Source organism: Panicum virgatum, chromosome 9N (genome assembly GCF_016808335.1).
Source record: "Panicum virgatum strain AP13 chromosome 9N, P.virgatum_v5, whole genome shotgun sequence".
In the NCBI taxonomy this organism is placed as follows: Eukaryota; Viridiplantae; Streptophyta; class Magnoliopsida; order Poales; family Poaceae; genus Panicum; species Panicum virgatum.
This window is the reverse complement of record NC_053153.1, coordinates 15,719,774-15,789,246: the sequence shown is the minus strand read 5'-3', so window position 1 is coordinate 15,789,246 and position 69,473 is coordinate 15,719,774. Positions and strand designations below refer to the sequence as shown.

The 69,473-nt window shown below is 45.7% G+C and overlaps 6 protein-coding genes across 16 annotated transcripts; 4 read left to right on the top strand and 2 right to left on the bottom strand.

Annotated features, from left to right (window-relative positions):
• The first annotated feature begins 7,239 nt into the window (after nt 1–7,239).
• On the top strand, nt 7,240–12,319 carry LOC120690308 (organic cation/carnitine transporter 7-like). Of its 8 annotated transcripts, none has more exons than XM_039972910.1 (7): nt 7,240–7,439; nt 8,179–8,236; nt 8,515–8,791; nt 9,766–10,003; nt 10,414–10,945; nt 11,038–11,240; nt 11,859–12,319. In XM_039972910.1, exons 3-7 carry the CDS (start codon nt 8,535–8,537, stop codon nt 12,066–12,068), a joined length of 1,440 nt encoding a protein of 479 aa, XP_039828844.1. In that variant the 5' UTR covers nt 7,240–7,439; nt 8,179–8,236; nt 8,515–8,534; the 3' UTR covers nt 12,069–12,319. The 8 variants fall into 8 exon arrangements, with proteins under 8 accessions (XP_039828844.1, XP_039828845.1, XP_039828842.1 ...); XM_039972911.1 differs by having other exon boundaries at nt 8,508–8,791; XM_039972908.1 differs by having other exon boundaries at nt 8,103–8,236.
• A 5,298-nt stretch (nt 12,320–17,617) lies between these two features.
• Nucleotides 17,618–24,209, top strand: LOC120690641 (organic cation/carnitine transporter 7-like). Of its 2 annotated transcripts, none has more exons than XM_039973366.1 (6): nt 17,618–17,847; nt 19,217–19,488; nt 21,909–22,146; nt 22,587–23,118; nt 23,207–23,409; nt 23,723–24,209. In XM_039973366.1, the coding sequence occupies exons 2-6, from the start codon at nt 19,232–19,234 to the stop codon at nt 23,930–23,932; spliced, it is 1,440 nt and encodes a 479-aa protein (XP_039829300.1). In that variant the 5' UTR covers nt 17,618–17,847; nt 19,217–19,231; the 3' UTR covers nt 23,933–24,209. The 2 variants fall into 2 exon arrangements, with proteins under 2 accessions (XP_039829300.1, XP_039829301.1); XM_039973367.1 differs by lacking the exon at nt 17,618–17,847 and adding an exon at nt 20,102–20,207 and having other exon boundaries at nt 19,347–19,488.
• Nucleotides 24,210–25,020: 811 nt separating this feature from the next.
• Nucleotides 25,021–38,399, bottom strand: LOC120693458. The gene is made up of 10 exons (XM_039976902.1): nt 38,253–38,399; nt 36,713–36,882; nt 35,938–36,640; nt 35,035–35,570; nt 28,085–28,265; nt 27,915–28,010; nt 27,757–27,817; nt 25,988–26,153; nt 25,505–25,882; nt 25,021–25,422 (listed from the first exon to the last, which is right to left on the bottom strand). Exons 1-4 carry the CDS (start codon nt 38,319–38,321, stop codon nt 35,133–35,135), a joined length of 1,380 nt encoding a protein of 459 aa, XP_039832836.1. The 5' UTR covers nt 38,322–38,399; the 3' UTR covers nt 25,021–25,422; nt 25,505–25,882; nt 25,988–26,153; nt 27,757–27,817; nt 27,915–28,010; nt 28,085–28,265; nt 35,035–35,132.
• A 2,275-nt stretch (nt 38,400–40,674) lies between these two features.
• LOC120689593 (serine/threonine-protein kinase STY13-like) lies at nt 40,675–45,426 on the top strand. The gene is made up of 7 exons (XM_039971903.1): nt 40,675–41,174; nt 41,278–41,799; nt 43,715–43,836; nt 44,025–44,233; nt 44,318–44,492; nt 44,598–44,732; nt 44,829–45,426. Exons 2-7 carry the CDS (start codon nt 41,511–41,513, stop codon nt 45,033–45,035), a joined length of 1,137 nt encoding a protein of 378 aa, XP_039827837.1. The 5' UTR covers nt 40,675–41,174; nt 41,278–41,510; the 3' UTR covers nt 45,036–45,426.
• A 3,483-nt stretch (nt 45,427–48,909) lies between these two features.
• LOC120692805 (F-box/LRR-repeat protein At3g48880-like) lies at nt 48,910–50,323 on the bottom strand. Its single transcript, XM_039976201.1, has 2 exons — nt 49,768–50,323; nt 48,910–49,640 (listed from the first exon to the last, which is right to left on the bottom strand). Exons 1-2 carry the CDS (start codon nt 50,151–50,153, stop codon nt 49,148–49,150), a joined length of 879 nt encoding a protein of 292 aa, XP_039832135.1. The 5' UTR covers nt 50,154–50,323; the 3' UTR covers nt 48,910–49,147.
• A 169-nt stretch (nt 50,324–50,492) lies between these two features.
• LOC120692804 (zinc finger MYM-type protein 1-like) lies at nt 50,493–53,952 on the top strand. Of its 3 annotated transcripts, none has more exons than XM_039976198.1 (2): nt 50,493–53,799; nt 53,928–53,952. In XM_039976198.1, exon 1 carries the CDS (start codon nt 51,137–51,139, stop codon nt 53,792–53,794), a length of 2,658 nt encoding a protein of 885 aa, XP_039832132.1. In that variant the 5' UTR covers nt 50,493–51,136; the 3' UTR covers nt 53,795–53,799; nt 53,928–53,952. The 3 variants fall into 3 exon arrangements, with proteins under 3 accessions (XP_039832132.1, XP_039832131.1, XP_039832133.1); XM_039976197.1 differs by having other exon boundaries at nt 50,493–51,037; nt 51,126–53,947; XM_039976199.1 differs by lacking the exon at nt 53,928–53,952 and having other exon boundaries at nt 50,493–53,299; nt 53,472–53,625.
• Nucleotides 53,953–69,473: the final 15,521 nt, after the last annotated feature.

The window sequence follows — 69,473 nt, the reverse complement described above, 5'->3', positions numbered from 1 at the left end:
GTGTCACAAAAAGCACCAGATCCAGATCGTTTTGTTGATAGTGATAGAATCAGCAATGGGATGCAATACCTATGCAAAGGATAAGAGCGAAATATGAATCCATTTGAAATCTTGGAAGAAGTTCATGGAAATACACATAATTTAGTTTGCTTGAAAGAAATAACGGTAAGATAGTTGTAATAAAGAATTACCTATCCCTAATAGCTTAGATCAATTTCTAACAATATAGTTATCTTGAACCCACCCATTAGCAAAGACAACTTCTAACATTATTATGGCAGCTAGTTTCACATTCAAAATTATGCACCTCATAAAATCAAATAGAGAAAAGGTCAAACAGCAAGATCTACTCACTTCTTGGCAACTTTTGAAAAAGGTCAAGCAGCTTAGCAAAGAGAATAAATAGCAAGGACAGAAGGGAGAACAAATACCTAACATCATTCAATCAGTTTCTGAACCAAACTACTTCTCTGGACATGACACAAAAAATATATATGCATTACCTGGACTCAACTGCATTAATCAGATCCAATCATCTAGCCGCACAGCTCCGCCATGAGTCCAAACTATAAAGAAAGCATTTATATTTATATATAAGAAGCAATGTAAACTGTCAAAGAAACACATGAATTCAAAATTGGAAGGTAGATTATAACCAAAGACAACTCTGAACTTATCATGCATGTGCAAAGGTTTGAGTGTAAATTTTTCCAATTTTGGAATATTAATATTACCTTGCAATTACCATTGCTGCCATTTAATGTATTTAGCAAATGAATCATTAAAGAAAAATGCCTAACTCACATACGAGTACATAAGCTTTAGCTACTTCAAATGACTAAGTAAATTTGTAACCGGCTCTATGCTCTAAGTAGGCATCACATGTTATCATCTAAACTGAATACAAATAAAATTGATTCTTTTGCCAACTGGCCTATCAGAGAATAAATGCACGATGAATGTAAAACAAGTTATCATCAATTAGCAGGGAACAAGCATGAAACGATAAACTCAATGCAACCTCATTAGTGATCAACTTAAATAGCTTATCTTTTGAATCAATCAGGGTACCAGACTCGCAAGGCCTCTTCAGTTGCATATGACGGTAATTTTGGTTGGGATAAAAAATATAAGTGCCATGTGCCCCTAACGACGAGCGAGCCTCTCTGCCGCCGTCTCTTCGGGTGCCGCTTTCACATCGAGAATGCCGTGGCACCCAAACCAAATCAGATCAGGAAACACCCGCACCTTCTACTGGAGCATGGAGAAATGGTGTCGTGGTGAACCCATCATGGTGTGCTTCTTCCAAGGCGCTCCTTGCACTTGGCGCAGTGCCCCAGTCCACCACCACGCCGGCGCTCAGTTCATCCACGACATCAGAAACGGACGCACCCGTCCCCCGCGCTCAGGCGGGCATGTACCCGCCTCGTTCCGCGATGGGCCTCCCCGTCGTTGGACCTCCAGACCAACCCATGAGGCAAGGAGCGTGTAACACCTCCGGTGTTTAGCACTATATTAAACAAGCAATTAACATGCAATGACACGGTTAACCCTAGTCGGTTAATTACTTAAAAGCCGGGTTCCTTTTAAATACACCAAAAAGCCAACTCTCGCATCCTTGATCAAACGAACTTTTGCCCAACACAAAAGTTGTAGAGCTTGACAAGATAAACAACTTTTGTGTTCAAAGTTTTTCAAGTTCTAACATGAAAATTTGAGAAAAACCCCGAAAAACAAGCGGGATCATTAAACTTGAATTCAAAATTCAAACTTCCAAACCAACGCTCAAATGAATTTTTGCCTAAAAGGAAAGTTGTACGAAATTTAATTTTGAACAACTTTCGTGTTCAAAATTTTTCGAGTTTCAATTGAAAATCTTAAGTTTGAACCAAGTCAAACTGCTGACTTTTTCTTTCATCTCTCCACTCTCTTTCTCTCTCCTCTCTCTCTCCCCCCCGCTGACTCCCCTCTCTGCTCTGCGCGCGCGCGTAGGCAATCGAGCGCGCCGCGTGTGCCTCGCCGCTGCCGCTGACCCCCGCCCCACTCGAGTGCGCACGCTCCCGGACGCCGCTCGCTGCCGCGCCCTGCCCGTTGACGCGCGCGCCGCGCCAAGCGCTCGGCGACGCGCCGCCCTCGCCGCCAGGGCGCCCAAACGGGCCGGCCATGCGCTACCTGAGCCGCTGACCGCGGCCGGCCATCAATGCCGCGCGCGCACACGCCACCGCTCGCCTCAGCGACCGCCCCGCGCTGCTGCCACGGTCCTGCTCGCGCACGCCACGCGGCCGTCCGCCTCTGCCGTTGCCGCACGACCACGCGCACGGTCGTCGGCGTCTCTTCTCCCTGCGCCCGCCCCTGCTGCTCTCCCCATCCCATTTCACAGGCGCACTCATCCCTGCCCCCTCCCCTTCCTCCCACGCTGCCCCAAGCCGTGCCCAGAGCCGAGCGCTCCCCTGCGCCCTGCCCAGGAACCGGCCACGGCCGCCCTTGCCGCCGCAAACACCTCACCGTGGAGCCCCTGCTCCCGGCCCTCCTCCACCCGCGCACACGCTCTAGCTAGCTTCCACACCTTCCCCGGCAGCTCAACGAACCCCCCATTGCTGCCCGGCGCCCCTCCTCAGCACAGAACGCGGCCGTCGCCGCTCGACGCGCCATGGCCGCCGCCCCTCCGCGGAGGCCTATGCTCCGGCCGCTCCCTCCCCAATAGAAAGGCTCCAACCGCGTCCACATGTCCCAGTGAACCTCCCCGGCCGGACCTCGCCGCCCCTCCCTCGCCGGAGCGCCGCCGCCGCCTGCCCCTGCTCACCGTGGCCGGTGCGCCACGGCCCGCCCCAGCGCACACCGAGACCACCTACGTGTTCATCTTGAACCCCTGATTCTATTCCCCCACTTCCCCTTCGCCGCCGGCGAGTGACCTCGCCGGATTTCAGCCCCCAAGGTCCGCCCCTCCCCTGTTAACTCCAGCAGGGACCTATTTGCAATTCCCCAAAACCTCCCAGGGGCATATATGCGAGAGTCGGTTTTGGTTTTCTTTTGTTTTCAAAACAGCGAACTTGCAAAATCTATATAAATTCGTAGAAAAATCGGAAAAATGTAAACTCAACTGTTCTGAGTTCCTTGTGGATAGATCTACAACTTTTGTTACATGCACTTTTTCATTTGCTCAATAGTTTTTATTTCATTTAAAATACAAAGAAAATGTACTTTATATTAGATCTCAAGTTTCAAGCATGAGTTGTTAGCCATTTTTGGTCAGTGGGTTACATGTTAGATGTATAAGCTTGTGTAAAAATTTCGTGGACAGTTTACATGCCTAGCTATCATTTTTTTTAACTCTTGTTATATGCCTAGGAGGGATAGTTTTATTTATCCAAGTTGTTATGTTATGTATCATGGGTTCAAACTTTTAAAGTACTTGTAATTTTAGTTCCAAGAGTCTACAGAAAAAGTTTGAGAATTTTTTAGTTAAGTCAATCTGGACCAAATGATTTTTGGTGAGGATAGCTACATTAAATCATTAAAAATAGTTTCTGTGCATGAAAAATTCTAATAATTCTTCTAGGAGTTAACCTTGAGTATATAGCCGTGCTGGTAAAAGATTAGGCTCTGTAACTTGCTAGAATAGTCTGTAGAAATTAGTTTTGATCCATGCAGCTATAATTTGCTCTATTTTTCATGCCCTGTACAATGCTGGTTTAATCGTGAAAAATTTATGGCAGGCTCATCTTTAGGTAGAAAAACCTCAGTTAAAATTTCATTACCAGTACTTGCATAGTTTGAACTGTAAAATTCATTTTTGTTTCTAGCAGTAGCTGTTTGATTTATTTTTCATGGTTAATAGGCTGCATGAAATGGGCTGAAAATTTCACAGTAGGCCAGTTATTTAGATATGTATCATACATAAAAATTTCAAACCCAGAATCTCTGTGTAACTTTATTTATGATAAGGACATGCTTGACCTAGCAAGAAATAAGAAAAATCTTTCTTTTGCTGCATAGGGATAAAAGAGAAAACCCATCCTAGTTACTTTGTGAAGTCAGTATAATACTTATTACTCTATAAATGGTTGCCCAAATAATGTAACAGAATATTTTTATAAATCATCTTGAGTTGCGTTGAATTACGACTCTTTAGTGAAGAATTGATTAAATCGTATCACTAAAATAACTCACGCTTATGCATTTCATATAGATTCGACTACTCTCCCTGACGGTACGTACGAGTTGGTGCCGGAGTCCGAGAGTGAGCAGCGTGAAGCTCAAGTGAATCTAACTGAAGCTACTGAAGACCCGAACCCAGTTTCGGAAGAGCCCACAGCTAGTTACGCTCAGGAAGGCAAGCCCCGGAGCATGTCCTACCTATTTTTTTAATTTTTGCAACTAGTGTATTCCTGTTTATTTGTGCATTTAAGTTGCAGGAACTGTTTGGAACCTTAGTTGCATGATCCTAGGTACCTATACTTGAACACTAGTATGTGTAGGTCGCTAGTTGGCTATGCTAATGGTTCGGTAGAAGTCGAGTGATTGCCTGTCACTCGCGAGCTCATAGGAGTTGAATGCTTACTACACACTGCAATATAAGGATTACGGGCGGGGTTGTTGTACTTATGATACCCCGTCTGTTTAGTAAAAATGGTTAAGGCCGCGGTGTGTGGTAGTGGTGGTTAAGCGTTTGAACGTACTAACCACATGCCGAGAATATGGTAATCGGTAAGCTTAAGTACCTGATGGAACCGGCCGTGGAACATACTCCCCACTGTCTGGTCTATGGTCATGCACGGGTGCAGGGCACCCTAGGACGGTGGGCCTGTTTCATGCCCGGGGAAAAAGGGGAAAAGTCGCGTGGGTGATTGCATTCCCTATGCGTGTGTTTAGGTCTGCCTGGCCAGGTTAACAAATTCGATTCGAATCGTCCGTCTCTCACGGATATTGAGACTGCTTAACCCTTTTGCCACATAGAGTAAGAAGTGGAACAATGATGATGAGAAATATGGTTGAATGATGAAAAATAATTGCTTTCCACCATGTATGCTTTAGGATAGATGCTAATGTAGAATGGTTAAGCCTAATAGAACTTGAAAGCTAAAATCGGAAAATAAGGACTTACTGCTTTTCGGCAAAGACAAACCCCTCAAGCCAAAAGCCTTACAGTCTAGTTAGAGGGTTAGTTATATCCTAGTCGGGTAAGCCTTACGGAGTATTAGTATACTCAGCCTTGCTTGTGGCTAAATTTTTATTTCAGGTAATACCTTTGAGGACATGATTGCTAGCTTGACTTGGCCGTGTACCTTACCCCCTGGTTGGTCGGTGGAGTGGGATACGACTCTGGCCAACGATGGCAATGCCGAGTGATGTCATGTACGGGCTTCATCATGACATCATGTATCGTCGTTTAGAACTCGTTTTATTTCCGCTGCAGTGAACTCTGAACTACTTTCATTTCGAATTTCAAGTACCTTTCAAAGATTTCGAACTTGGTTTGTAATAATTAAGTTAAGATTCTGTAATGTAATATATTTGTGAAATGTTGTACTCTCTGGACTCACCTTCGTGTGGGTTACATGTAAGCTTTGGGTTCGATCGACGCTTAGGTGGATTCTTCGGGACTTTACCCGACAGCACTGCCGAATTACTCCGTTTGAAGTGCGTGTTAGCCGGGATTGTCTTTAAGATGATGGTTAGCGCACTTGAGCCGGATTAATTAGGGCGGTACTGCCACAGAGCGACCCACACGGCGGCGGTTGGCGGGCATTCTCCGGGCCGCGGGTGCTTCTGGAGACAGAGGCGGCGGCGGGCGTTGGGCAGACCGCGGCGGCGGCGGGCGTTGGTGGCGTGGGTGCTGGAGAAACGTAGGGGTGGTGCGCCCGCGAAGGGCCTTGCCTCGGCCGGCTGCGCGGCGGCGGGATTCGGCCAGTTGGTGAGGCCGCTACCGGATCGACCTCAACTGCATCCAAATCGACCTCCGCCGCCTCCAAATCGAGCTCCGCCGCTGCCGAATCGAGCTCCGCAGCCTCCAAATCGAGCTCCGCCTCCACCTCCCATCCGACCGCACGCTGGACGCCGAGGCCGCTAGCCGCCCGCCGCCCGCCAGGCCGGCTGCTGAGGGTGCACGCCGGACGGAGCACGCTAGAGGCCGCGCGGCACGGCGCCCGCCCACGCCTGCCGCGGAGGGCGCCCAGCCCACGGCGCGCGCCGGAGGGCAAGCGGCACGCCGGCTGCCCACCCCGGCCGCGGAGGGCGCACGGGGCACGTCAGAGGGCAAGCAGCACGACACCCCCCACGGCTGCCGCGGAGGGCGCACGGCGGGGTGGCCGCCCACGCCTGCCACGGAGGGCGCGCGGACGCTGGCCGCCGGACGCGCCCTTCCCCCACCCCTTTCGGCGGTGGCGGCAGGGAGCAGGAGAGGAGGCGGCGGCGGGGAGCCGGGGCTCGAGGAGGACAGGAGGGGGCTAGGGTTAGAGTCGGCTGGCGCGGCTGCGTCTGACTCGGCAGCGGAGGCGGAGGCCGGCGCGCGGGATTACGGCGTTTGCGGCCGCGGCGAATTTTTTTGGTATGTTTCGAACCCGGCGCGCGGCAGAGGGCGGGTGCGCGCGGTCGGCGGCTCGTCGCTTCAACGCGTTGCAGCAGAGGATTCACGTCCGTTGGATTGAGTTCTAGCGTGTTTTGTGCCTTTGATTTTTACAGTGGAGAGATTTGGGGTACACATTGTTTGGTGCAGTACCGTTAAACCATCTCAGCGGGGGGCGCAAATGTCGGTGGACGTAGCATAATTCAATCCGTGCATGGATTCCTTGAAAAGAATGACATCTCAGGCGTGACGCAACTGACCGTGCGGGTCCCACACTCCGGGCCCTCCGCCTCTGCCCACATCAACTGACCGAGTGACCGAAGCCTTCTTTGGGTATGTTAGAAAACTAGCACGCACGTATTCCGAAAAAAGAATTTCACATGTACGAAGTATTAAATGAAGTTTATTTGCAAAATCTTTTTAGGTATGGGTGTAATTTTTCGCGACGAATCTAATGGTGGTAATTAATCGATGATTTGCTACAGTGAGACTACAGTAACTATCCTCTAACCGCGCGGTCAAAGGCCTCATTAGATTCTTCATGACTACTAGCGCATGGGTTCTGAAGTTGGTTTTGTAAACTGACTTTATTTGACACCGTAATTAGTGGTCAAAGTTGTTACTATCGCTATAATTAGAGCACAAACCAAACAAGGCCCGACTGACCCATCCGTGCGCTGCTCCGGCTCTGCTCACCTCACCGCCCCGTCTCCCAACAAACAGCGGCGGACCAGAACACTGCCCGTCTGCCCGCCCGGCGCCGGCGGCAGGCAGGAACGGAAGAGAAGAGTCGCGGTCGCCCGCTCCGATCGACGCGCGGGGGTCCTCCAGTCCGCCGGCGTCAACTGCACCCGCCGTGCAGCTCGCCTGCCGGGTTCGCTTCCTCTCCCTCCCTCCCTCCCTCCCTCCCTCCCGCTTCTCCCGTGCCCTGCTTGCCTGCCCTCAGGAGTGCCTGCCCTTGCCGATTTTTCAAGTGTTCAACCACCATCCTGCTTGGGGGACCCCATGGTGGAGTTCTCGTCATAGCTACCTTTGACCCTCGTACCACCCAAGTAACTTAGCCAGGCTCTAAATTCGTCCCTGATGTAGTACGAGAAACCGTTGCCTCCACATCCAGTGGCGTTTCTTTAGTCATAATAAAAAACATAATAATAATCAGTGTTTAAGAAAACGTTTGCGAGTCAAAGTTGTGTCTGTACTATGCTTCGCAAAAAGTCAATCCACCTGCGCATCTTCAGCCAATACTACCTCTCAGTCCATAAAGTTTCTGTTTTTTGGTCGCATATGGGAAAACGTTGCCATGAGAAATATAGCAGTGTGTTACCACTAAGGATGCAAGTGGGTACCCAACAACGTTTTTTTTTGTTAGCTAATTAATTATAATGGTATGCCACTCTAGTTAATTTTTTTCTCCCAAATGATTTATGCAGAATGTCATTCTAGTTTATTTTATCAACATTTTTGATCGACTGAATGACCCAAAATATATATAACTTGCTACCCATCTTCTATGGTTGTGTTTCCTTTGTAATTTCAGCTTCGGTTCCTATAAGGGATACCTCGTTGGATTGCACTGGCCTTCCGCTTCTGATCATTCACATCCTCTACTGCAGTGGCAATCAGCAAGTCCTTTTATTCCAGGAAACAAATATAGGAAATATCAATGCACAGGTTCACACTGAAACTCAGATCAGATAGACATTGATATTCATTCTACTCATAAGTACTGTGGTCCATACGTTCATTGGTGGCTCTAGTTATATCCTTGCACTGTTCAGTTCGATTACAATGGAGGCGACGTCTGATTCACGTTGTTTTGTATGTTCCCTGAAAATGGAATCATTGTGTATATGGAATATGAAGCAAACTGAGTTGACTTACAGTGTCTAATAGTTACTTTACCGGAAGTTTATGCTTGGAATTTCTTACAGATGCACTTTAGTTTGCAGAATCTGCAGGTGCAGCCAACATGGAAACATACACCACGGATGATGCGCTTACAGTCATGGGGTTTGGGAAATTCCAAGCACTTGTCCTTGCATATGCAGGCATGGGTTGGGTTGCAGAAGCCATGGAAGTCATGCTATTGTCATTTCTTGGACCAGTGGTGCGGGAAGAGTGGAATGTCTCTCCCCAAGATGAGAGTATTCTATCGAGTGTTGTGTTTGCTGGTATGCTAATCGGAGCCTTTACTTGGGGCTTTATTTCCGACAGATATGGAAGAAGGTAAGGATTTGCTCCACCAAGCTCTTAATGTTTCCATTTCACAAGCCTTGACTTCTTAGGACAGACAGGAATAAGATTATGATATAGCAGATATATTGGCAATGGAGAGATAGATAACTCGCCCTCCCTTGGAGGCTCTGAGTTGTTAAGATCTCTTCTATTGCTTAATCCTAATAATTCTGCCGAGCTCGTTAAGTAGCCGGCTCTAACAAACAACCTCCTAACAATACTGAATGTTTATCCTCCTAAACAAACTCTAACCAAATATCTAACTGAACTCCTAGCCCCTGGATGACGCTGGCTGGGACTTCTTCTTGAGCCGAGTACGCCCATGGGTGATACCCAAGAAAGCGTCTGCAACAGATTAACTCCTTTCCGATCGGCAGGAAATTGGTTCATTTTCCCATTAATTCAAATGTATTGGCTCTACTCACCTAGTATGTCCAAATAAACCAAAGCAATTTTGACAGTGGTGGTGGAACAGGCATTGGTTTTACTTATGTGAGCTCTGATTGGGATCAGTTCACTGAGTCAACAAACCAATGAGCCATTTCAGTTAGCGATCTGATGGATTGAGTCAGAACAGAATAAAAAATGTTAAAGACCAATAAAATTTTCTTATCTTCCTTCTCACTTATAACTCTCTCTTTCTCTTGTCTCTTCTCTACCTGTAAATAATGAAAACCGAGTGGGATGCTAACATAAATGGCCACTGACTAGTTTTCCATATGCACTTTGATAACCACCAGCCCACCAAAACTAAATAGTGATCTGTATGACTGTACCTCCTTGGAGTTGTGGGGATATTAAGTAACTGGTTTGATGCTTTTGAGTAGAGAGTCTAATTTGTATGATTGTATCATGTTGAACTTAGAAAGGTGTAAATTTGACTATCCTCTTTTTAGTGCGATTCTTTTCTATGCTTGATCCTACATGTCAAGAGTAAATGAAATAAACCTTATACTTTTTTTCAGGACTGTTTTATTGCTATCAACTCTGCTTACTTGTGGACTGGGTTTCCTAAGCGCTTTATCTCCTAACTACTTCTGCTTGCTAGCTCTTCGGTTTTTTGTCGGCATAGGAGTGGGCAGTGGGCATGTATTTTCATCTTGGTTTTTGGAGTTTGTTCCTGCAGGAAATCGTGGCACTTGGATGGTTATTTTTTCCTTTTTCTGGACTATTGGCACAGTCTTGGAGGCTTCGCTTGCATGGGTATGACATTTTGTTCCCTTACTGCAAGATTGCCCTTTTTCATCCAAGAATAGTTTTACTAGAGTGCTAACTGTATATAGGAATCTGTTCATGCTGGTCTCTGAAACCATAATGTTTTGTAATGCTTTGTGTCATGTGTAACAATGATGTTTTGTCAGGTTTTGTGCGTCGTGACTGTTGGAACAACCATATTTATCCATTGCATTATCATTAGTAGTTTAATTGTCATTAGTTATGTGGCAATGCTTAAGATATCTGAATGTAAGGTGCCAGGAATTCAGTCAAACTTTGGGTTTGATACAAATGTGCTTCTGATTTTATATTTTATGCTCGCAAAATTTTCATATGAAAGTTGTTGATTTCTCTTTTCTTTCATTTTTTCCTTTTGTCTTTTTTTTTTTGCATTGCAGGTTGTACTATCAGCATTAAGTTGGAGGTGGTTGCTGGCATTAAGTTCACTTCCATGCTTCCTCTTGCTTCCTTTCTTCAGAATTACACCTGAGTCACCACGATATCTTTGTGCACAAAATAGAATGATTGATGCAAGGCTCATCCTGGAGAGAATGGCCAATGCAAACCAAGCAGCTCTTCCTCTGGGAGTTCTCACATACCATGGAGAAACAAAAAATGACTACATTACTAATACTTCTGAGGATGAACATCTTATTCCAGTCAGGGAGAAGGAATATACACCTGTGAATGCTGTTAGCTCCAAATCTGGTGCTATTGCTGCATTGCACAAGCTAGTATCACATAACTTGCTCAGATCAACTCTTCTTCTTTGGTTTGTTTATTATGCAAGTTCCTTCGCTTATTATGGGATAGCATTGCTGACATCGCAACTAAGTGATGTGAATAAAAGCTGTAGTTCTGATCTGATTTCTGAAATGCACCAAAAAGATGGCAATCTTTACAAAGATACTTTTATCACTAGTTTAGCAGGTAGAATTCATTATGTCCTTTAAATCCCCCATACTCTTTTATTACTGGCTATGGTATATCCCACTTAACTTGTCCGTTCACTTGTCTACCAGAGATTCCAGGTTTAATTTTGTCTGCTCTGCTTGTTGATTGGTTTGGCCGAAAAGCTACAATGTGCTGCCTGATGTTTGCATGCTGTGCTTTCCTTGGACCGCTCGTACTACATCAAAATGAAATGCTTACCACTATGGTTCTATTTGGAGCTCGTGCCTGTGGCACAGGTGGCACTACAGTTTTATGTTTGTACGCTCCAGAGGTTCGTATCAACTTCTTATGGCATAGAGTAATTTTCAGATTATTTCGTTTCTATGCATCCTTCATTGATCTGTTGCGATTGCCATATATCAGGCACTGAAGTAAATTTGAATATCCATCATTCAGGTTTCCTTGTATTAGTTGTTACACTGCCATATGATCAAGAATGAGCAAGTGCTAGCAGTAGTTAGATCTCCCTATGTTACTGGATGAAGTACATATAGAACATATTTTGGGACCCGTTTGCAAAAATTGGTGGCTATGATGTCTTTGTTGCTCTATGCGTGTAATTATCACTCTCTTGGTGTAGAGCTACAACTACTAAGTTGAATTCCAAGTTGTAACTTGCACAAAGGTCATGAAAGACTTGCAGTCTTGCACATAAGCATAACCATGTGCACAAGGCTATTCTTCTAGCTGAAGTGTCCACTTTACAAAATAATCGAAATGCAAGTAGCTTGAGTTGAATACAAGTTCTAGCTCGGAGTTTTCAGCTTCAAAGTTTCTAAATAACACTAGCCTAGCAGCAGAGTATAGCACAGGAAAGTATTTCTGAACACGCATTAGCAGTTCTACAGACAGTACTTCTCGCGAGATAACTCTGTTCTTCTCTGTGCAGGTGTACCCAACATCTGTTCGCTCGACGGGGGTCGGAATCGCAACCGCCATAGGCAAAATCGGCGGGGTTGTTTGCCCTCTCGTCGCCGTTGGCATGCTGCGGAGCTGCCATCAGATGGCAGCCGTCCTGGTGTTCGAGCTGGTGCTGTTCCTCGCCGGAGTTGCCTGCATACTCTTCCCTGTAGAGACCAAGGGCCGCGAGATGGACTGACGCGTGGTGTTGAGTTAAGAAACTTGGGCATCCAGATGGGTCTCTACATCATCATGATTCATCAGTGATATGATATCATCACGATTGTTTATAGGCAGAAATACAACACTTTATACATAACTAGTTAACTAGTTTTTACAAAAGCTGTGAATTGGAGACCTGTGTATAGGGAAATGAATTACGAAAAGGAACAAGCAATGAACAATATTTTTAGAGTTCTAGGGAGGATCCCCAGTCTTACAAGTGTGGCACGGCGAGTCGTTGCTGGGAACCGACAGAGAGCCTGCATTGGTCCGCATCATTTTCTTCAGATCCAACCGTTTCCCAGGATTGATTGCAGCATCCTTGGTTGCAGTTTCTTGTCCTGTCCACTTCTCCATGCCTCTCAGCACCTTCTCCATGTCCCAATTAATCTGAAGCCATGCTACCCAAGTTAGCCTCCCAGGAGTGCTTGTGTTGTGTTGATGTGCTACTCTACTCTCAAACAACGGATGATATTTGCACTAGTACAGGATTATTATCCAGTACAGTCAGCTTAGGTCATCGCTATGCACTCTCCAGACTTGCAAAACCATCTCATTAGGTGAAGGAAATCTATATTTATATCTATTTCTAAATCAACTATGGTTTCCACCTAAATTTTTAGTTTGATCCGTTTGATTTGGTTCGTCTCGTATTATTTGGCAGGTGGGCCTTAGTTCATCTCGTATGCGATTCTGTCCACGATTCGATTGTGTAAATCCCTACAAATTAACGAATAGGCATCAATATGTATCCGCTACTTATACCAATTTTGTCCGTAACAACGTACGAGCATATAATTATCGAGTCAAATAAAGAAAACCTTGTTTTTTTCGCGACCGTGCCTGAGCACGTTTTTCATTAAGAAGAAATCAGTTACAGACACAACCTTATTGCGGCCAAACAGGACTTGGACCACACAAGAACACAAAGGACTAACAAAAAAAAAACACCGAAGAAAAAATACAGACAAACTCACAAACGGCCACAGACAACAGAAGAAACACGGAGGGGGAGGACACTCCAAACAAGCCACCCAAACAAAGGCCACCCGAAGAGCTGGACCTGCACAAAAAATTGTCGCCAACACGAAGCAGGAGATGGTGGCGAAGCATCCACCGAAAAGCACGACCATAGCGGCAAAGCCTAGAGGAATGGCGGCAAAGCATCCGCCAAGCTCGAAGTAACCATAGGTGGCAAAGCATCAACCAAGCAACACGATCACGGTGGCAAAGCATCCACCAAAGTACGGCGGCAACGCATCCGCCAACGATCCACCATCTGCAAGCAAAAGCAGACATCGCAACAGGGCGGCAAAGCATCCGCCACGACCTAGGCTTCCAAGACGACAGTGCATAAATTGGAGCAAGGCAGGTACAAAGGAAGGCGACCAGCCATGGTGGGCACGGTGGGGGAAAGAGCGAATGAATGATACCTCCAAGAAGGAAAACGGCGCCCGAAGGCGTCGCCATCATCGGCCTGCGGACAGGCAGAGGCTTTCGCCTCAGCTCCACCCCAGAGCACCCACCCCAGTGACGACGACTCACCACAAGCCGTGCCGAAATGATGGAGACCGCAGCGAAGAGGCGGAAGGACGATGTCTCCTAGGACAACACAACAACGCCTCCAGCGAGGGGAACGACACCCGCAAGCGCCGTCGTTGTTGGCCCAGCACAGCACTAGGCAGAGCTTTCGCCTGAGATCCTGGGAACTAGACGAACGCCGCTCGCCACGAGCGTCCACCAACGGTAGCGCCAACGGATGGCGCCCCCACCGGCAGAGGAACCCCCACGACCTACGGCGACCACGAGCAGCAGCAAAGGGAAGGGAAACCCCCAACCCGCGGCCACGGGAAGGGGATCCCCAGGCCCGGAGGCCACCACGACGAGAAGGGGCGGCTCGGCGGACGAAGACGCGCGGGATGCAACAACCCGAGACGAGCAGCGATGGCCACGGCCCCGGAGCGGCACCGGCGGTGGCGAGGCCACCCGAAGCCACAGGCGGCCGCGACACCGAGACGGCCGCGACGCCGCGGCACCCAGGCCGGCAGGAGGCGGGGGAGGGCGCAATCCAGCCGAAAGCGGCAAGATCCGGCCCGGCGGACCCCGGATCCAGTGAGGCCGCGGCCGAATCCGACTCCGGCGGCCGGCGGTGAGTCGACATCGAGGGCAAGCTTGGGAGCCAGGAGGAGGGAGGCGGGGGAGGAGGAAGGGGAGAGGGAGGGGGGAGGTCCGGACGGACGCCGGCGGCGGCCCGGGGAGGGGAGTTTGCCGGCGGCCCAGATCGCCCCCCCCCCCCCCCCCCCCCGAGTCGCCAGGAGGAGGGGGGAGGGGGATAAAGAAAACCTTGTGGTCGACATAGGCTTGGATACGTCCAAGTTCGACAGGGGGCGACTCGACCTGACGCGTGTCTCCAGCCTCCATCATAGTGGATGGAGTGATAAGGCGTTTGTAACAAATGCAATAATAATGAGGTACGAAAGGGATGGAACTCTAGTAGTGATAATTTATAGTAACTTAGTAATTAAACTGTACGTGGCATGGCATGATAGGGTTCAAACTTCTTTCGGATGCCTGATCGTATGATAGGAGTGTGCTGAAAGCTAACGTCGGGGAAAAGAAAATTTGAATAAGATAGGGCAAACGCAAGCGGAATCATTGACCCTCGGCAACAGACTACTGATTACACGGCCAGCAGCTCTGTTCGCTGGAGCTGGTGGCTGGAGTGGTGTGAGAGAAAAATACTGTTGGCTTGCTGGTGGCTGGAAGCTGGTGCTGGAGTTGGGTGAGAGAAAAACACTGTTGGGCTGGAGGCTGCTGGAGCTGCCGAACAGAGTGGATGTTTGCAGTTGGCATCGGCAGGAATCAACAGACTACTGAATTGTTTGCAGTTCTCGTTTCGTCCTGTGCGGAAGTCGTACAGTACTTACTGATCATATTTGTTTGATCGCCTAGAAAGAATCGTTGCATACGCAACACGACACGATAATAGATAACACGCGCATGATGAAAGGATAGGTCATGGACAGAGGCTGCTCACCAAACTTCCTATACAGGAGTAGCCCGGCAAATCACGAAACAAGTTTCACACGGCATCACAGTTCACAAACAATTGAACCAATCTTTGGTTTTCAATTTACCAGATAAATATGCTCGTGCGTTACTACGAAACTGTACAAGTATCAAATATGTATAGCTATTTGTGTATTAATTTGTATGTATACCTGCTTCTATATTAATTTGTAGGGATCTGTGTGATCGAGTGGTGGACAAAGAACTAATCTAACTCGCATGCAGTATGGACCAAGGTTTACATGTCGATGATACAAGGCGGACCAAACCAAAATTAAGGTGGAAACGTATGTGATTTAGAAATATAAAAAGAAAATATCAGTGTTTTTACTGCCAGCCTACCTAAGAATACCCTAAGGTAGAAGATTGTTTGGTGAATGTTTACTGGTTCTGAAATTGAAAGGTAAAAGCGAGGACACAAGACATGTATTTAGAAAGTTTGGGCCGCTAGAGTACGTAAATGTAATACCCTATGTTTTGTTTGGGGTTTTGTATATTGCACTCTGCACTTTAAGTTGGTTCTGCCGATTTAGGTATACTTGCTCTCCTTTATATATACTTCAGAAAGAATACTAGTCGATTATAAGTAGAAGTTCTAATAAAATCACATAATAGATTCTAGTAGAATTACAGAGAATTTCATTAAGAATCCGACTTCTTCCTTCTTTACGAAAATCTTACTTGTGCATGCCTGGACATCTATCTCTCCTCTTTACGGAAATCTTAGTTGTGCATGCATGGACATCTATCTCTCCGATGGAAAAAGAAAGAAAAATGAATCGATCGTACGTTCCAGGTGTATGGCGGACCGGTGGTTGAACGTAGCACACACACTGTATCCCTAGACCTCGAGCTCAAGGTCCTCAGCATACGGATACTGATGGCTGGTAGTGGTAGTAGTAGCTGCGATACTAATGAGGCCTTGGAGAGCAACTCCAACACACTTGGTAAAAATTCTAGCTAATTGAAGAAGTAAAAAACTAGATAAAAAATATAAAACTTCAAAACAGATGGAAAAATCAACAACCTCTCCAAATCTTGATTCTCCAAACTCTGAATCAAATCCACGTTAGATCCAACCCCACATGTCAGGGACCCTCCCCATGCCCACGGAGGACAAGCGGCAGCCCTTGCCGGAGGAGGGGCAGCGGCTGTGGCAGCCCTTGTTGAAGGAGGAGCTGCGGCGGCGGCAGAAGCGCGGCTCGTCAGTTTGGGCAGGTGGGCCACCAGCGGAGCCACTGGTCAACGGCGGGCCGGCAGTCGGACAGCCGTCGGAGCTCGTGGCCCTGGCCAAGTTCCACGTCGTCCGCCGCGGCGCGCCACCACGATGGCCTTCGAGGTGAGGACCAGCACCGGCTTGCGATGACGGCAAGACCACTGCCGCTGAATCGGTCGCCGCCGCCGTCAATTCAGCTGCCGTCACCGCCGATTCGGCCGCCACCGCCGCCGACGTCGGAGCTCGGGGAGACGTCGGAGGGAGCTCGGGCAGAGGGGCGAGGTGCGAGGCGGGAGCAGGCATGTATTTTTGTCTTCTGGAAGACCGAGAATGGCTAGTGAGATAGCTAATGGGGAGTTTTGCATAAGCTGTTCGATCCGGTTTTTGTAGATTTTTCTTTTCTTTTACCTAACCATATCCATTTACCTAAACTTTTGGAGTTGCTAATATCGGGTTGTTTTTAAAAAAGAATATCCGGAACACCACCGGGGTACTAGTAAAAAGTAGGACAACGCTGATCTCAGGTTGAGAAGACCAAATTGCTAACCTGCGCGCCTGAAGAATGGACGAGAATAGCAGTACGAAGTTAGCACTAATCAGGCGAAACTTGTCTCGGGCGCGGACCAGCAGCAAATAAATTCAGAACGTGTCGCGCGTGCCGTGACAACAAACAATTAAGTCCACATCCGCTTGTTTTTCCTTCGATAGAGTCAGTGATCGATGAGTGAAGTTTCCAGGCGCAACGATGAGAGGCCAGCAAAATTTCGCACGTCATGATCATGGAAATGCGTTTTTTTTCATAAGCTTATAATTTTCTTTTATTTTGCCCGTCAGCATACAGATTTTGTATGGATCGGATTGATACTGCTAGGTGTCTCATCTGTGAAAAGTGGTTCCGTGGTGTACAATAACTTTTTCACCTAAATAATAAAATATTAATATCCCATATGGTATTACAACATCGCTAACTACTGTGCCGTATTAAAGATCTTTTTTTTCCTAATATAAGCACACCACTAATCGTGGAGCAAGCATTATTAATTAATTAGTTAAATTAACGTGGTGGCCTGGCCTCTCATGTGACGGCGGCACCGGGAAGCGAGGAAATCGACAACTGTGGCGAGCTGACGTGACGCGACGCCTGCGCGCGGCGTGGGGCCCACGGCCCCCTGGCACACCACGGCCACGCAGCTGCTGCCTATTTGGTCTCCTCGACCCGCCAACTCGTGCGAGTTCGCGGCGAGACGCCATTGCCCGTCCTCGCTCTCGCCCCGCCGCCCCCCTCTGGCCCTCTCCCGTCTTCCTCCCCCATTCGCATTTACTCCGTGCCCACCAACCCTCCCCTCCCTGGAAGGAAGGGAGGATCCGGGGCCGGCGCCGCTGCGCCAGCGCCGCAGGAACCCCGCCGCCCTCCACCCCCCGTCCGCCGCCGGCAGCTGGGCAGGCCATTACTCACCCCTCCGGATCAAGGGTGCGTCGCTCCTTCGCCCGCTCTCCATTTCCTCGCTCATCGAACTGCACCCCCCCTTTTTTTTTCTTTTCTTCTAAGAACGCCGCGATCGCCGCCTGTTCTCAACTTCTTTTCCCTTTCTCTCTCTGTTTTTTTATTTTTTATTTTTTTATTATTTTTGGGCGAGTACGCCTGTTCTCAGCTTTGCCTTTGGTGGTGGTTGAGCCTGGTAGGCGGGGCGGGGACGACTCGATCTTGCGAATAGTACATGCCTAACTTGGTGATCTAGCTGCCGTTCTTAATGCGGCCGTGTATTCAGGATTGGTTTAGTTTTTTCACTCTTCTTGCTGTGGACGGGGCTTTAAGCATTTTTTGTTACGGGCTGCATCTAAGAAACGAATTAGGGAGAAAAAACATAAAACTTGCGCAATGGATATCCTTAGTCCAATCGTCTGGCTCAAGCATGAAATTCTTTTTCCAGCCAATGATATTCTTTCCAGCGCCAGTAAAGTAATTGGGGAAAGTCCACCCTCGAACCATCGCGAAGTCCGATTTTCAACCTTCAATTACAAAACCGGATAACATAGGCCATCCAACTATCGAAATCGTGCAAATTTGAATCTTGGGTGGTTTTCAAGGTGGTTTTGTATTTTTTAGAAAAAATAAAAAAATTAATTAGATCTAAAAAATAAAATCTAATTCATTTTAAATCAGAAAAATATGAAACTAGTACCAAAAATTTTCAAGTGTGAACTATCTATTATTGTTCTATTTGAAGCTTAGTTATTCAAAAATAATAGGCTTAACTAAAAGCAAACAAATATTATGAAAATAAATTTTTTGATCTGAATTACTGAGATGTATCATGGCAATAGATAGGTTACATTTTTAGAAAACTTTTGATACCCCTTTCATATTTTTTTATCTAAAATGAATTACTTATGAATATTTTAGTTTAAATTTGAATATTTTTAATTCTCACAAAATGTAAAACCACCTTGGAAACCACCCGAGGTCCAAATTTGCACGGGTTTTGACAGTTAATGGCCTATGTTATCTGGATTTGTAGTTAAATGTTGAAAATCGGACTTCTGCGATAGTTCAGGGGTGTAAACTGGACTTCTCCCAAGTAATTTTGTCTGTCCGTTTGCTCAATTCACTTCCCTTGCGCCCTTTTCAGTCAAAAACGTGAATATATAACTCTTGGCCGTTTATTCTTCACATTCTGATCTTAATCTCAATCAGAGGTGAAATAAAAGGATTTAGTTCGTAACCACTGCATTCAATATGCTTTTACTGAAGGAATCAGTAAGCTTAAAAATCATTCAGATAACTCAGTTTACACTGGAATGCTTCTGACTGAATGACTGATACTTCTCTGAATCCGCAGGTGCTGGCTGCCAACATGGAGACATATACCACAGATGATGCGCTCACAAATATGGGGTTTGGGAGATCCCAAGCATTTGTTCTTGTCTATGCTGGCATGGGTTGGGTCGCAGAAGCCATGGAGCTCATGCTGCTGTCGTTTCTTGGGCCATTCGTAAGAGAGCAGTGGAACATCTCCCCACAGAACGAGAGCATGCTGTCAAGTGTTGTCTTTGCTGGAATGCTGATAGGTGCCTGTGCTTGGGGCTTTGTTTCCGACAAATATGGGCGGAGGTATGGCTCTCATCCAACAAACACTTTCATGTTTCAGTGTTCTACTACAAACTTTTCTAACCTATATCATAACCTCAAATTAACAACATCAGCTCTTAAAGCTCAACATACACATTTCTGATGACCTGCTACCCAACTCTGGTATATGCGCTGAAGGGATATTGTTTTTATGGATTTTCGTTGCATAAACTAATATATGAAGGAATAAGTCTATGTCATCTCGGTCTTTGTGGGTCTCCACCTAGGACAGGTTTCAGTTCTTCTTTTGACCAGCATCTCAGACCTTGCATGGTCCTTGCTGCGTGGTGGTTGCTGCAGCTGCAGCACATTGGCATCTTAGACTAGCTTTAGCATCTAGAGGATAGCATCTAGAGGACAACAATTAGGACCTAGAGGACAGCATCTTAGACTAGTCCTTGGTGTGTGTTTTGGCTGCCCTGCAGCCCTTGTATAAAAGCGTGGCCACCCCTCCCGTTGGAAGGCATGGCATTGTGAGTGTGAATGAAGAAAAACCCAGAAAACTTCCCCAACTTGAGTGTCATCCTCTCAGCTCAATGAGAGGGGATAAGTTCTAATTTACCATCCTCTACTTTCTTTACTTTGATATTGGCAGTGGTTTGCTCATGGCATCCGGCTGGGCTAGATTTGCTTCGTCAGCAAACTAACTAGCCATGTCAGCACGCAAGCTACCTCATACAATGATACACAAGGATTACATGGTAAGAACATAGATAAATTCCCTTCATCTTGCTTTTTCTCCTCATTCCCTCTACCCTGCCTGTACCTGAATACTGAAAAGGATCCACATAAGCAATTGACATTGCAACACCACTTTGAATTTGAGAGCCATCTTAAAGGAGAAATTTTGATATTTGATACTGAATACGCACGGCTCACGCGTTTTGACATCCAATTCGTAAGCCTTCTAAAATATAACCCTCCGCACGCGAATTCTTTCGATTCAAAGGATTTCATCCCCTTTTCTCTATTTCTTACCTTTTCTTTTTCATTTTATAGCCCCCATGAAAAGACAACATTGCCCTCACCTTATCCTTTTACCATCGATTGGATCCAATCGCGGTCCTCTCCCGTTATCCCGTTCGCCTCTCTCATCCCTCTCTTCTCTCGCGAGAACAGCACACCGCTGCTCTCTGTCTCTCGCTCCTCTCCGGCTCGCCAAGAACAGTGCGCCGCTGTCGGCACCGGGCGCCCTCTCCTCCACCTCCGTCCGCTCCACCCTACCGTATGCGCATCATGTGGGAGAAGGTGGTTGGCAGGAATGGCGATGCCGCTAGAGCGCATGTGCTTGCCAATGCAGGCCTACTTTCTATCATCTGCTGGGCTTGGCTGGCAGTGGGCATGGCAATGGTCATTAGTCAAACGACAGAACGCGGCGGGGCTCTGCAATTCTTCTTCGCCTGGTCAGCCGTTGGCATTGTCAGCAACGCAATGCGTGGCCTGCATCCACTCAACTTGTGGTGGTTTCATCTGGCTTCTGAAAACCGTGCGTAATTTAATTTTGTCCTGTGAGAAGCTGCCTGAACTCGAACCATCATCCGGCTAGATGTCAGTACATGCATGCAATAATTTCTCGCTAAGTCACAGCTAATCCGAACTCCAAGCACATGTTTCCTTGCTTGAAGTAGAGCTTCTTCGCTAGGAACGCGGCGCGGGAGACAAGCACGCCGCCTGCTCCGGGCGCTTTCATCATGGCGACAGCTCACCCCACTGGCATGGACGGAGGCGGAGGAGAGGGCGCCCGGTGCCGGCGGCGGTGCTTTCATCATGGCGACAGCCCACCCCACTGGCATGGACGGAGGCAGAGGAGAGGGCGCCCGGTGCCGGCGGCGGTGCCTTGTTCTTGGCGAGCCGGAGAGGAGCGAGAGATAGAGAGCAGCGGTGTGCTGTTCTCGCGAGAGAGAAGAGCGAGAGAGAAGAGAGGGAGGAGAGAGGCGATCCGGATGACGGGGAGAGGACCGCGATCAGAACCAATCGGTGGTAAAGGATAAGAGAGGGCAATGTTGTCTTTTCATGGAGGCTGTAAAACAGAAAAGAAAAGGTAAATCAAAGAAATAGAGAAAAGGGGATGAAATCCCTTGAATCGAAAGAATTCACGTGCGGAGGGTTATATTTCGAAAGGCTTACGAATTGGATGTCAAAACGCATGAGGCGTACGTATTCAGTGTCAAATATCAAAATTTCTCTCTTAAAGAGTAGTTGTGTATTGCACTGGTTTTTGAAAAAAAAAGGGTATTAAAGAACTAGTTTTGTTGAATATTGCACTTGTTTAGAAAATGAGTATTGCACTGGATTTTAATGAAACTAGAAAGGGATAAGTTGGGTATTTCCTTACATTTCAATACCATTCTTCCTCTATGTCAAGCATAAATGAGATAAAACTTACATTTTCCTTATTTCAGGACTGGTTTATTGTTTTCAACTATGTTTACCAGTGGAATGGGTTTTCTAAGTGCTTTATCTCCTAACTACTTATGCTTGGTGGCTCTTCGGTTTCTCGTTGGAGTAGGAGTGGGTGGCAGCCATGTGTTTATATCTTGGTTTTTGGAGTTTGTTCCTGCACAGAATCGTGGCACTTGGATGGTTATTTTTTCCCTTTTCTGGACACTCGGCACAATCTTGGAGGCTTCACTTGCATGGGTATGATAATTTTTGTTCCATTGAGACACAGCTCTTAGTTTTCCCCTTTTCATGCATAGTTGCTCTACCATTTGCATTAGCAAACTATATAAAAAAAATTAAAACCCAAATAAAGAGTAATATGTTATGGTGCATATGCAGAACCACAAAGAAACTTGCGTACACTTTCTGTAGAATATAGTGGATATGATTCAAGCACATTTGTAAAGCACATTTGTTATTTGTATGCACTTTGGCATATGTGATAATTCTATCACGATATGTATGATGCCTTAATATTTGCAGTCTGAATTCTTGAAATTTCTGCAGCAAGTAAAAAATAACTGGATTTCAGTAACTTTAGGATTTCGTAATCAGTTTAATGCTGCTTCTTGCTTATATTTTATTAGTTACATGCTTTTGCTGTTAAATTTTTAGTAATTTGTATTTGTTGCTTGTAGGTTGTATTACCGGCATTGAATTGGAGGTGGCTACTGGCTTTGACCGCCCTTCCATGCATCCTCATGCTTCCTTTCTTTGGACTTACACCTGAGTCTCCACGCTACCTTTGTGTACAAAATAGAATGGCCGATGCAACTGCTGTCCTGGAGAGAATGGCCAGTGCAAATAAATCAGATCTTCCTCCAGGAGTTCTCATATACAATAGAGAAACAAAAACTGACCACGACAATCTTGCTTCCGAGAGTGAGTGTCTTCTTCCTATCAGAGAGAAGGAATGCAAAGTTGACGATGCTGTGAGCTCCGAATCTAGCAGTCTTGCTGCATTGCGCACGCTATTATCGCGCAATCTGCTCAAATCAACCCTTCTTCTTTGGTTTGTTTTCTTTGCAAATTCCTTTGCTTATTACGGGATAGTACTGCTGACATCGCAATTGAGTGATGCAAATAGAAGCTGCGCATCTGGTGTGATATTTGGCCTGCACCAAAAAGATACCAATATTTATAAAGATACTTTCATAACTAGTTTAGCAGGTATCGTACAATAACCCCCTTACTTTTCGCCCCCTATTATGTCTCACTGTTGAATATCCCCCTAACTCGTGGTTTCAAATCTCTGCAGAAATCCCAGGTTTAATTCTGTCCGCTGTTCTTGTTGATTGGTTTGGCCGAAAAGCTTCAATGTGGTCTATGATGTTTGCATGCTGTGCTTTCCTTGGACCGCTTGTATTTCATCAGAATGAGTTGTTAACAACTAGTCTTCTATTTGGTGCTCGTGCATGTGCCATGGGGAGCTTCACAGTTTTGTGTCTTTATGCTCCAGAGGTTTGTTTCAGCATTTTATGGCATATAGTAGTATTTGCAATACATTCTTAATTAATCTGTAAAACTGCCATCTATTAGTTCTTGAAGAACAGCATCCGACACCATAAATTATCTGAAAATCCATGGAGAGCGTATTCCACATCCATTTGGGTCTACACTGTGTTTCCCTCTCTATCACTAACATATCCTTTACTGATCTCTTTTATGTTTGTCTGTGGGTCTTTTGACTCTGAACATGCTTTGTCAGTTTCAGTACTTATTTTCTTGCAGCAGAGTATGCCTTGCTAGCTAATTTCCTTCCTTCTTTTCATAGGTGTATCCAACATATGTGCGCTCAACCGGTTCTGGGATTGCAACCGCCATTGGTAGAGTTGGTGGGGTTGTTTGCCCTCTTGTTGCCGTTGCTTTGCTGGGGAGCTGCCACCAGATGGAAGCACTTGTGGTGTTTGAGGTGGTCTTGTGCCTTGCTGCAGTTGCCTGTATGTTCTTCCCTGTAGAGACCAAGGGCCGTGGAATGGATTAATTTTATATAAAAAAAATCGCCCTGCGTCTTCCAGATGAGCTTGTAGCTTATAATAGTTGATCACCATTTTCATCAATTTCTACCATCATTGTATATAGATGTAATAAATATGGTGTGTATGCGAAGCTGGATAGTTCCTCAAAATATAAGCAGGAATTTCCAAACTCGTTAGACACTTCCATATGGATTCTGTACCCCCAAATATTGAAAAGCAAACTTCTGCATCTGTAGTGCCTTTCAGGGAAAAAAGAGGTTTGCATACCGAGTTATATTCCCATTGTCTGCATTTCTTGCAAGCCAGAACTTTGTCTATATTGAACGAATCTACAGCAAATTTTAATTCTTCTTGAGGTCAAGGTCTCTAATGTGAGTTTTTCTGAATATGTTATCGTTATGCTTGAATATTAAAGTGAAACATTTATCCGTGATGCAACTGGGATGTCAATTCCTCCCTAAGGCTCAAAAAAAGCAGGTATGCCAAAGCCCGAAGGCATTACATGAAAGGTCATCTAAAGACCGGTTCTTACTCGCACGGATGCTGTTGCCATAGCCCGTAGGCGGATAGGCCATGTCTTCAACTCTTACAATTTTGGGGTCCACGATCTTTTCTTTTTGGAGAAAAAAATTCCTTGTTGGCCACTAAAAGTTGTACATTTACTCGCATAGGGATAGGTCTGGATTCTGGAGCACAAATGCACAATCTATTTTGCAGTTTCGTGCCTGGTGAATTGAGCACGATGAAAAAATGGGCAAACAAGCTTCCTTGGTTGATCCGTTTCATCAATTTCACATGAGTAAACCACACTGCAAGCACTGGGTACAAGGAGGTTACAAGGAGAAGGTTACAAGGAGAAGCACTGGGCATCTGGATTTTGGGTGGACCAAAATGGATTCAGGAGGAAGAAGATTAGAAGGCCAACGAAAGCTCAAATACTAGCATGGAAGGAAAGCTTTTTTTTTCAATAGCATAGAAGGAAAGCTTGTTTCAAACAACTGTTTGATGGCCTCACAGCTAGAGGATTTATTACAACGCTACAAGCATGTTATCAAGGCTCATCTTCATATGACATGGATCCAAATCGTTGGTCTAAATAAGCCCCCTAAACATGCACATAGAAACAGTATATTCAGTCTCACCAGCTCAATTTGGACTGGGTATGGCTGCTGTGATGTTTGGACACAAACTGGAGTACAGTAAACTGAACTTATTAAGATGCTACATTTAAGCATTCTTTTCTTCAATACCAATGCACTTATCGCCCACGAGCTGCGGAAATATATACATTACATACTGACGGCCTTAGACCAAAGGGGATGAACAGGACTAACAACTAGGTAACGACAGGTCAATCATATGTTGACAAGCAGTGGAATAGTTAGGCTTCGGACTCGAGAAATATTAGCATAACTATCTTTATATATGATACAAGTTCATTCAACTCTTCATCAAAACAAAATTGGGCGAGGGGTTCCCTAACCAGTCAGCCGGACTGAAAAAAAATAAAGTGTCTAATAAGTAATGAAATTGAAAATAGAAACGTCAGAAAAGAGAAAAGAACAACAAATGCATACCTCTGGTGCCAAATGCTGATGAACTCTGTTTAGTGGGGCTCACTATCAGCATCACCAGTGAGGGAAGGGAAGGAAGGGATGGACTTCAGAACCAGTTTCCTGCCACTCCTACCGATTGGGGACAATCCTGGACCAGTTTGCAGGGGGGAGACCCTCTTCTTGTTGGGTGACACAACCTTGACTCTGGTGGTGCAAGATGAGCTCACTTCCTGGATATTTGACAAACCATCCACAAGAATCGGTTCCATAGCACAGGTTTCTGAAGGAGAAAGCAAAACATCTGCCTTCATGGGAGACTGAGAGTTGCGCAGTTGGGAAGAACATCCTGCTGTTGACACTGGCGGTTCGGAGCATGTAGATGGAAGCAAGTTTGAAGATCTGTAAGGGAGAACTCATCATCAAATTGTTAAGATCTATGGAGTTTCGCCAAGGGAGGCAAGACCGCAAGAATCAAGCTAACATCCATGCACAAGACATGCAAACCTGCAAGGCTCAAGCGAAGGTGTGGCAAATAGATCCTCGGTGGATGGAGGATCACCAGATTGACTGATCACAACCTGTTTGTCAAACGCAAGTTTCTCTTCCTTTGAGCGAGTGCCTTTTGATTTTGCTTCTTTCTCCATTTTCTCAGTAGTTAGCAGTAGCACCCCTTCAAGGGAAAATAAGAACATTAAGCCCTGGCATTGAATAATGATGACATCAAAAGGGTATATCATAAGTTAGCCCAACCAAACAAATTCAAATTAGCAAACTCAAGGGAGATTTGTCATTTAGTTATTTTTCAAAAACATCCTAAACATCTTTCAAGTTTCAACTAGTAAGGTAATTTGTTAAACATTTTACATATACACTACGGCCAACCATGAAACTCAGGGGATGGAAGACATCACATACCACAAAAAATAGGAAGCCAATAGCATTGTGAATGTTTCTTGAACAAAGTTTCTATCGACCCCTCACTAAATGAAACTTTGTTTTTGGCACCCCGTTTGAGCATAGTGGCAAGCCATACAATCTTCCTAAATGTTTAGCAAACATGGCTATGGGAACATGTATACAAGGCAAAATGGGAATAGATTCAGATGGCCAAACAATTTCATTGCCTGCTCCAATCATGAGCCACCATTCAAAGCTGAAGATCAAGTGGTATCCATGTTATACAGTCGTCCGACTAATCGCGATTAGTCGACCTTATCGCTCCGCTGGCTTCGATAAGTGAAACGACTAGCTTTTGTCGATAAGATGTCTGATCGTCCGACTAATCGTCGCCTAATCGCGATTAGTCGTCCGACTAGCTACTTGGACGATCAGGCCAAAACCAAAAGATGTCCAGCAGACCAGCACTCAAGCCCGCCGCCTGTACTGGGCTCAATTAGGCCCATTAGCCATTAGGGTTAGGTTAACTATATAACTTGCATCATTAGCCATTAGCCATTAGGGTTAGGTTAACTATATAACTTGCACCATTAGCCATTAGCCTGTACTGTGTGGGACAAGAATATGGAGTTCTGGACAGTTCAAACATCAAATCTCACAAGTAAGTGTCACCAAACTGACTATCATTGTGGTGTTCCTGCTTGCTATATAGTATATAAGTACATATACATGTACATATATGTCGTGGGATATATAGGACGACTATAGCGACGACTAGGACCGACTAGGGTCGACTAATTGACCTGATCGACGACTAGTCGCGACTAGTCGCCTTATCGGTGCCATGACGACTAGGTTCGACTAGACGACTGTATAACATTGAGTGGTATGTAAACACAAATTCAGTATTGTCCTATCCTGAAATTGCACGCTGCAACTACTTATATTTTAACCACTCAACTTCAAATCAACTAGTAGTTGTTTAATCTTCGCAGTCTTCTTTTACGCTAGGCATGCCAGTGATCTAGTGTTTAAGCCAGGGTATCCTTTTTTGAGTTGGTTATCAGATTGAGCAGCATCCCCGGTAGTTTATCCTTGATCACAAGATCCTAACTGGCTATTCCAAAATATTATATGAAATCCTGGCAAAAATGTACACTAATTTCAAATACGGAGCTGAAAAACTAAAGAAATAGTTATTGAGCTTGCACAGCAGTTTTAACCTAAAGTTGTGCTGTGGAAAAGGAACATGGCAATAAACTGGCAAGCACAAATTTTGTCGCATATTGGTTGTAGATTAGATGGAGAAGCACGTCAGCAGGTCAGTTGCATTTTTCTAAAGAAAAATATCAAGAAAGGATCAAAATTACCCTTACTTTGTCCAAAAGAATTCTTGCAACTCGCGCATCGGCAACTCATGGAGCATCCTACACCACTCTTTTGAGATAGAATAACATTAAATTAAATAAAGCACACGAGTAGTCAACATACTAACCAAGCAGGATTAAGTCAACAAAACCAAATAGCAAGTTACCTGAAAGCACTCGCAGTATTTTTTAAGGCAAGAAGACTTCCTGCAATTGCAGCCTCTTTTATGTCGAGCCGAAGCAGGAGTATTGTTAGAGTCATCCTATAAATCAAATGGCATGCAATTAAAAATAGTGAACAGAAAAGATAGATGCAACTAAAAGTAGCTGCTCTTACCCCAAAATCTGAACCAGAATCACATGCGCGTGTTACTGTTGGAGCAAATGCTAGAGGGTTAAGAGATTCAGTCCGCTTGCGAATACATGAAACTGTTTCCTCATGAGTATGATTATTCAAACAGCCTTGACATGAGCACAATCCTGAACAATAGACTTTAGCAGCAAAACACGTACAGTAACTGCAAAGAAATGACAAAGGATATGGTTATTATTTTAAATATCATGACAGGAATCTGCCAAAATGAGCTTGGTTCAAGCAGTTAAGACAATTTCATAAAGAGCAATGAACTAATGAAATCTGCTTGGGTTTTCAGATGTTAAGGCATTGCGTGTTGAAAGAAACAGGGAATTTGCAGCGGACAAACTGCACCGGGCTGTTACCCAGACAGTAAATATTTTTACATATGCCAAACAACCCATTTTACTTTGTATATGATGAAGGCACAAGTGCAGGGATTAACAACAGGCATGGAATATATAAAATGTTCAGACATGACTGAACTCTGAAGGCTGCTCGAACATGCATCAAATTTGTAATGGTTCCTAGTAGCTTACTAAATAGCAGAATACAAAAGTGCAACATGGTTTTCACTATTAACAATTCCAGATTAATCAGCCTACTCAGTATATAACAACACTGCCATTTGGAACTACAATCATAAATTGGAAATCTCAAAATATACCATATATTCACTTCTGGATTATTCTTTGTGCAAAAATATACAAAAAAAACTGTAATTACAGCTACATCGGAAGCTCGCCTGGCACAAACATACTCTAGATATGGCAGTAGAAAATTTGAACACTTTATCTTTGATGAGAAATTTTATTTAAAAATTCCACTGGTCAAACCTCAGGTACTCAAGTGCAATAAGAACATATAACAGTGCGTATGTGATACTGGTTTGAGTAAGGCAGAAAGCTAAAAGCACTACTTAGAAGGATGACTGCCACTACCACCTAAACCACCATAACTCAAAACTAGATCACCCAACATTTCTCAAAGACAGGGAGAAAAAACTGCCAGAAACCTGAAAATTATCATAAATTTTTGGGTTTCTCTTTAGCAAACTAAATTCCAAACATTTTATGATGAGCTGATATTCAAATGGAAAACTGAATCACTTATTGTTGGTGTATATATGAGCCCATGTATAGAGGCCCATCTAGAGGCCCATGTATAGGATCTATATATCCCACCCTTCTAGAGTTTGGAGGAATACAAGCAATTATTCTCTCAATCATGGTATCATTAGCCTAGGGTTAAGTTTCCTCTCTCCTCCCTCCCCTCCCAGCCGCCCGCAGCAACCGCCGCCACCGGCCCATGGCCGGCCGGCCGCCGGCGCCACAGGCCTCCTCCTTCCCCCTTCCCCGCTCCTCCCTTCCTCTGCTCCGCGCGCCGCGTGGGCCGCCGCCCCGTCCTCTACCCCTGCAGCCGCCGCGCAGGCCGCCGCCCAACGCGCCGCCGGCAAGCAGCCTGCCGCCGACGCCACGCCCGATCCCCCGGCCCTCCGTGGGCAGCAGCCCGACGCCGCTCTCACCGCGGCCCTCCTCGCCGCCAAGTCGGAGGCCGCGGCGGCCCAGGAGCGGGTCCGTGTGGCCGCCCTCGCTTGGGAGCGTGAGCGCGCCACGGCCGACGCTCTAGCTCGCCGGGTCGCTGAGGCGGAGCACTACATCCTCCTCCCCGGCCCGCGGCCCGCCGTCACCTTCGTCGAGCACGCCGCCTCCTCTTCCCACCAGGCCCCGCCCTCTGGTTCCGGACCCCGGCACGAACCGACCGACTTCATGATCGCCCAACTCCACCTTCAGGCCGCCAGCGTCCAAAACATCAGGGCCCTGGTCACCGTCCTCCTCGACCCCACGTCCTCCTTCTACGGACGCTGGCGGGACCAGGTCCTCCTCGCCCTCCGCCGCTACGCCCTCGACGACCACGTCCTCCTCGACACGCCGATCGCGGCGCGAGATGTGGTGTGGCTGCGCCTCGACAACGTCGCCATGTCCTGGATCTTTGGGACCATCTCCCTAGATCTTCAGGACCTCGTCCGGACCCACGGCGGCATCGCGCGACTGGCCTGGGTGGCGCTCGAGGGGCAGTTCCTCGGCAACGCCGAGTTCCGCGCTCTCCAGCTCGACGCCAGCTTCCGCACCTTCGAGCAGGGGGACCTCTCCGTCGGTGAGTTCTGCCGGCGGATGAAGGGCATGGCTGATGCTCTTTACGACCTCGGGTGTTCAGTGTCTAATTGGGTCTTGGTGGTCAATGTCGTGCGCGGCCTGAGCAGCACCTATGACCACCTGAAGACATGGATCACCCGCCAGCGGCCCTTCCCCTCCTTTCTGCAGGTCCGGGACGACCTCGCCCTCGATGAGATCACCAGGGGTCTCGCGCCCGGATCGTCCTCGTCCACCCCCCACCGCGCTCGTTGCTGCTCCACCGGCTTCCTCCGCCGCTCCTGCCACCTCCCTCCTTGGTGCTGCTCCTGCCGGGCAGGCAAGAGGTGGGTGGGGGGGGCGGGGTGGTGGTGGAGCTGGTGGCCCTGCTTCTGGGGGTACCGGTACCGGTGGGGGCCGTCGGGGCGCGCCGGCTCCGGCTCCGGCTCCGGCTCCTGCCCCTGGAGGTACGCCCTGGCCATCCTTCAGCAACCTATGGTCAGGGCGCATCTCGATGTGGCCGTTCCAGGGTCGGGGGGGGCTCGTCCTCAGCTCCAGCCGGCGGCCATGTTCACCAGTGCTGCTCCCCTCTTCGCGCCGTCCTGGACCCCGCTTGCTCAGCCCAGCCAGCAACCGACCTGGCCTGGGGGGTGGGACCAGGCCGCTCTGGCGCAGTCCTTCAACACCATGGGGCTGACGCCGCCGGTCAGCACCGAGTGGATCGCCGACTCGGGTGCCTCCTTCCACACCACCCCAGATGCCGGTATCCTCTCTTCTGTCCGACCCCCACACCATGGTTGGTGATGGGTCTTACCTTCCTGTAACCGCTGTGGGTTCTGCTCCTGGTTCATTTCGTCTTCCCAATGTCCTTGTTGCTCCTCAGATGGTTCACAACCTTCTTTTCATTCGCCAGTTTACTGCTGAGAATTCTTGTTCCATTGAATTTGACTCTTCTGGTCTTACTGTGAAGGATTCGGCTTCCCGGCGTCCGCTCCTCCGATGTGACAGCTCGGGACCCCTTTACACTCTTCGTCTTCCTGCTTCCGCTGCTCCGCCTTCGACTCCTTCGTCTGCTGCTTTTGCCGTGACGCCGTCTTCCACCACCTGGCACCGCCGGCTTGGTCACCCCGGGCGCGATGTTTTGGCTCAGCTGAGTCGTAGTACCGATGTTCCATGTACTAGGACTCCTGTTGAGCACCTCTGTCATGCGTGCCAGTTAGGTCGTCATGTTAGACTTTCTTTTTCTTCTTCTTCGCATGCTGCGCATGCCTTCGATCTTGTCCACTGTGACCTGTGGACATCTCATGTACTCAGCATGTCTGGCTATAAATACTATCTGGTGGTGGTTGATGATTTTTCTCACTACTCTTGGACTTTTCCTTTGCGCGCCAAGTCTGAGACCTTTCCCACCCTCCTCCACTTCTTTGCCTGGGTGTCCACTCAGTTCGGCCTCACCATTAAGGCCGTCCAGTGCGACAACGGGTGCGAGTTCGATAACTCCACCTCCCGTTCCTTCTTCCTTTCTCGGGGTGTTCAGCTGCGTATGTCTTGTCCGTATACCTCTCCTCAGAACGGCAAGGCTAAGCAGATGATTCGCACGACGAATGACGTCGTGCGCACCCTTCTGATCCAGGCCTCTCTACTCCCGCGCTTTTGGGCTGAGAGTCTCCACACCGCCACCTACTTGCTTAACCGTCTTCCGTCCACTGCCTCTCCTGCTCCCACTCCACACCACGCTCTTTTCGATACCCCTCCTCGCTACGATCACCTTCGGGTCTTCGGGTGTGCGTGTTACCCTAACACCACCGCCACCGCTTCTCACAAGCTGGCGCCCCACTTGACTCGTTGTGTGTTCCTTGGGTACTCCCCTGACCACAAGGGGTACCGATGCTTTGACCTCACCTCTCGTCGGGTCCTGATCTCCCGACACGTCGTGTTTGACGAGTCGGATTTTCCCTACTCCACCTCCACCACACCTTCTCCTGACCCCGAGCTGGATTCACTGTTTTCGACTGACCCGGTGGTTCAACCACCGTTACCTGTCTGTCCTTTCCCTGCAGGTTTTCCCGGTGCACCGGCACCGCTTCCGGTGACCCCTGCTGCGTCGAGCGCGGCCCCGGTGCCCGCAGTCGCCCCACGCGCAGCCCCCGGACCTCCTGTCGTGCGGTGTGCGGCCCCGGGGTCTCCTGCTGGGCCACGCGCGGCCCCGGAGCCTCTCCCTGCACCGCCGCGGTACGCTCAGCCGGTTCAGGTGTACCGGCGTCGTTCGACACCGGCTCCGAAGGCTCCTGCGACGCCTACAACGGAGCCGTCACCGCCGCCGCCTCCGCCGGTTCACTCTCTAGTCGAGCCGGCGGTGTACCACGCGCCAGTCGTCCATTGGGATCCTCGACATATCCATATCATGGTGACTCGACAGATGGCGTCTCAGGCCGCGACTCTCTCCGCCAACGAGGGGGAGCCGCGGGTCTCTCCGGTACCCTCCTCTGTCCGCGACCCCTTTGCGGATCCTCACTGGCGTCGCGCGATGGAAGAGAAGTACGCGGCTCTTCTTGCCAACTAGACGTGGGACCTCGTGCCGCGTCCGTCTGGTTGCAATGTGTTGACTGGCAAGTGGATCTAGACGTACAAGCGTCGGGCTGACGGCACACTAGAGCGCTACAAGCCTCGCTGGGTCCTCCGGGGTTTTACCCAGCGGCCTGGTGTGGACTATGATGAGACCTTCAGTCCAGGGATGAAGCCCGCTACAGTGCGCACGGTCCTCTCACGCTTCGGGCCTGTGCACCAGCTGAACGTGAAGAATGCTTTTCTTCACGGCACTCTGTCAGAGGCTGTCTACTGCTCTCAGCCAGCGGGATTTGTGGACTCGAGTCGTCCGGATATGGTCTGCCGGCTCAACAAGTCTCTCTATGGTCTGAAGCAGGCTCCTCGGGCTTGGTACTCTCGGTTCGCCACGTTCTTGCTGACATTGGGGTTCACCGATGCCAAGTCTGATACGTCTCTCTTCATCTACCGCCGTGGGGATGAGATTGCACATCTACTGCTCTATGTCGATGATATTGTGCTCACAACCTCCAGTCAGCAGTTGCTTCAGAGTATCATCTCCTCTCTGCAGCAGGAGTTTGCTATGAAAGATCTGGGTCAGCTCCACCACTTCTTAGGCTTCACTGTTGAGACTCGCCCGTTTGGCCTTCTCCTTCACCAGCAGCAGTACGCACTTGATATTCTGAAGCGGGCTGGTATGACTGATTGCAAGCCCTGCTCCACTCCTATCAACACTCAGCCGAAGCTGTCTGCTGATCTGGGTGATCCGGTGGCTGATCCTACTGCCTACCGGAGTCTCGCCGGCGCTTTGCAGTACCTCACCTTCAACAGGCCGGACCTCACCTACGCTGTTCAACAGGTCTGTCTCCATATGCATGATCCATGGGAGTCACACCTTGCTGCGCTGAAGCGTCTCCTCCACTACGTCTGTGCCACTGTGGACCTCGGCCTGGTGCTTCACCGCTCGTCCTCTGCTGAGCTGGTGGTCTACACCGACGCTGACTGGGCTGGCTGCCCGGACACTCGTCGCTCCACTTCCGGCTACGCCGTCTTCCTGGGCGGCAACCTGGTCTCCTGGTCGTCCAAACGGCAACCGGTTGTCTCCCGCTCCAGTGCCGAGGCGGAGTACCGGACTGTCGCTAACGGCGTGGCGGAGGCGTCCTGGCTACGACAGCTCTTGGCGGAGCTCCAAAGCCCGCTCGCCAAGAGCACGCTCGTCTACTGCGACAACGTCAGCGCCTTGTATCTCTCCACCAACCCCGTCCAGCATCAGCGGACGAAGCATGTGGAGATCGACCTACACTTCGTGCGCAACAGGGTCGCCGTCGGCGATGTTCGGGTACTCCATGTCCCGACTACCTCCCAGTTTGCCGACATCTTCAGCAAGGGATTACCCTTCTCGACCTTCTCGGAGTTTCGCTCTAGCCTCAACGTAGCAGGTGGCTAGTTGTGGCTGCGGGGGGTATTTGCCCTTTGCACTCTCTTTGTACTCTCTTATTGTCCAGTCTTGAACACCGCTGCGCCGGTTGTTCAGACTGGGGGGGTGTTGGTGTATATGTGAGCTCATGTATAAAGGTCTATCTAGAGGCCCATGTATATGATCTATATATCCCACCCTTATAGGGTTTGGAGGAATACAAGTAATTATTCTCTCCATCACTTATTTCTGTATGAAAAGCAAAATAAGTATTTTCACTCGAAATTTTCTATTATTGAGTTGCATGCACCGACCAGTTCAACCCATAAGCTTAAGTTGATGGGAAGAGGTGGGCAATTCACTTATATTACAACACTCCCCCTCACATAGAGGCTCCCTCAGGCCTCAGACGTGGAATAGGAGCGAGCAACAATTATTTTATTTAATTGTGCTAACCAGGATTCGAACTCGAGACCTCTAACTTTGATATCATATTGAGTTGCATGCACCAACCAATTCAACCCATAAGCTTAAGCTGATGGGGAGAGGTGCGCAATTCACTTATATTCCGACATCTACATCAGTTTAAAACAACCTGATTTCCAGCCAATTTCAATGTGTTTTGGTTCGAGACAGCTAGATATAAAATCAAGCATATGCATGTATTGTGTCTTATACCTGAACTGCCAGTAGACCATATCATTTTGTGACTACAAGCAACTTAGAATAATTGAAGTAGGAAATATCATATTGTTTGCTTTCATACACATGATTTTTCACCCTTAAGGATATAGGTAAAGTGGACTAGAAAAATAACAGTATAATGCAAGGAACCTTACAGTTTTAAGCACTTTGACTTTTTACAGCTACAACGTTTGCATGAGCCACCATCACCATTTTGTAACTTGCGCCTGCAAAGTTTCAAAGATTTTGTTATCTACTGAGTAAACATTATAAGAAAAGAGGCATACCTTACTAAGCTTTTCTTCTTGTAACTTTCTTGGCAAGACTCATCAGCACTAGGCATGGTCTTCTGAGAAGAGTGATCATCATGAATAAGAGTGTTTACCTCACTGCTATACAGACCCGTCTCACTGCAAGAAACTATTGTTGGCGGACTATTATGTTCAGGTGGCAGTGGAGGATTACTTGTGAATGGCATGTTGTTGGATGCATTCGAGACAACAGAATTCAGATGCAAACCAATACCAGGCAATGCATACACAGGGGACCTCGAAGGCTTCAGGTAGTTATCGCCACATATATTTGTATGATGAAGATTCGAGACACTTTGTCCACTCAAATCAGATGTCTGTACCTTCTCATTAAAAAGGCTACGCCTATTCATACCACCGCAATGATGCTCTGACAATGCCTGAAGGATGAAAATTTTGTTACTTGTGCTTCTCTGACAAGAACTTCAAATAGAAAAATAAAAGCATAAATATGTGCTGCAGTCAAATCAAGATTGCACCACTAGTTCCGTTATATTACATACAATTTACATGTATCCAACATTCAACTGTACAGTATCTAGCTAGTTAATACAGACAGAATGAAGATTCAAATTTGGTATCACAGAATTAGTCAACAACAACAGAATGAAGATTCAAATTTGGTATCACAGAATTAGTCAAATTGTAAAAAAAAAAAACAAATAAGCACTTCTACCATCACAAAAACATAAATTAAACATAAAGGTAAGACAGAATTATAGGTGGTATCAACAAATTCTTCATTACCATGCCATCACTGGGAACTTTGAATGCGTCAAAAAAATATTCATTTGAAACCAACTGGCTTTGAATAACACCAGGGAGCATTTGTGGGTCATGATTAGTTGCAGCACCTTCTGCAGCACCAGCATAGTAAACATGAGTGTCATCTGCAGCACTCTGGATATAACAGCCAGTTGACCCATCCAAAAGTTTTCTTCTTGAATCCTCCAGGTTTCCTTGAGCCATTGGCATGATGGATTTGCTAAATATGACATCACTTCTTAGTTTCCAGCTCAATTGTTGCGCTTCTAATGACAGGTCTAATTTTGACATGACACCATCACCAGTACCAGAACGTGAGATCAAGTGGCTTAAACTGCAAGCTGCTTGGTCATCATTATACTGTTTAGTCAGCTCATTCTCCTGAACATTTCTTCCAGATGTTGATGAGTCCAATTGGTCAACGCCATTCTGATCATAGCATGTGCTTGATAGCTTTATTTGCCCCATATCTGGACTATGATCTACTTTACCATCAGTATCCTGTTTCTTGGCATCTCCCAAGATTTCACTACCAAGCGGGATGGGTTGAGACAAAATTGTTGCATACTCAGAAGGACTACATTTTTCTGAAGCAATTGTTGGGGATCCATAGCAGCTAGAAATCCCTATCTGATTCGTTTGGCAATTGGGACTGAGCCCTTGAGAAAGTTGAACATAGCCATCCCTGGTCCACATGAAAACAGGTCCAGTTTTAAGTGTTGAAAACATATAAATCAGAAAAAAAATAGAATTTTACCTGGTTCCAGGTTTATATTCCTTTTGTGGATTAACTTGCGGCGAGGTGAAGATTGATGAAGCAGGTACTAAATCAGATGACTTGAATAGCTGGACATTTTGTGCTGAACCTAGAAGCTTGGGTGTTGCTATAGGGGATAGACTATTGATGAAATCGAAGACAGGAGAATCCTGTAAATGGAAAACCTAATTAGAAACTCAAGACTCAAGGAAACTTGATTAAGAAATGAGTATCTTACTATCTTATAACTCAAGACTCAAGGAAACTTTATCAATAAATGAGTATCTTATAACTCAAGAATCAAGGAAACTTGATTAAGAAATGAGTATCTTATGATCTGAGTGTAGAGTAGTCATCTTTTTGCATGAAAAATGAAATCACACTGCAAAATTATTAATTCGTTAACTGTGATTGAGGTTGTTTGGTGCTCTCTCTCCAAAAATACATACTATGGTCTGAAACCACCCACGCTAGCATTAACCATGCTACTTTATGTTTTGTGCAAGTGTTTGGACAAGAGGAACACAAAGAAAAGACATATGTGCCAAAATTCTTTACACTATCAAACGCATGATTTGCATTGCCATGGATAACAATTCTAATCTTTACAGTATGAAAATTCACAGAAAATGTTGTAATAACTCTAGGGAGCCTGATAATAAACAGATAGGAGAAGACTGTCAGCCGCAGCCTGCAGGAGTTGGATCTTAACCTTAAGGGGTGTTTGATTTATGGAGTGAACTGGCCCATTATGTGTTTAGAAGAATGACTCCATCCCTCATGTAGAAGTTTACGCAAATCTTGTGCATGTGACTATATGGTGAGGCATGACCTAGTCACTGATCAGCCCATTCCATTCTTAAACCAAACAAAATGTGAGGAGTGAGAAGGTGATGGATCACCCCATTCCTCAACCTAAACACCCCATAAGCTTCAGTGCTTCACCATGAGAAGAGCTCGATTTGGAAACAATTTCGTGTGTCGACTAACAACTCCGAAATATTCCCTCCCAAAACCCATCAGCTAAACCACCAGGTATCATAAAAGATCCAAATGTGTCCCCTCAAATCCAGAAATGCTTCCTACGAGCATCAACATACGGGAAAAGTTGTGGGGGGAATGCTTTGATTAGCGAGGTGAACCACCAAAATGCAGCCAAACGTTCCCTCTCCATCCCCACATCAACGCTAGTCCGAAGATCGGAGAAGCGATAGCCAATCACCATCAATTGCAGCCCGTCCTAAACCCTAACCACCCCATGAAAACCCCAACCGGCGGACCCAGAGAACCCAATCGGCCAAACAATTCCCCAAAAGGTAATCCGGGAAGACGAACGAACTGACACAAACCCCCCCCCCCCCCCCCCCATGCGTTCGTCAGGCCACCCGTTCAACCGAGCACATCATTCCCATCCCAAATCCCAGCGCAGCACACCACCGTCGTCGGAGAACAAGGAGAAAGGAGGAACCTTTGCATTGGCACTAGAAACAGAAGCGGCGAACCGCGGCAGGGGGCGGCGGGGGTGAGGAGTAGAACCGACCTCGTAGAGCGAGACGGCGGCGGATGGCGGTCGACCGGCTGGGGCTGGGGGGCTCTCCGGCGGGTCCATCCGCACCGGCGATGTCGGGAGAGGTCGCCCGCGCCGCCGGTGGCGTCTCCGTCTCTTCCCTCGAACGCCCTCGGCTCCCCAATCACCGCCGCCTGGAACGCTCGGCTTCAGTTGAAAGGCGGTCGCCGTGACCCGTGGGCGGGAAATCCTAGCCTTTTCAGAGGTGGAGGGGCCCGGATGTCGGTGAGAGGGGGGGCGTGTCTCTGACACGTGGATAGGTTTCGCCCTGTAGGGGGAGAGAAAATTGGAAAGTTTTTCTATGCGGAATGGGAAAGGTTGGGTCATGCTGGATTGTGGGCTTGGCCCCTCGTCCTGATTATAGGCCCATTATAACTTTGTTTTAGAGGATTGGGCCCATTATCTTGGGTTTGTTCTTTGTTTTCCATGCTCTCTTAAATTGTCGTTGTTGCGTGTGTGGGTCAGGCCATAAAAAAATTCAAAACCGATGTATCCATATCCAGCCACAAAATGTAAAGGTAGAAATTTAAAAAAGATCAAACATGAACGTTTGTTTTTATTGCGTGGTCTCTAGCAACGGGAGGTAGGTAGCGCATGAATTGCTTCAGCCGCAGGCGAGATTCTGAATTTCTGGCCATACATCAGGTTCTCGGGCCATCGCTTGCGTTTTTTTTTTTCGCGACCGTGGGCCATCGCTTGCGTGCTATCTGCGCCTGAGTAAAGACTTTTTTTTTTCAGTGCTGGGTGATCTTGGCTTTCTGGCGGCACCGCAAGATAAGTTAGTGGAGCGAAATCTCGGTCGATGGAGTGTATCTTTTTAACCTAGTCCTATAAATTTAAAATAGGGAGTTGTTTAGAGGATTTGCCGAAGTTGCTCTTAATCACTTTACACATCTCTATACTCTATACTCACGGATCCTGAAAATAATGGATCTTAGAAAATCTCACACGGATCGGAGCAACAGAGGAGGGAAAAGACTCGGTTGCCTACTTGCCTCTCATGGTTAGTGTTACCTGCCATGCTGTCGTTGATTTAATGCTGCATGCAGGCGATTAGGAAAGGCAACACAATCAAAAAGGGTAATATGTATGAATTTGTTACGCTTCCATAGATCTCTCAAAATTAAAGGGGCCGTTTACTTTCAAAAAAGCAATCAAGAACTTATAGCTTAATTAAGCTAAAATCCCTTTATATGGGATGACTTTCAAATGTTTTCATTCCTTATGGAGAGAGTACATAAAAGAAACAGGACAAAAATCCTTTTGTGCCATTGCAAGCTATAACAATTCCTTCTATGCCATCCAAAGTTAGATATTCCTTCAAGTACCATCAATTCTAATTTCTAATCCCTTTTGTGCCATTTTCGTCACTGTACAGTTAATTTCCACTGTCCAGCCAATTTTTTTCCCGTTATCCCCGTTATACCCCCTCAATATGCTAATTGCTTCCTTGCAGTTATCAATATATGGACTTCCCAAGTTATTGATATGCCTATCATAGGTCTGATTTGTTTGTTTCCAAAATGTGTCATACTAAAATGTGGGCAAGTGGCACTCGTTTGGTTGAAGGTTAAAAAAGGAGCCCGCTTAACCAATGTCATTATAAACTTGCCAAAATTTTGGTAAAAAAGATGGGCATGACCATGTTTTGGTATCAACCGAGCAACCCCTATATTCGCATATCTGACTACTAAATTCTAGGCACCACTTTTTTTAAATACCTTACACACCCGGATGTTCATCTCTTGTCTCCCCGATGTTCACCTCTTGTCTCTTGTCTTGTCTAGAGGACATGTATTATAATGCTATCTCCCGTATTAAATAAAATAAGTGGCATTACCATTATTTAGGAAACAAATCAAATGATTTTTTTGGGAGAATAGTTGAGCCAATCGATTTCTATAAAAGCAGGAGGTTTTCGTTGTAAAAAAAACTGAGCGAAAATATAATTCAAAAAACTGCAATTCAACATTCAGCTTATATGACATGTAAGATGACACCCTTCAGAAAAGGAAAACAATCGTGCACAATTAAGCTAATATTTTAAGAAACGGGTAATACTATAGTTGATAGTATTGCATTCCAAAAACAGAATTATTGTACTACCTGATTGATTAAAGTATGTTTGCCTAATGCATACATATAATTTTAAATAGTCTTTTTCGCAAAAGATGTCATTCAAAAATAGAAAATAATCATAGTCGCCTCAAGTTCATGCAGCTTTTTCCTCACAAAATAATCATAGTCGCCCCAAAGTCAAATAAAGTATCTTCTCAATAATTAGCCAAACGTCTTTGACTGAAAATCAAGAATCCACAGCGATAATCGATAATCTTCAGCGCATGCCGTAGGCGGAAGAAAAATCTCTCGCCTGCCGCGCAGCTTGGACCGTGGCGAGTGGCGACCCAGCATATCCACGGTTCCTCGCGGCCGGAAGAGACGTGGCCTAGAACAAGGGAGCCGGCAGCGGGAGCGGACGGGCCTACACCTAAGCGGGCGCAGCCGCCGGTGGCCGTAGCAATAAACTATCCCCGCCGCCACCGGCTCTCGGCATCGCCACTACGCTAGCTTCGTCAACACCGCGACCGCCCCACCTCCGAGCGCCAATTCTACCGCCGTTCCCGGCCAAATCGGAGGAGCTTCCAGTCCACGAATCCACGGCTCCTTCCCGGAGGCAATCTTGCGCCGATTGGCTGTCCCGCCGAGTCCTGCGTTCTTGCGGGTTGGGGGGTCAGATCAATCTGGCCTCTTCTCGATCGGATTCCAGTGGTCGGCGCCCCCAGCTCGCGATCTTTCCTGCCGGTTTCGTCAGCCGCTAGTCAACTTGGCCGGTCGGTTTTGGTCTCCGACTCCGAGGGCTGTTCGGCTTCGTGCTGCCACCGTCGCTTTAGTTCGGTAATAAAGCCGCGACCTTTCTTTGCTTGTTGGATCCATCGGTGCCTTTCTCCTGCCAGGTCACGGTCTAATTTGGGGAATTTTGTTTGGTACAAATCTCCAGTCAGTCTCCGCCAAGATTTCGGCGATCTTCCAATCAAGGCCCGCCCAAGATTTGATTGAAGCTTTACCAGTTCTTGGATTCGTTTCTTGGGGGCAAGAAGCCGGTTCTTGTGTCGTCTCTGGTGCTGCAAGTATGTTCTGTGGCACACCGGGTCTCTAGTAAAGAGTTCGTCTGTTGTTAGTTTAGGGACTTCCAGCCTCGTTCCTGGAAAGTTGCTCTCGGCCCCTGCGGCGATGGCTTCTAGCACCAGCGAGATGCCCGAGGCAAAGGCGAAGCTGAAGAGGTCCGGGAGTATGGGAAGCAATGATACATATGTGCGAGCTGACAAGATTGATCTTACGAGCCTTGACATCCAGCTTGAGAAGCAACTCACCAAGACCTGGGGTAAGGCCAGCCTCAAGTCCCAGGGGCCCAAGGAGGAGTGGGAGATTGATCTTGCAAAGCTGGAGATCCGCTATGTCATCGCGCAGGGGACTTATGGCACCGTGTATCGTGGCACCTATGACGGTCAGGATGTTGCAGGTATCTATCATCTAGCTCTGCCTGTTTCAAAATGCTTGATACTGCTGCTGATTTACAAGCTGATTTTCATAATAGTTAGTCTTGTGCTGTCTTATGTATTCATGTGAAATAGCATACTATATGATCTTAGAGGATCGAAAGAATGGATGTGTGTGTTAGGTGTATGATAGATACATTTATTGAGACTAGCAGTTCCATTAGCTTATTTTTGAAGTTTATTCCACATCTGACCTGTCAAATAGGAGCCTTAATTGTTTCGATTTATGTGGAAAGTAATACCTGGCAGCACTAGCTCTTATTCGAAATTTGTCTTAAGCATTTGTGTATAGCACAATGCTGCATAGTCCTTTTGCTTATAATGTATCTACTGTGCTTTTCTGCAACTTCATTTTTGTTCACTCTCTTCGCAATATCTGATATGCTGTATTTGAATGGTGCTCTCTAGGAATATGGTTGCCCTTTTCTTGTCAGCAGAATCTTATGCTAGTCACAACTTATGTTTCAACTGTGCATTCAATCTCTCTTCAATTACTTGGTAGTTAAGTTGGTGAAGAGTCTGTTTCTTGAAAGGAGAAGTTCGGTAAGACAATAACTGTGGCCTGGTCCTGAACCCTGAACCATGCTCTATGCTTGCCATGCCTAGAATTTAGAACATACATGTTTGCTTTTGCATATTTTCATATTCGCACTTGATGATCTTGCACATGACTAATTTAAGGGTACTCTTTCTGAACTTCCCTAAACCCCCAAATTATTGTAATTTTGCATTGTGTTCTCTTCTTCCCTTCAATTTGCGTTTTTCACCTTTGTGCTGCCCCATGTGGCCATGTCAATTTCCTGTTGATTATAGATGTTTCAACATTGACCTCTTCTGTTTTATTTTGCTTTTAGACACCTATTATTCAATCAATTGATCCTTCAAGTCCTTGGTAGTACTTTGGAAATCAATGCGAAAATTAATGTTTTGTTGAATCTTTCCACAATTTGGAACATTACTGTAGGCTGTAGCCTTCTCAACATTAGGTTGCTGGGATATGGCATTGTTGTGCTTGTCAATAATAGATAAGCCACTGCAGTGTTCATCAATAGTACAGTGTGATATGCCATTGTTGTGTTCTTCAGTAGCAGATATGTGACTAGAACAAATAACAAGGCTGCCTGAAGCTCATATGTGCTACTTTTTACTGTCTGTTTTCAGTGCCATTCTTTTTCCAGACTAAGATTTTATCCTTTGGCCCAATTCAGTTTCCTTCATCTAAATTTGTGATCTTGATTAACAAATTTGTGGTTTTTAGTCCATGGAGAACACCACTTCCTCTTGTTGATTTATAAATAATAAAGCACACCATTTCTTGTTGATTAACAAATTTGTTGTTTTTCAGTCCATGGAGCACACCACTTCCTCTTGTTGATTTATAAATAATAATATCATATTATAATTTTGTTTCGATGGGTTGAGGATGGCAACATGCTATGCACACTTAAATGTTGTACAGCTATGGTGTACTGGGATTTTGGACTCCTTTTTATTCTTTTTTGTTCTTCTTATTAACCATTCTAATAGGGTTGAGATCCATATACGTTCACCTTTGCGCTAGAACAAATAACATTGCTGCCTAAAGCTCATTTTGCTACTTCCATTTGGAGTGCCTTTGTTGCTAAGTTAAGATTATATTCTTTGGTCCAATCCTATTTTCTCCATCTGAAACCTAAATATCTTCATGGTATGGTGTGCTAGAGTTTGGGACTCTTTTTTGTTGCCTTTAATCATTTTTACAAAGCTTAGATTCGTGTACTTTCACCGTCCATATATGATGCGTCATCTATTTGCCACTGTTACTGTTCACATATGTGTGCATTATATGCGCACAATTCCATGGGACAAATAAGTAATATTCATTTCTGATACATGCAGTGAAGCTTTTGGATTGGGGAGAGGATGGTTTTGCTACAGAAGCTGAAACTGCCACTTTGCGAACATCATTTAAGCAGGAGGTTGCTGTTTGGCATAAGCTCAGCCATCCTAATGTGACAAAGGTGAATATTTTTGCACATAAACCTATGCAGCTTCATGTCTATAAATTATTATTCAGATAGTAAATTTGCTAGTCCTTTGCTTACTGATTACCAAAATTCACCCATTACCATATAGCTGGTATCGTCCGTAGATTTCTTCTTCTGGGCTATTTGGCAAGTACTCAAATGCAGTGTTACTTCTTTTGCAGTTTGTTGGTGCATCTATGGGGACCACAGATCTTAAGATTCCTGCCAACAATTCCAACGGTGATGCACGCACTAACTTGCCAGCGAGAGCATGTTGCGTTGTGGTAGAATATCTCGCTGGAGGAACTTTGAAGCAATATTTGATAAAGAACAGCCGACGGAAGCTTGCTTACAAAGTTGTGGTTCAGCTTGCTTTGGATTTAGCCAGAGGGTAAAGATCACTTAAACTCAACTCATCGAGATGCACTATTTACCTCTGGATACACGGTTAACTATCTGAACCTTCTGTTTGCAGATTGAGCTATCTACACTCAAGAAAGATTGTACACAGGGATGTGAAAAGTGAAAACATGCTTCTCACTCCACAGCGAAACCTTAAGATTGCTGATTTCGGTGTTGCTCGTGTCGAGGCTCAGAATCCAAAAGACATGACTGGTGCGACAGGCACACTTGGTTATATGGCCCCAGAGGTACTTACTGGACTGGCATTTTTAATCTGTTCTGATTCACAATGTGTAGTATTTTCAGCTATTCGAATGCTAAAAAGAAACTCTGTTCTTTGTATGTTCTAACAGGTACTTGATGGTAAACCATACAACAGGAAGTGTGATGTTTACAGTTTTGGCATTTGCCTGTGGGAAATCTATTGCTGTGACATGCCGTATCCAGACCTTAGTTTTGCCGATGTCTCATCCGCTGTTGTCCATCAGGTTTGCCCTGTGTTTCATATATGCAATTGTTTCTTCCCGCATATAATGTGCACAGAACACATTCTTATATTAACTATTCCTTTGTTTTGTTGGCAGAATTTGCGCCCAGACATTCCTCGCTGCTGTCCAAGCGCATTTGCTAATGTTATGCGGAAATGCTGGGATGCAAACCCTGATAAACGCCCTGATATGGATGAGGTGGTACAGCTTTTAGAGGCTCTTGACACGAGCAAGGGTGGTGGCATGATACCAGATGGTCAATCATCTGGATGCTTATGCTTCACCAAGGCTCGTGGTCCATAGTTCTTTTCATGATACCTTCTTCCCTCAGCTACATTTTGCCCATGTAAATGAATGGGGCATGACATGCTTCCTGTTGCCACCTGCTTAGTCGGTGCTGTCAGACGTTCATGGTAGTGGTGCCACCTTTATGCGTCGACTACAGGCCTAAAGCTCTCTCGTATGACCTTTGGGGTCAAATGCTTTTTTTCTATACAAGCGGTATGATGTAATTGTGATTCTAAAGAGATTTCAGGGTATACGGAGTTACACTCTTGAAAATGCTACCTTCCCGTGTCCATTTCGGATCCATTGCTGAATATACATCTTTACTTTTTTTCCTTTTACCATTTACGAATCATGCAAAGAATTGAGGAAAAGAATGGGCAGAAATAAAATTGGTGTTTAGCTTGAAGCATGTCTTTTGGTCATTCAGCTGTAGAGGACATATGATGCTGTTGCTATTTCTATTATTCTTATTTTCACTTTTTTATTCTTGAATTTAGTGTATTGGAATCAATTTCACTTTTGTTTTTTCAACTGTGACCTTCCAACTTTTGGAATAAATTTATCATTGTTACTCATGTATAAGGTGTGGATTGTAAAGTTGTGAAATCCTCCCTCTTTATACAAAGCTAAAGTAGGATAACGAAACTCGTTCTCTGCTTTTATTCCGGAACCAGTTTTAATAATAGTGGCGGTGATGAGCTGAATGACGCCCCGAGCATTCTTTTGCTGCCAAAAGGTGATGGCAATGCATCATTCCTTTATTTTGGATGGCACCATCATGGCGATGGCAATGTAACATTCACTCGTGAAAAGCTCAAAACAGACTGTGGAAGTGTGCGGCTGGTATTTCAGATCATTAGGTATGCAAATTGATGAATATTAGGTGCATCTCCAACCCTCTCCAGTTTAAATATTTTTACTACTTTTCTGAAATATGACCTCATTTTAAAGAAGTATAAATATTAGAACTAAAAAGAATTAGAGGTGCACCGATCACCAATTTTCATCCTTACGCAGCCTAACCAAAGCACATTGAGTTGGGCTGTCGTATGAAACAAATGGCATCATGCTCGTTATGTAAAGTTTCTTCATAAGAAGCTTAATTACTAGTAAAGGCAAATAGTAAAAATATTACACGTCTGTTTCAAAAACATCAGTCGTCGTGTTCGCTTGGCTTATCAGCCAACCAGCCAGCAGTACTGTTCTCTCATACTAAATCAGCACCAACCACCAGCTACCAGACAGTCAGCAGTACTGTTCTCTCATAACAAATCAGCACCAGCCATCAGCCACAGTAAAGCGAACACAACGAGTGACAGCTCCAGTCACAACTCACGACCTGCTAGCTATAGTAGCTTCCATACAGCAATGTAGTACAACATTTATGTATTCTTAATAGTGATGGTATCGGCGACCTATATATTCAGATCGGTATGCTTTGTAGGTTCTCAAAAGCTTGCTACCCACTGAATCAGTCGCTCCTTCCTTCTCCTCGTTCTCTCTGGCGTCATTACTGCCATTTCCTGTTCGTGCTGGTGTGTTCTGCTTTGTTCCGGGCGTTCGTTCGTTTGCACCTGCCTCCTTTTTACGTGCCCCGTGGCGCATCGCTTTGCTATCCTACTTTCTCTTCTGGCGAAGGTGGAAACACACAAGATTACAAACACCGTAGCTCCGAAAAAAACGCACAAGAAACGACACCGATCGGCACGACATTTATTAACGAGATACAACCTTGCAGCCTACCTGCTCTATGAAAACAGCAGCTACATCGACAACAAGATACTGTCATTGCCACACTTAGACCGCCGCAACTCCACAAACCAGCAATCAAGTCGTCTCACGGCTACAACCGTAATGACATCATATTTATAGGAACTAGATATACAAGTAGTACAATTCAAGTTCTACCTTTCACCTAAAATACACACATATTTGACATAAATCTACCAGATGCCTGAATCGATCACTGAAAACAATTCCACCCACTAGAGACAACACAACAACCAAAAGACTTTCTCTCGCTACTAGCAACCAGATTGTCATTCTCATAGGGTTCTTGGCCTATTTATCTATATCTATGCAGCTCTGCTTTTGGACACTCTCAGCCACTAGTGTTGAATGCACCGAAAGCTTCAGGATCATGCTGAAGAAAAAAGCAATGCGAAAATAGGCTCTTCTCAAGTCATGACGCAAGATCGGAGGAGCAGTACTAGGTAGCTATAGCGGCAGGAGCCCCTGCCTGCGTCCCTGCGAGTATGGCATCATCTCCAGATAATGCTTGCTTTACTGACGACATTGCTCTCATCCTAAGCTAACCGAGATGGAGTCACTGCTAGCCTTTTCATCGTTTCTTGCTTGGAGCATCCCATCTTCTGTCGTCATTGCCTTCATCCTCACAAATTTTTTATTTAAAAAAAGTCACCAATGCCACTGTCCATCAAGACACCATGGGTCGATTACTTACTGTATCCTGCATCAACACATTGCATCAGCTGCTCTCTTGTATAATACAAGTGGTTTCTTCAACAAGTGGCCTGCCGATTCTACAAAGATTACTTACATCACTCAGGCAAAGATACATTAGTATCGCCAATCCTGCTCTGCACGGTTGCAAATAGGGATTCAATTTGACTATCATATAAGCAGCACATCTATGTATATTTACATTTTGTTAATTGTCATGGAATGTACTTCACGATTATCGATAGAGTTTTTACGATTGAAATGAGCGGTCAATATATTAGGTCGCACTTTGAAGATCACATCGACACCTAGATTGGCTACCTATATATACATGTAGCAGCAGATCAAGATTATTTCCATGCAAAAAGATAATATTGCAGTTAAAAATGTGCTATTCCGACTGTTTATTTTGTCACGGTGCTCTCTCTGACATAATCTATTGGGTAGACTTTGCAGGCGAGCACGTCATTGCTAAGATTTTTGGGCTGTTTATGTCCTTTCAGTGACCAGATATGAAAGCGATGCATGCAAAGGTGTCCATTAATTTTCTGGGGAAAAGAAAGAAACAAAACAAAGTCTTGTACTACATTACAAAAAACAAATGACCCTATTAGTGCTGACAATCATTAAAGGCAAAAACTTTCTTCAAGCAAAATAAATAAAATTCCCAAAACAGAAGTAAATATAAAGAATGAAGCACCGATTTTTAAATCAGTGCTTGATATTTCGGAAGAATATGTGTTGCATATTTTTAAGAAAAAGAATTGCTTATACAGGAGAAAATATTGTTTGGTATCAGTTGTCGAGACAAAGCTCTAAAGATCTCCTGCAATATGATCCGATATGAACGAACAGATGGCTCGCTTGGACAATTTCTGAGTGGACGTCCACCCAAAAACAGTGAACGAATTTATGAACAAACTGAGTGGACAAATGCCGTCTGGATCAGAAATTAAATCAATTTTCTCTTGTGCAACCATATATCAATTCTTTGGCCAGGATTTGCAGCAGCTTATAAATACGAAAAGAAAGGAGTAATTGACTTTGCTTAATTATTCGAAGGATATTTTTCAGCTGTGTTCATTTTTATTTCAGAATTGATGGAAAAAAAGAACAAGGTATTTTGCTTTTAGACCAACTCTGATCAACGAAAGGGCCATCACATTCACGGACAGCAAACATTTGCAACTCTAAAATGTTTTCTTGACCTTGTGGGAACATGAGTAGAACAACCTTTTCCATAACTCCTATATTTTCAAGTCAGATGTTGAAAAAGCAGGAGGCACCTTTCAGATATGCAGTGTGTTATGTCTGATGTTTTTCTTTGAATTTATCACTCACATTTTTACAGTCACACAGCAGCAGCAGCAGCACTGGTGACCTTTGGGAGTGTACATACATGCATGCAAACGGGCAGTGATGCAGGTACACCAAAATATCAAACCAGAAGGTAGGCAATGACAGCATGAGTGTGTGAACACAAAGATCCATCCCAAAACAAAGACCGGCCGGTCCCTCCCTCTAATTTATAACTCTTCTAGAAACCATCAGATTACCAAATGACAGCATGAGTGCGCATTGATTACGCTCTCCCTTTCTCCCTAGCTAGCCGTGCACGGCAAAGCGTACAACACGAGCACCACCGATCGGGGCAAGCACACAGATCACATCACGTCGACGTAGGAGTCGCAGAGCTCGTCGCCGGCGGCAAGCTCGTCCTGGAACTCGTCGATCATCTTGGACCCTCCGACGTCGAAGCGCTCGATCCGGGCCCCGCGCCTGGCCACCTCCTCGTCGCCCTCGTCGAAGCCGACGCAGCCCCGCGCGCTGAGCTCCCGCAGGCCCCGGCAGCCGGCGAGGATGGTCAGCAGCTCCTGCCGGGGCAGGTAGGACCGGTCGAGGCACAGCGAGCGGAGCCGGGGCAGGGAGCGCACCAGCGCCGCGGCGTCCTCGGGCTTGACGGCGCCGGAGGTCTTGAGGCTGGCGAAGCGCGGGCAGTGCCGGCCGAGCTGCGCGGCGAGGGCGGGGAAGGAGGCCGACGGCTTGGCGTCGAGCTCCAGGTGCTCCAGCAGCGGCCACCGCGGGACGAGCTCCGCCAGGCGCGCCTCGTCGCCGGCGGGAAGCTGCGGGAGCGCCAGACGCCGCAGCCTCGGGCACCTGCAAACGACACCGACCGACGCGCGTCTGATCAGAACTTGCAACGACGACAGGCATGCCGTTTGGGAGAGGGAGATGATGATCGACGTCTACGAAAAGCGGCGCGCGCGCAGTAACAGTAACTTACTGGAGCGAAATGCGGTCGAGGTCGGCGGCCGGCGAGGCGAGGAGCGGCGGGAGCGCGAGGTCGTCGGCGGAGCCCCGCGCGCGGGCGACGCAGAGCCGGAGGAAGCCCGCGAGCGCGAACCGCGGCACGCCGTAGCGGCGCGCGAAGGCGGCGGCCAGCGCGCCCCAGGGCATGAAGCGCGCGACGTGGTCGCGGCGCAGGTCGAGCGCGCGCCACAGGGACGGGTCGACGGCGGCGCGGCGCCAGCCGCGGCACACGAGCGGGGCCGCCGCGGCCAGGTCCTCGAGGTCCAGCCGCCGGAACACGTGCGCCAGGCAGTCCGTCTCCATGTCCGCCCACGGCACCGCGCGGTCGGCTCCGACGAGGAGCGCCGCCGCTTCGCCCATGGACGATCCCTTTTGCCGCCGCGCGCGAAGGAGGCGAGGGTGGAGGCTCCTCCGAGTTGCTGGGGACGGGACGGGACGCGCGATGGGCGGGGGAGCTGCGGGGTTAATGACGATTAGACCTGGTAATGGTGGTGGGGATGTGATCTGAGAGAGGGACAGCCGGAGAGCGGCGGCCGCCTTTATAAAGGGGCCGGGGCCGGGCCGCCGGGGCAGCTTCCGACACCGGTGGCCCGCGCCGCGCGGTTGCTGCGGTTCGGGGCCAGCGCACGTGCCACGCGCGCCACACGAACCACCCCTTTTCCCCCGTCGTTTTCACTTCCCCATCGGCCTATCGGCACCGGCGGAGCTACATAGATGCCTGGGTATTCCCAGGAATACCCAACATTTTTTGCACAACCATAAGTATACATAGGCATATACTGAAATATATAATGTATATTGGTCATTTTAGAACACAAATCAGCCCAAAGCCAATTTCATCAGCCTATAGACTATAGAGACAGGAGCTCAAGGCCCAATGGCCCAGTAAGGCACACGATGCCCAGTAAGCCTCCCCTGGCCTCCCCTGTTCGCACGGACGTGAGGCGATATGCCCCCGACTGCCCGTGACGCCCGTCCTCCGTCCTCCACTTTCAGCTCTCTGTTCGCCTTCGCCATTCCCCAATCCTCAATCCCTAACCCTAATCTTGCTGGCATGCGGTTCTTCTCCGGCAAGTCGTGAGCGGCTAGCGGCGGCGCTCGGTGGCGATAGTAGGCAGAGGATGCAGCCGCGCAGGGCGTGGCGGAGCGGCAGGCCGCGTGATGGCGAGTCGCAAGCAGCGTGGTGACTAGCTCAGCGTGTGGTGGAGCGGCGGTCGGCTAGCTGCAGCGTGGTGACTGGTGAGGTATAATTCCCTAATTCCCCATTGCTGGATTTGGTCATTTCTCTTTTGGATTTAGCCCAATCCCCATTACTGGTTGTTCTTCCTATAGATTATTGCATAATGAAGAAGAGAAAAACCGTTGATTTGAAGAGTTTGTGGGAAAAAGCATCGAAGACAAGAAAAGTAGAATTAGGTTCCACATCAATTCCAGAACCAGTTGCAGTAACATCGGTGGTAGGGAGTGTGGCCCAACCTCAAGATCCGCCATCTGTTGTGCTGGAAACAATTGTGAGTCAAGTTCATAATGAAAGCATTCCATCTGTTGACCATGAGATAGCAAGCAGAGAACTTGAGATAGCTAGCAATGACCCTAACACAGCAACCACAGAATTGGGAGAGGAGCAGGAGCAGCAGCAGCATAGATCAGGGGAATTCACAGAACCTTCTACTTGGTCTCCTATCAGAGATGGTGATGACTCCGGCGATGAATCAAATGATGAAGCTATTTATGACATTGACCGTCTATCTCATGATCCTGGAAACAGAATTCCCATCAAAAGATATAATGTTAATGAGCGGAATTCTGTGATCAGGGCATTCATTGCATTAGGTCCTTGTCAACCATGGGACCATGATTTTCCTATAAGGTATATTGGAGGTAAACCTCGTCGCTTCGTGCCTGATTGGTTTCATCAATTCAGATGGCTAGAATATAGTGTGCAAAAAGATACTGCATTCTGCTTTGTTTGTTACTTGTTCAAGCATAAACTTAATTCTTCTGGTGGAGATGCTTTTGTGACTACGGGCTTTAGAAATTGGCATATGAAAAGCAGGATTACTAAACATTGTGGTTCTGTGAATAGTTTTCACAATATGGCTCAAGAGAAATATAATTTGTTCATCACACCTAAAAGATCAATTGTTGAGAAGTTTGCTACAATAAATGAAAATGACAAGGCTGATTATATGTCTCGTTTGTCATACTCTATTCAATGTGCTAAGTATCTTCTACGACAAGGTCTAGCTTCTCGTGGACATGATGAAAGTGAAAATTCACTTAACAAAGGAAATTTCAAGGAGTTGTTAAATATGCTAGCTAAAAACTTTGAAGAGGTTGGTAGAGTGGTTTTGAAGAATGCCCCAAAGAATTGTAAGATGACTTCCCCTGAAATACAAAGACAAATTGCTAATTGTTGTGCCAAAGAAACAACTAAGCTTCTCATGGAAGACCTTGGTGGTAATTATTTTGCAATTCTTGCCGATGAGTCCAGTGATGTGTACCAAAATGAACAACTAGCTCTTTGTTTGCGGTATGTTGACAAAAAGGGAAGGGTAGTTGAGAGGTTTTTAGGTATTGTTCATGTTGAGAGCACTACTTCCTTGACACTTAAAATTGCAATTGAGAAATTATTGATGGAGCATAATTTGAGCTGGTCCATGGTACGTGGGCAAGGTTATGATGGAGCTAGTAACATGAAGGGTCATGTTAATGGTCTAAAGAAACTCATTATGGATGAATGTCCATCTGCTTTCTATGTTCACTGCTTTGCACATCAACTTCAGTTATCTCTTGTGGCAGTTGCTAAGGAAAACCCAGATTGTATTTGGTTCTTTGATCAAGTTAGATTTTTGTTGAACCTTATTGGGAATTCCTGTAAGAAGGCACAAATGCTTCGAGAAGCACAAGCACAGAGAATTCTAGAAGCTCTAGAATTCGATGACATTCAGACGGGAAAGGGTTTGAATCAAGAAATGGGATTGGGTAGGCCAGGAGATACTCGTTGGGGTTCTCACTACAAGACTGTTATGCACCTTTTATCTTTGTATCCTTCAATTAGGAAAGTCCTCACGAAGGTTGGTGATGATCGCTCTCAAGGTGTTGAGTGTGCACATGCACAAACAATGTTGACAATATTTCGATCATATGAGTTTGTTTTTATGGCACACTTGATGCAAACAGTACTTGGGTTCACAGCAGACTTGAATTATGCCTTGCAGAAGAGGGATCAAGATATTGTCAATGCAGTAGAACTCATTTCCTTGACCAAGCTCCAATTGCATCAATTGCGAGAGGATCAGGGCTGGGAAGATTTCCTCAAAGAAGTGGAGTCATTTTGTGTGAAGAATAAAATCAAAATTCCAGACATGGACATATTCTACAAGCCTGTAGGAAGAGATAGGAGGTTCTTTGTCCAGATCAAGAATCTACACCGTTATCGTGTTGATATGTTCTTAAGCATCATTGATAGGCAACTTCTAGAGCTTAATGAAAGATTTTCTGAGGTAAACACAGAATTGCTAGTTTGCATGGCTGCATTCAGTCCTATTGATTCATTTGCTGCTTTTGACAAAGACAAATTGGTTAAACTTGCTGGATTTTATCCCAATGATTTCTCATTGTTAGAGTTGAGACATCTGCCCACTTCACTTACTTTGTACATCAATGATATGCTAGCTGATGAAAGGTTCAACAATGTGAAGACTCTTGCAGAGCTTTCTGTTAAGCTTGTTGAAACAAACAAGTATGATAGACATCAAATTGTTTACAAGCTTCTCAAGTTGGTGATAGTGCTTCCAGTAGCAACAGCAAGTGTTGAAAGAGTCTTTTCTGTCATGAATTATGTGAAGAACAAATTGAGAAACAAACTTGGAGATCAATATTTGAATGATTGTTTGGTTACGTTTATTGAGCGGGAGTTCTTTCTACAAGTTCAAGACAAAAACATTATCAACCGCTTCCAAGCTATGAAGGAACGCAGATTTAAAGGAAGACTATAGTTTTTGTAAGTTCTTTTTGTTACTTATTAGTTTGTTTCCTACTGTCATGCCTATCTTAGATGTGAACAAACTACATTTGAAATCTGTTGCTATGCATTGGAATTTTTTTTTTTTGGTTGTGGGAATACCCAAGTTCTTAATCCTAGCTCCGCCGCTGCCTATCGGGCTTTCAATTTTGGCGATCCCCGCGCGTACATAGTAGCTACGACGCCGTCGGCGTGGTCGCTGGGCATGGTGGTCGCCGCCCGGCACTCCGCGCGCGGTCCTTGATTGACCTTGTTGGTCTCGGCATCCGAGCTCTCCTCCGTCACGGGTGGCGTCGTCGTCGCCGCATGCTGTCACCAGGAGGCGCCACTTGGTTTGGAGCTTAGTGAAACTCCTGTCCGCCCGGGACCTTGTGCGGCTCGGTGCATGTCCACTGTCACGGCTTGTTCGCTGTGCACGTACGCCCCCCCTGCCGAGCTAGAGCTAGCGTGTTACTCCCACCGTTCCAAAGTGCAAGTTATTTCAATTTTTTGAGAGAATCAAAATATTTCAAATATATAATAAAACAGGAATATTTATGGTACCAAATATTCGTGTTTTAAGTATTATAGATTTTTCATTAAATATACTTGCATAGTATACCTACTTGATGTTATAAATCTTTGTAGTCTTTTCTATAATTTTCATCAAACATTAAAATAGTTTACTTCAAATGGCTTGTACGATTTAAAATGGAGAAATGACTAGGTACATCCCGTCCGTCGTGGCAAAAACGAACGAAAAATCTAGCGGCACTAGCTCACCTGCTGGATTCTATTCTATTCATCTCATTCTCATTGCATTGCTTGACCAGAAAATTAAATCAAAATCACGGTCCTCCAAGTCGGAAAGTAGTAGGTCGAAAAGGTCCAAATTTGGTAGGTGCACGTCGTACTCGTACCAGGGTCTCCGGTCCCTGGATCAGTTCAAACAGAAATGATCGTTTCCTGAGTACGTGTGAACTCAAGGACAAAGAGCAGAAAGGGAGCGATTCTTTTATCGAAAGAAAATCCTAAGCAACATGAGCATGCCCCGGGCATTATGTGGCACGCCCTACCAGACCAGCAGAAAGATGATAAACGTGTACTTCCTCCATGCCCATAAAACAAGTCGTTCTGAGCTATTGGAGTCTGCTGTGGACGCGATTGCCCCTGGCCGCCGCGCTTGCCGTCCGTTCGCTTCACTCCGCATTAATCACGCCGCCTCGTCCCTCGCGCGCAGTGATCGTGCCGCCTCGTCCCTCGCGCGCACGCTCGCCACCCACCCGCAGCACGCTCCTTGTTTGCTCGCCCGCAGCACTCCTTGCTTGTTCGCTTGCCGCACGCTCCTTGCTCGCCGCAGCACGCTCTGTTTGCTCGCCCGCGCAGCACGCCGCTTGAAGCTAGATTCTTCGTCATGGAACCCGGCATGTTGGAGTCGCTGGAGTCATCAGTGTTGGCCATCGCCCACAAACGCGCCCAACCGAAACAACGCCATGCAGCCAAAACAGCGCCATGAAAAAAAAATGGGGCCTCGCAAGCGCCATGCAGCCCATCAGCAGAGCGCCATGCACCAGGTATCGATCTCGGCACCTGATTACTCCCACCTCGATACACTAACCATCTGAGCTAGGAAACTTTCTCGAATGAAATGCACACGCAACTGCATTTAATATGGGCAAACATGGAAAACATCCTATAATTACTCCTTGGTAAGCACAATTCACTACTACAGAACAGACTTTTGTTCCAGGCCATTTGTCCCGGCTGTCTTTGGGTCCAGGATAATAGGTGTCTTTTGTCCCGGGTACAACGACTAACCGGGCCAGCGAGGGGGACAGATGCCTTTTGTCCCTGTTGGAGGCACCAACCGGGACAAAACGGGGGGCCTTTTATCCCGGTTGGTGGCTCCAACCGGGACAAAACTCCTTGGCCCTCTTATCCCTTTCCCTCCGCCCGAGCCTTCAGCTCACTTGTTCTTGCTGTTTTTTGCTCGGGAGAGGGGAGTTCTTGCTCATTTCTTCACCACATTTGTGAAGATTTTTTATTTCCCCATCCATCCATCGGCGCTAAAGGTTTGGGGCTTGTTTTTCTCTTCTTCCTTGGCTTGTGTAGCTCATTTCATGCTTTAGAAATAGAGAAAATGTGTAGCTCATTTCTTGGACATTTAGATTGCATATGTAGGTGTGATTTTTTTTTAGATTTAGATGAGTATGTGGATAGTAGAAATTTTTAGAATGAGTGTAGACACTTCATGTGATTTACTTGTATATATGACCATATTGTGGATAGTTCATTTTTGTATTAATGAATGAATTAATGAAATAAGTATATTAGAATTTTTTGTATTATGAATGGATTATTTTGACACTCTAGTGATGTATTCGTTTATGCTCACACTGAAACCATCTAGAAGCTTAAAAAATCTTTATTTCGAAATAAGTATACATCATTAATCTCCATTCAACGGTGGTGGCACTACATTTTGGGGATACACGATGCGTTATAAGGACGTCACCAATGGGCTGGTCGCAACACCAGCACTTGCGGTTAATACGAACACAACATTTGGCACAGTCAGCGTGGCCGTTGTTGCACTGAGAGCATATCAACGAGCATGCTGCCTGTGCCAAGTGTTGTGTTCCTATCAACCGTAAATGTTGGTGTTGCGACTGGCCTATTGGTGACGTACTTGTACAGTACCGTGTCCCCCCGAAAGGCAGTGTCATCACCGCAGGGTCGAGGTTACCAACATATACATTTTCTGAAATTAAGTTTTTTTTTCTTCCAGAGGGTTTCTGGATATTGAAAAGAGTGTTCTCCTGGAACTGAAGGGTGTCAAAATAATTAGGAGTTATTGAGATTTCTTTCAATTAATTAGAGATTTCGTCTTTTTTATATGTTTTCATTGTTATTTGCAAGAGTAATTAATCTGATCATTGTAATTGTAATAGTAAATAATATTTGCGTTGTAATTGTAAGAATTTATAATTTTATGAAAAATAAAAGTGTTTTTCAGTAAAATATGGCTTCAGCAGCTGGAGGGAGTGGCGGCGGTGGGGGTGATCGTTGTCCTTCTGGAGAGAAGGACACAATTCCAGTAGATCGTCGGTGTAAGAAACCTAGCGCTTTTCATAGGACAGCGCTCCGTTATTTGGAAAAAGAATATAGAGAATGTATGGCAAGGGGCGAGGAACCTCCGTTTGATCTTGAGAATTTGTTGCGGCGTTACGGTTCGTCACCACCAAACTCGGAGGTTTCAGCTCCGCCATCTTCTTCTGTGCCAGCAAGAAATCCGTCAGAGCATTCTGCTTTTCCATGCAAGGACGGTTGAAAACCTATGTGTTGTTGTGCGAATTTTTAAGTTGCATATTGAGTACTCCTTTGTTAAGTTCTGTAATGGATTAAGTACTCCTTTTAATTAATCATGATGTATGATGGATATTGCAGATCTTGTAATTATTCATGTTATGTCACATTTAGTTTAATTTAGGTTTGATATATTTTATTTATTTGATACGTGTTAAAAATTCAAATCGATTTCTTTAAAATGCAGATGGACCGGCAATGGATGTACAATACTAACCGGTGTTCGAACGAATTCATTGAAGGCCTGCATTATTTTTTGTCTATGGCTGAGGCAAACAAACAGAATGGTTTTATGTGCTGCCCGTGTGTTCATTGCAACAATAACAAGGATTACTTCTCTTCAAGAATCCTACACAGCCACATTTTCGCAAATGGTTTTATAGAGAAGTATGTTTGTTGGACGAAGCACGGAGAACAGGGGGTTACCATGGAAGACAATGAAGAAGAAGATTTTGACGACCACTTTCCCGGGATTGCTGGATTCGGTGCATTCGATAACGATATTCTCATGGAAGAGCCCGAAGTAGATGTAGCAGAAGATGACCCCAGCGACGATCTGGGGCAGGCATTGCACAATGTGCGGACAGACTGTGAGAGTAAAATGGAGATGTTGAAGTTCCAGAATATGTTAGAGGACCACCGTAAGTTGTTGTACCCAGATTGTGAAAATGGATTGAAGAAGCTTGGCACCACCTTGGAGTTGTTGCAATGGAAGGCGACAAATGGTGTATCCGACAAGAGATTTGGTGAATTACTGAAACTTGTTAAAAAAATGCTTCCTAAGGACAACGAATTGCCTACCAAAACGTATAAAACCAAACAACTTGTTTATCCTCTAGGATTAGAAGGGCAAAAGATACATGCATGCCCCAATGACTGCATCCTCTACCGAGGCGAGTACGAGAATTTGGATGCATGTCCCATATGCAGTGCATTGCGTTACAAGATCAGAAAAGATGATCCTGGCAATGTCGAGGGGGAGCGTCCCCGGAAGAGAGTTCTTGCGAAGGTCATGTGGTATTCGCCTATAATACCACGTTTGAAGCGTCTATTTAGAAATAAAGATAATGCTAAGTTGATGCGATGGCACAAAGAGGAACGCAAGCAAGACTCGATGTTGAGACACCCCGCTGATGGGTCGCAGTGGAGAAAAATAGATAGAACGTACCCTGAATTTGAATTGGATGCGAGAAACATAAGGTTCGGTTTGAGTACGGATGACATGAATCCTTTTGGTGAGATGAGCAGTGGTCATAGCACTTAGCATGTGACTCTTTGTATGTATAATCTTCCACCATAGCTCTGCATGAAATAGAAGTTCATCATGATGCCAGTGCTTATACCGGGCCCAAAGCAACCAGGAAATGACATTGGTGTGTACCTAAGACCATTGGTCGAAGAACTCTTATTGCTTTTGGGGCGATGAAGGTGCACAGATATGGGATGAATACAAACAGAAAAACTTCAACATACGAGCATTGCTGTTTGTAACGATCAATGACTGGCCTGCTCTTAGTACCTTGTCAGGACATTCGAACAAGGGATATAAAGTATGCACACACTGTTTAGATGATACCGATAATATATGGTTGACCTACTGTAATAAGGTTGTATACATGGGTCATCGTCGGTTCTTCCCATTAGGCATTCGGTACGAAAGAAGGGCAAGTATTTCAAAGGCCAAGCGGACCACCGAACAAAACCGATGCACCGTAGTGGTAAAGACATCTTTGACATGGTAAAAGATCTAGAAGTTATTTTTGGAAAGGGTCCTGGTAGCCAACCTGTTCCGAACGAAAACGGAATGGCGCCCATGTGAAAGAAGAAATCTATATTTTGGGAGCTATCGTATTGGGAAGTCTTAGATGTTCGTCACGCAATTGATGTGATGCACCTCACGAAGAATCTTTGTGTCAACCTGATAGCATTCTTGGGAGTTTACGGAAAGATAAAAGATACACTAGAAGCACGTCAAAAATTGCAACGTATGGAAGAACGAGATGCCTTACATCCACAACAGCGATATAATGGACGAGAATACTTAAGTCCTGCCAGCTATACTCTTAGCAAGGAAGAGAAGGAAAACATGTTTGACTGCTTGAGCCGTATAAAGGTTCCATCTGGATACTCATCCAATATAAAAGGAATCCTAAATTTGGCAGAGAAGAAATTTACAAATCTCAAGTCACATGACTGCCACGTGCTTATGACCGAACTTCTTCCGGTTGTGCTGCGGGGGATTCTGCCTAATAATGTCCGGTTAATCATCGTGAAGCTATGTGCCTTCCTCAACGCAGTTTCTCAGAAGGTAATTGACCCGGACAATTTGATAAACTGCAAAACGATGTGGTGCTATGCCTTGTTGGCTTTGAGCTGATATTTCCACCATCTTTCTTTAACATCATGACACATCTTCTAGTGCATCTTGTGAAAGAGATTGATATCCTCGGACCAGTATTTCTACACAACATGTTCCCATTCGAAAAATTCATGGGGGTACTCAAGAAATGTGTTCGTAATCGAGCTCGTCCAGAAGGAAGCATCGCCAGTGCCTACGGAAGTGAGGAGGTCATTGACTTTTGTGTTGACTTTATTGATGACCTTAAATGGAAAGGGTACATTAGGAAAGAAATCTTATGTCTGCACAGATGATTTCTCATTCAAGAAAGCGCATTATGCGGTTCTTCAACAATCATCCTTGGTTGACCCGTATATCGAGGAACACAAGAAGATTCTACTCTCCGAATTCCCAAAAAAGTCTGAGGCATGGATTACACGTGAGCACATGAACACTTTTGGCAGCTGGTTGCGGAAGCATCTAATGCATAACATGAATATAAGTGAACAACTGTTCTTATTGGCTAGGGGACCATATTGGAATATCTTAACATACCAAGGGTACGAGATAAATGGTAACACATTTTATACGATAGCCCATGATAAAAAGAGTACCAATCAAAATAGCGGTGTCTGTATGGATGCCACGGACAATAATAGAAAAAAAGGACACATATTACGGCTACATTGAAGAGATATGGGAGCTGGATTACGTTCAAGGTGCCTATATTTCGTTGCCAATGGGTTAAGCTATCTGGAGGAGGGGTAACAAAAGATGAGTATGGGATGATAATAGTTGATCTCAACAATCTTGGGTATAGAGACGAGCCATTTATCGTAGCCCAGGATATCGCTCAGGTTTTCTACATTAAAGACATATCTAGCAAGCCAAAGAAGGGGATAAACAAGCAAAAAGATGAGCCTAAGCGACACATAGTTCTATCAGGGAAGAGAAACATCGTTGGAGTGGAGGAAAAGACAGACTTGTCAGAAGAATATAATAGCTTTGTTGCCATTCCACCTTTCGAAGTAAATGCTGATCCATGCATCCTACTAGCCAATGATGATGCTCTATACTTGCGCGGTGATCATAATCAAGGGACATATGTTAAGAGAAAGTCTGTTACCGCTAATCTTTCACGTACTTAAATAATTTTCTATTATTGTATACAAAAGTAATGACAATTCGAATACTTTTATTATATATGTAATGTACCATTATCCTTTATGTATTATATATATATTATTTTTATAGTTTTCACTTAATTATCAGACTCAAGTATAATTTTCATACAATAATATGGATTACTCAACTAATTTTATTTATTTCATGAAATTAAATTCACATTAACGCACTATACTCTCTCACTAACACACACAATCTCACTAACACACACTATCTCACAAACTCACACACTACACATTAATGTCACGAAATTGCTTAATTTTATGTTAAACTCACTTTTTAAACGTTAATATCGTGATAGAACCCACTTTCTGTCGAAAAGCAAAAGTTTGAAAAAATTTATTCACCTAATATATTTTTGCATGGTGAAAATAAAAAATATGATTTCAAAAAAATAGATATTTCGTTGACCCAATCACTTGAATGAAAATTAATTTTTTTTTTCTGTGTATCAAGTCTATATAGAGATAAGAAATTTTGTTCTATAATTTTTGGAACCACAATTTTTTCCCCAGGTATTAACAAATGAAAGCCTATTTTAAAAGAGAAGTAAAAAGAACCAAAAATAAAAAAAATTAGATGGGGACGAGGGAAAATGGGCCCCTTTTGTCCCCGGGGGTAGATCCACCCGGGACTAAAGGTGGGCCGCGGGCTGGGAATTTTCCCGGCCCACCTAAAAACCCCTTTTGTCTCGGGTGAAGCCACCACACGGGACAAAAAGGCCCTTTTGTCTTTTGTCTCGGGTGGTGGCTTCACCCGGGACAAAAAGCCCCTCCTCCCCCCATATATCTCCTTCCACCTCCGCCCTTCCCCCAACACTTGGTCATTTCTTGATCTGCGCCTCGTGCCATCACCGTCCCCTGCTCCCACCGCCTCCTGCTCGCCGCCGTCGTTGTCCCTGAGTGCCGCCGTCCCTCGCCACCAGAGGACGCGCCGACCGAGCTCCGCCACCAGAGGATGCGCCGACCGAGCTCCGCCGCCCCACCACGCCGTCAGTCCCGAGCTCCGCCATCCCCGAGCGCCGCCCCGAGCTCCGCCGTCCTCGAGCGCCGCCCCGAGCTCCGCCGCCCCACCGACCCGTCGGTCCCGAGGTCAGCCGTCCCCGAGCGCCGCCCCGAGCTCCGTCGTCCCCGATCTCCGCCGTCCCCGAGCCCCCACCCCGAGCGCCGTCGACGTCGTCCTCCTCCTTGCTCGTGCGCCGTCGTCTACCGCCACGCCGCTTGCGCCATCGTTGTCCTCGACCTCTGCCTCGCCCGTGCGTCGCCCCAAGCTCCGCCGCCGCGACCTCGCTGCCGTACGTGAGTATGCCGACCGTGGGCTGCCGCCGCCCCGGCCCCCAAACCCTAAAATTTTTGTGAATTTATGCTCAAATCTTAGTGATTTATGATCAAATTTTAGTGAATTTTGTGCAAATTAAAATCATAGTTTGTTGTAAATTAGGTGTTCATTTGTTTAATGTGTTAATTTACAAATTTGAGTATATTTAATTTGTTTAATGTGTTAATTTGTAAATGGTAAATTAGGGTATTTATTTTGATGTAGTATGAAATTAGTTGAAAATGAATTTTAGTAAATTTAATTTGTTTAATGTGTTAATTTTTTTGTGTGAATTTTATAAATTGTTAATTATGGTATTTAATTTGATGTAAATTACGTGTTAATTTTTTAATGAGTTAATTTATAGTGAAATTATATTTAATTTTTAAATATATTAATGTGTATGTATATGTGTATGTCTGTACGTACGCCAATCCAATCCTCGTCCAGTTAAACGTACGCTGATTCGATCCTATTCCATGTAAACGTAGTCGTCCGATCCTCGTCCATCTACTCGTACGCCGATCCTCGTCCATCTCGTCCATCTACTTGTACGCCGATCCAATCCTCTTCCATGTAAACGTAGTCGTCCGATCCAATCCTCGTCCATGTAAATGTTGTCGTCCGATCCAATCCTCGTCCATCTAATCATATGACGATCCAAAGAAACGTCTAGCTAAATGAAGTCCGATCCAAACATAGTCTTCCACTCGACCGGGGCAAATAAGGACTTTTTCGAATCCTTGTGACTATATCTATTCTGTAAAGTAGAATTGATTTATATCTATTCTATGACTATATCTATTCTGTGACTATATCCTTGTGACTATATCTATTCTGTGACTATATATTAAGTAGAATTGATTTATAGATATATTATTAGAATTCAATTATGGATATAGTGTATTCTTTAATTATAGAGATATAGTGAGAATTAGAGAGAATTTAGATAATTAGTGAGAATTTAGAGAATTCAATTATTAGAATCCAACCGTTACCGACATGTTTCCGATCGAATGGTTAGAGTATTTTCCATCTAAACGTCCATGTAAACGTAGTCCGATCCAAATGTAGTCCCCTTCTAAACGAATTCCGATCCATTCCTCGCAAATATGTGATTTTTTTAGAGAATTTTCTTAAGGGTTTTATTTGTATTCATTTTTTAGTTACGATGGACCCGCGACAACAAACAGACGCGGAAGACGAACAGTTCCTGTTGAATATGATTGCCGAAGGTGGTGGTGCACAAGGAGATGCCCCCGAACAAGCTGATGATGGCAGCAATACTGACATATATTTGAATATATCTGGTGACGGAATTGAGGCACCATCCATTCAGGATGACGCTGCTGCAGAGCAAGATGACGCTGCTGGTGAACAAAGTGCTAATGTACATATCACAACTATATTTACTTGTATTGAATATCATATTTTCATCTGAATCTATATGAATACTATATAAGTATATGAATGTTTTTGTATAGCCGTCTGCATCATCATCGCAGCAGAAAAAGACGAAGCGAGACCCGACAAAGAAATTGGAAGGGCGGTACATAATAACGGAAGTTAGTTCAGATGGTGAACCGATCGCTCCAGAAGCTGCCGCCAAAAAATTCGTAAGACAATCCGGATGTATTGTCAGGGACCACATCCCGATCAGTTTCAGGCTATGGAAAGCTTCCAATCCAAGCGATGAACGGGATGCGGTACCCGAGAGAGAAAAAGAATGGTGCTGGCGGAAGCTTAAGAAGAACTTCATTGTTCCAGCTGAATCAGAAGAGATATGCAAGCACTGGACCCTGAGTAAGATGGCCGAACAACTGCAATCATTCAAGAAAATTTTGATGAAGAAATATATAAAGACCGGAACCACGCCCGTGTTTACCGGCGAGCTCGAAAAGCTAAGGGGTCACTGGGATGCATTTGTGCAATACAAGTCTTCAGAGCTTGGGCTTCAGAAGGTGTAGAAGGCCAAAGATAATGCCTCGAAGAAAGTGTACCATCACACTCTAGGGCAAGGAGGCTACAAGCTTGCAATACCCAAATGAGAGAAGATGGAGCAGGATCTGCTTGACAGAGGCATCCAACCTGCTACCATGAACTGGCCTGAAAGGTCAAGGACCTGGTTTTATGGTCACGAGGGAAGCTTAGACCTATTGACTGGGGCCTGCATCTATGGGCCAAAAATCCAGCTAGCAGCCCAGAGACTACATGAGGCCATACAAGCAGCGGCCGAGGGAACATTCCAGACGGATAGAGAGAGGGACGAGTTGACTTACGCTCTTGGGAATCCAGAACATCCGGGCCGCACAAGAGGCAAAGGCGTGGTTCCTTGGAAGTATGGGTTCAGGGATTACATTGAATCATATAGAAGCCGGCAAATAAGAAAGAATGATGAGCGGGAGCACTTGCGAAGGCTAGAGGAACGATTCATGTCACACGATCAAAGGCTGGAGGAAGAGGTTCAACGCCAAGTGGCCATAGCAATGTTCACTGTTGCGTACGGTACCGCCATGCCAACCCAACCAGGCGACGTGTACCACGGGCAGCAAATTCCGGCAGGATACACAAGAGTTCGCGTGGAGCAGGTGTGCCAGGGTTGGGAGACGCCCGAGCTTGATATTTCTAGAGGCAATGGGGAGAGCACACTAGCAGAAGCCATTCATGGCTACATCCTATGGGATAAGCGCTACATTGTCCTAAAGTCGGATGATCGAACACCAAGACCGGCATCTCAGCATGCCTCTCCAAGGCCGGCATCTCCGCAAAACTCCCCAAGGGCAGCACTGTCACGGCAAGGTTCACCGGCACATTCTCCATCACCATCATCACATGCGCCGATGAACACTCAAGCGTCACCGTCACCTCCTTGGTCACCCCCTCCGCCGCCGGCAAAGAAACAAAAATAGCCGCCGGCAAAGAAGGTAGCTACACCGGTTAAGGAGCCTCCAAAGAAGAAGGAAAAGAAGAAAAAAAACCAAGGAGGCTCCTATTAAACCCTGAGACATGAGCCTTGAAGAATGCGATCGGATAACTTAAGAAAGAGTTAAAGAGCACTTCAAGCCCAAGCCGAAGCCGGAGCCCGAGAAAGTGATAAATCCGGGAGATTTGAAATTTTTTAAGGGAATGTGCGAAGCAAATAAGAGAAAATTTATTCTGAGAGATCCTCCTTCTGACTATGATCGCACAATTATCAAAACTACTGAGAAAAAGAAGAGACAATCAAAGTCGTCGTCGTCCGACGTTCCACAGCTCGGAGCCCAAAAGAAACAATCAATAGAGCCTTTCGTAGTGGGACAGACGACGCAACAACAAGACTTTGTTACATTTTTGAAAGAAGCAAACCTGACGGCGGCTCAGATTGCAGGGGGAGAAGATATTCCAAAGGCCGATGTGGTCGTCAAATGGACGTATGAGCTGGGCAAATCTCTTGTACCCCCAAAGTAGTGTCCGTGCTTCCAACGCAAATGTATAAGCTATACCAGCACTACATGCGTGCGATGGCCGATTGCATCTTGATGCAAGGCGCAAAGATTAAAGATGACGATTTCTTACGGGGGTACGCCATTATATGGATAAACTGGGAAGAAGTTTAGCAACTGTTCCATCCGGAGGACTTCAACATCTCTATGGTCGCCTTGTGAGTTCTGTAAGTATTTTACTCTCCTTACGTATTATTTTGCATGATCTCAACATACTGATCCCTTGATTTATTCGGTATCATGTAGAATGGAGATGCAAACTTACAGGAGAAAGGGATACTCTCACCTCGTCTTCATCGACCCAATTACTTGTAATTGGAGGCTTCTACGTGACAATTCCGATGAGATATTCCAAAACTTGTTCAAGTACATAAGCGTTCATCACAACAAGCAAATGATATTGTTTCATTACAACTTTGCGTGAGTGATTCCTTCCGTCTAACTCTTTCTATTATGTATCATTGAATTGTTTAAACCTTAACTATTCTGTATAATCTTGCAGTCAACACTGGGTCCTAATGCTCATACTTGTCGACATTAGCATGATGGTGGTTATGGACTCATTAAGGAGACCTCCAGAACAATACAGTGATCTTCTTAACATGATGAAAAAGTAATTCTACCACTACTCCGTCGATGACCGATACTTTAAATCACTTTGTTACTTGACTATAATTATTCTAATCATGCACAAGGTTTGGAAACAAGTCGCTAAAAATCATCTAGGCAAATTGGATAAGGAATTGAAGATCAAGACAGATTTTGCGGTACGCACTTGGATGATTCGTTGCACATTTCATTAGTTTTATTATATATTCATGTAAATACTTGATAATTTCTTCTCTCTTAAAGTGTATGAGGCAGAAACAAGGCACTAATTTATGCGCATACTATGTATGCGAGAACATCCACGGTCTGGTAGGTCCTCCAAGGGCCTTGGCAGATTGGGAGGAGGAAGTAAGTAAAAAACTTGTTAATGTTTGAACTCGTATTTTAATTAGTCGAAATTAATTATCCCCCTTTTCCATAGGTCGAGGAGATGCGCGATAAACTCATACCGGAGGAAAAGATTATGGCGATTCAAGAACAATTGTCCGGATTTATTGTTGAGCAAGTCCTCGATCCAAAAGACGAATTCTACTATGATGGACAATCTCACATTGACAATCGTAGCAAATATGATAATATACGCGTATATATATATATAATTAAGAACGAATATACCTATGTAAATATATATGTGTGTGTATGTATTATATTTCCATTTATGAGTATGTATGTATTATATATTTAAGCCCTCCAATAATATATATGTGTATATATATATGTTTATATATGGAAACTATCTAGGAGAAATATTATATAAGTAACTATATATATGTATATATTAGTGGAGATATTACACACTGAATTTCAATACATAAGTTTAATTGAAACGCAAAAGTATAATTGAAATAGAAAAAGAATTGAGAAAAGAGAAATAGGAAAAAAATAGACCTTTTGTCCCGGTTCTTTTGCAGAAAATAAGGAGACAAACCAAGTTTTGTTGTGATAAAAATGGGATTTATATACTAGTACAGCTAGAACAATACAAAAGGGTGCGCCAGGCATGTGGCGCTGGCAGCCCCTTTGTCCCGGTTGGTGTTACCAACCGGGACAAAAGGGTGCTTTTTGTCCCGATTGTCAGACCCGGGACAAAAGGGCATCCCCTTTTGTCCCGGCCTGCCGTTCCCGGTTGGGAAACTGGGACAAAAAGATTTCCCAATCAGTATAAATCGCCTGTTCTGTAGTAGTGATTCTGTCCTGAACGACTTGTTTTATGGGTAAGGAGGGAGTATTTGCTAATGGACATCAAGTTCCACACTTGCTATGGGCAGCTTGGGTCGGGTCTGCAATTTCGATATGCTAAAGGTCCTGGATGGGCCCATGCATAATCATTACTGGAGTATTTCGCAATTTACTGCAAGCCCGTCAGTATAGCTCACACACAATTTACACCCACTCACCCCTATGAATACACATATGCAAATCCTACCACTATTTTTTTTGGAAAAAGAAAATTTTATTGGTTTCAAGCGCAATACATTAAGGCGATACATCGTTTTGAAATTTTCACGGCCTCTGCATAATCGGCTGTAACGAACATGGCCCCATTTAGGCCATTTCGAGTGATTTTGGTGATCGAGTGACAATACAATCAATGGGACTAACGAGTTTGCAAGATCGTATTTGTAAGATTCTTTAGGTCCCTTGGATAGAGTCCAAGCAATATTCGAGACGTCCAATGCACCGTCGAGATGAGATGTCCAATGCACCATCGAGACGAGGCGTCCAACCCACCGTAGAGATATCAAGCCGCAGTGAAAAAGTAGAGATAAGTGCAATAAGGAAATAGAAAATGGCAGTTGGTTCGGATAATCCGAACACCCTAGGGTCGGACTATCCTACAAAAGAACTTGGTTAATCCGACGCCCTGGAAAAAGGGTCGGACAAAGGCTCGGGTCATTCTTCAGAGAGCCTGTTTCACACTTTGGAAAATTACCTATGGGATCGGATGATCCGACGCTGTCAAGGTGAGCGTCAGACTAAAGGTCGGATTATTCTGCAGAGAGCCTGTTTTCTCGAGATGGAAAATTGCCTTCAGGGTCGGATGATCCAATGTGGCATTTATGGCGCGTCGGACTAATTGGCGGCAGTAATGATCATGGCCGTTATTCAGGAATTCAAGATTGACCGTTGCACGGGATGATCCGACGCAGGACTCAGAATACGTCGGACTAACACGTCGGATAGATGACGTCAGCAGTGCAGGCTCAGAACAAGAATTTATCTCAGGACCGGATGATCCGATGCCCGTCGGACTAACGCGTCGGACCATCTGACTCGTGCTATGTCAGCAGCTTGAAGACCTAACGGCTACACTTGGTCTGTGAGTGACCGGATTATCCAACGCTACTTGGTCGGATTATTCGACGCCCTATGTAGGAAAAAGATCAACGGCTCTAAACGGCTAGTTCAAGTTGGAGTGCTATATATATGGGTTCCCCCGGTCATTTGAAGTTTGCTGGAGTTCAGAAAAGTCCCACACACATCCTCAACACCTCCAAGCCAACCAAAATGCTTAGTGACCACATTCTTAGGTTTAGCACATGATTTGTGAGTGTTAGTACTAGGTTAGCTCTTGAGTGAGTGAGTGAGCAAGGTTTGTGCCTTGGTTCTAGGAGAAAACCACCACATGTACTTGATGAGCCGGCCATCCTTGGAGTCTTGGTGACTCGCCGGCATCGTCATCGACCCTCCGGCTTGGTGTGGAGCGGCGACGACATTTTTGTGCGGGGGACGTGGAGACCCCCACCCTTCTTGGTAAAGCTCCTTAGTGGAACCTGGGGCCAAGGTGACCGTGATTGTGTTCACGGAAGAGAGTTGGTGGCCGAGAAGCAATACTCTTTGTGAGTGCTTCAACAACGTGGATGTAAGTGTGCCTTTATGGCTAACCGAACCATGTGATAAATCCTCGTGTCAAAGAGTTTGCTTTCTCTCATCCCTCCTTTAAGCTTCCGCATTTCATATTGCAACTTGTGTACTTTTACTTTCCAAGAGTAGTTTCTTGATAGGATTAGCTATAGGTTGCATAACTCTTTTGGGATGAGGGTTTTCACACTAGATGAACCGTAGTTGCACATCTAGATAGCATGATCTAGTTTACCTTTTGTGCAAATTAGTTTGAACTTGAGGTTAAGATTTTTAGTTTGCCTAATTCACCCCCTCCCCCTCTTAGGCTACGAGAACCCGATTCCTTTCATCAGTACACAGCCTAAAAGAGTATGACATAGATCCTTCCACACTAATGATTGTCAATCCTAAGACTAGACCGCCACCCATATGCCCAGACAAAAAAATTCTTGGCCACCTGTGCCAAAAAATGAGATGCCACTATGAGCATCTTCGAAAACTGAGCTGGTAAATCATCGCAGGCGTTTCGCTGT

Excerpts from the sequence above, each read along its gene's own strand:
- LOC120690641 (XM_039973366.1), top strand. The coding sequence starts at position 19,232 with ATGGAGACATATACCACAGATGATGCGCTCACAAATATGGGGTTTGGG. Across the intron at positions 19,489-21,908 it reads TCCGACAAATATGGGCGGAG|GACTGGTTTATTGTTTTCAA; the intron begins GTATGGCTCTCA and ends TCCTTATTTCAG. Across the intron at positions 23,119-23,206 it reads TTTCATAACTAGTTTAGCAG|AAATCCCAGGTTTAATTCTG; the intron begins GTATCGTACAAT and ends AAATCTCTGCAG.
- LOC120690308 (XM_039972907.1), top strand. The coding sequence starts at position 8,039 with ATGACCCAAAATATATATAACTTGCTACCCATCTTCTATGGTTGTGTT. Across the intron at positions 8,792-9,765 it reads TCCGACAGATATGGAAGAAG|GACTGTTTTATTGCTATCAA; the intron begins GTAAGGATTTGC and ends ACTTTTTTTCAG. Across the intron at positions 11,241-11,858 it reads TATGTTTGTACGCTCCAGAG|GTGTACCCAACATCTGTTCG; the intron begins GTTCGTATCAAC and ends TTCTCTGTGCAG.
- LOC120692805 (XM_039976201.1), bottom strand. The coding sequence starts at position 50,153 with ATGGGCGAAGCGGCGGCGCTCCTCGTCGGAGCCGACCGCGCGGTGCCG. Across the intron at positions 49,641-49,767 it reads CTCGACCGCATTTCGCTCCA|GTGCCCGAGGCTGCGGCGTC; the intron begins GTAAGTTACTGT and ends TGTCGTTTGCAG.
- LOC120692804 (XM_039976198.1), top strand. The coding sequence starts at position 51,137 with ATGAAGAAGAGAAAAACCGTTGATTTGAAGAGTTTGTGGGAAAAAGCA.
- LOC120693458 (XM_039976902.1), bottom strand. The coding sequence starts at position 38,321 with ATGGACCCGCCGGAGAGCCCCCCAGCCCCAGCCGGTCGACCGCCATCC. Across the intron at positions 36,641-36,712 it reads GAATATAAACCTGGAACCAG|GGATGGCTATGTTCAACTTT; the intron begins GTAAAATTCTAT and ends CATGTGGACCAG. Across the intron at positions 35,571-35,937 it reads AAGTTCCCAGTGATGGCATG|GCATTGTCAGAGCATCATTG; the intron begins GTAATGAAGAAT and ends TTCATCCTTCAG.
- LOC120689593 (XM_039971903.1), top strand. The coding sequence starts at position 41,511 with ATGGCTTCTAGCACCAGCGAGATGCCCGAGGCAAAGGCGAAGCTGAAG. Across the intron at positions 43,837-44,024 it reads GCCATCCTAATGTGACAAAG|TTTGTTGGTGCATCTATGGG; the intron begins GTGAATATTTTT and ends CTTCTTTTGCAG. Across the intron at positions 44,234-44,317 it reads GCTTTGGATTTAGCCAGAGG|ATTGAGCTATCTACACTCAA; the intron begins GTAAAGATCACT and ends TTCTGTTTGCAG.